This window comes from Camelus ferus, chromosome 2, assembly GCF_009834535.1.
Source record: "Camelus ferus isolate YT-003-E chromosome 2, BCGSAC_Cfer_1.0, whole genome shotgun sequence".
Lineage (NCBI taxonomy): Eukaryota > Metazoa > Chordata > Mammalia > Artiodactyla > Camelidae > Camelus > Camelus ferus.
The window spans coordinates 57,759,766-57,831,854 of NC_045697.1; the positions used below are offsets into that span (position 1 = coordinate 57,759,766).

General features: G+C 36.0%; 1 pseudogene; it reads right to left on the bottom strand.

Annotated features, from left to right (window-relative positions):
- Positions 1-22,068: 22,068 nt before the first annotated feature.
- On the bottom strand, positions 22,069-36,335 carry LOC116659220 (annotated as a pseudogene).
- Between the last annotated feature and the right edge of the window lie 35,754 nt (positions 36,336-72,089).

Genomic DNA, 72,089 nt, shown 5'->3' on the forward strand with positions numbered 1-72,089 from the left:
ACTGAATTTAGTTTTCCTCCAATCTGTGACAGTTCCTGAATGTTTGCTTGTCTTTCATGACCTCAACAATTCTGAAGAGTACTGGTGAGTTATTTTATAAAATGCTCTTGATTGTATTTCTCTAATGTCTTCCTGTGACTAGACTGAGTTACATAATAATGGGAAGGATACCAGCAAGATGATATTTTCTTCTCCATGTATCATATGAGGGGGGTACGTGATATGAATATGACTGATAATGTTAACTTTTATCATTTAGCTAATTTATGTCTGCAAATATTTTACAAGGTAAAATAACTGTTTTCCTTTGTTAATATTAAATATTTGGGGGATACTTTGATACTACACAAATATATTATTACTGCTTAATTTTTGCCAATTAATCCTAGCATCCTAAATGAATGTTGCCTGTGAAAATTACTGTGGTATTCTAGTAGTGGTATTCTATTTCCCTCACTTCTCTTTATTTATCAACTGGAATTCTTTGTAAGAAAGACTTATCACTCCTTCCTTTAATTTATTTATTCAGTTACTTATATACATATGCACAAATGGATGTTTCATTGGAAGGGTTATAATTCAATATTTACATAACATAACATGTTTTAATTTGTTCAGACGGTTCCAACTTTGAACACTGAGAGGACTCTCAGGTTGGTGTATGCACCCTTTTAATATTACTTCCATTATTTCTTTTTATTTTTCTTTATTACTTTGTGGCACCAAAGATTCTCCAAGCTCATCTTTTAATTTCCTCACCTCTGTCCCATAACCAACCAGTTATCCAAAGGACCCTGGTTCTTTTCATCAGGGAATTTTGATATTAATTTCTCCAACACCATTCTAGCACCAGTTTTTAGTCTAGCCATCTCCTTTCCTTATGTGCGGCTTCATTCTCTGACCATAAGAAATCTGGTTGTCTTTCTCTAAATACAGTAACTTCATAGGTAGATTCTGAAAGTGGAGAATAAAAACCAAGCACATCAATCTTTTTTAGGACTATTAAAGATAAATGAATAAGAATTTTTAGGACAATTAAAGACAATTGAATAGAGATTTGTGATGCTTCCAAAGATTATGAGATGTAAAAGTGATAAAATTAGTACAAAATATATAATTTAAAGTACTTCTTAATGAAGTAGATGATGTTTCTAAAAGGGCTCAAGAGATAGAACAGTTGGTTTCTGTTTATTTCCCTCTTGTTGGCATTCATCTGTTTGCTGGAAATGAAATAAAATTATCCATATTGAAGCTTCATAACTGTATTTGTTTTTTGAATTGCTTATGAGGGCTATTGAAATTTAATAACATATGAACTAGATTTATCTGTATTTTAATGAACTAGTAAAGATATGAGAATTTCTAGACTTAATCCCTTGTAGGGAAAATAAAAATGAAAATTTCTCCAATAAACAGAAATCAGAGAAGACAATTGCAATTTACTTCTATTATATTAGAAAGTGAGAGTAGTATGCACAGAAAAAGACCTTTTTTCCCATTTAAATAAATATACTTTAATATGGGAAACACAGTATATTCATCTTGACTAATATTACAGTCTATAACCTTTAGAGAAGATGAAGCAAATGGTGATGTGTCAAGTATTGGCAAAATGATTAAAGGATTTAGTAATGTTAGTTTACATTAATAAAATTATATTTCTCAGAATAAATATTATTGTTTATTGATATAAATTCCAAGGTATATATTGGAAACAAAAGGCAAAACTCAGGGCCATAAATAGAAAGAGAAAGCTAAAATAGAATCTTGGCTATGTTACAATACATACAAATAAGATTAAATAAGATGGAAGATAAAGGTCTTATTTTAAATATGCCATATTTTGTTTCTCAGAAACTTCTATTTAATGTGAAATTGTGCCAAGAGCAAATAAATAAAAATTGAATCTAATTGAAAATGACAATTTGGATGCAATATAGTATACCATTTGTGTGTAAAGATTTTAAATCAGATGGAGTTTCAAATAAATTATAACTTTCACTTGCAATACTGGAAAGAAAGATTTTTTAAATTTATGTATTATTATATAAGAATATATGAAAGTATGTGCTTATATATCCATGTGATTTGGGAACACATTGTCAGGCGGCCTGAGCTGTGCCAACCTCTAGGAATATCTCTCTTAAAATGTTTGTCCCTACTCTGTCTCGAGAATTGCACCCATGAAGCTATAAATGTCAGCTTCTCTGTAATGTCTTCTATGATTCATTCAGGAAAAAGAAAAAGATGATTCTCACTACTAAAGGCCCATAATATTTGAATATACTTTTATATTGTATCATTTAATACTGTCATGGGTTGTTCATTTCAGCTAGATTTCCAGAAGAGAAATCTGTGAGTTGACAATTAACAAGGACAATTTGTTAAAAATAGACACAATTGTGATACAGTAAAATTTACAAATCATCATGGGGCAAAAAACTCTTACATCAGGGCATATCGTTAATTTGGCTACTCCATCCAGTGAGTATTCCATTTCTTTGGACACAGTTTGTCCCCACAGGATTAATCTGACTGGGGACAATCTGTGTCCAAAGAAATGGAATACTCAGAGCTCCTGAACCCTAGAAAAAATAGTGAAAGACTGGTCATTTTCATTTATCTTGTTAAGGAACACTGGAGCAACTTACGGGGAGACTCTGTGTGGGAAAATTTGGGTCTTGAACCAACACTCAACTACAAGGAACCTGATAGCAATTGCAAACTCATTAAGCCAACAGATCGTCAAGAGTGCTTCACAGAACAGCAGAGGAGCCAGGCTCACATTTGTGTTAGTATTTTTATTTCATAAACATTTGTAAGCACATAGAAATGCACATACTATTTCAAGTAAAAGAATAGATATCATGGTAGAAATCTAAAGAAATTGCTATAAAACTTCAGAATGTGGAGAGATGTTTCTAGCATGTAGGATTAGGGTAGGGTTCACTTTATTTATTTTTTTTTAACATTTTTTATTGATTTATAATCATTTTACAATGTTGTGTCAAATTCCAGTGTTCAGCACAATTTTTCAGTTATTCATGGACATATACACACTCATTGTCACATTTTTTTGGGTTCACTTTAAAGATTGAATTTATTTTGAACTTAAATGATAAATAAAATTGAAAATCTGGTTATGGAGTGTAGAGTAGATACATTACAGACAACATTGTCTAATATACATGCTGTCTTCCCTTCTTAATAAGAGAAACAATTTGTTTTTCTTTGGATGGGACACAGCAATGGACAACATTTAAAATACTTAGCTCCCCAGATGTCCTTACAACAAGGGTTGTATATAGGAGCTAGTTTTGAATGGACTCCTAAGAATTTTACTGGATGGAATTTCTGGAAAAACTATTATTTCTTGGTGAAAGAGACAAACTCAACTAGCATGTCCATTTTGCCTATTTCTCTTTCTTCTTTACTAGAGTTAGATATGATTCACAAAGGCACCATCTTCCAAACTTAAGGATAATGGTTATCAGTTAAGATTGAGAAGGAGTGGGTGGGTTTAGGAATAATTAGAAGCTGACTCTTTTAACTTTCTCAAGCAATAGCACAAACCCTACATCACTACCCTCAGGACATCTTGTTAAGTGAGTAAAATAAAACTTATACTTTGTTAAAAAGACTGTGACTACAGTCAAGAATCTAATATGAACTGAACCCAATCTTAGCGAACACAGGGCACCAATGGGGATATTCCAAAAAAGAAAATAGCATAGAAGATCTATCATGGAAATCAGAATTACATGGCATATATGTAAACAGGGAAGGCCCTAGAGTAAATGATATGTGAGCCCAGAATATGTAAAACCACTTTATAGGAAAAGATTTTGATATTACAGCTATGTCCTGAAGTCCTATAGGTTTACATTTGATTTTGTAGGCCACTGGAACTCTGGAATACACAATCAGAGCTATGCTACCGGAAGATTACTCTTGTAGTGTTTTCAAGGATAGTTTTTGATGGGAAGGACTGGTGAAGTGAGATTAGATTGATCGAAAGCTTACACAAGGGTATTGGTCATGTGGGTGGTAACGGAAGACACCATGCATGGAATAGATGGCCCACGCAACAGGTTAAATGAAACATGAATCTGGGCTAGGGAGGAAGAAACAGTACTTGGGGTTAGAATATTCAGGTTTTTATCTTTTATACTTTTATTGTCATGTTCTTGCTATATTATCTGAGCATGTTGTTTAAGCTTCGTAAGCCCCAGGTGTATCAATAATGCCTAGCTTAATGGGTTAGGGTGAGTAGTATAACCAACAATATATATTTAAAGGCTTAGTATAGTGTTTGATTCATTGAATTTTTCATTGATTCATTAACTGTATAGATTATTATGACTCACATTGGGAAGTGTTACATATTGAAGCTCCTTCTTACATATACACGGTTTGGGATGGTAAATAACAGAATTAACTTTTTTCTCTAGCATAGTACAATTAAAAAACTATATAATCAGAAAAAAATAGGCTTTATTTTTGAAGGGTTTTCTTGTTTCTCACTTCAAATAATCTATTTTCTATCATCACATTTGATAGAAATCTAATCAGTGCATAGACTGTATTTTCTTTAGTTTTTCAGTGTTTTAAAACAACTATCTCTTTCCTGTTTAGACCAGGTGGGCTTGCCAGCCAGTCAATACACTCATAAGAAATGCCATTATAATAAAAAAAAATTCCTAGTAGCATCAGAAAAAAATACCCCTGCCTATTGGAAAAATAAATTATTCTCAAAACCCATCATGCATACAGAGTATACCATGTTATAGTTATTTTATTTTTAGAAATTGCATTTAAAAAAATAGATATAGATTTAGAAATGTAAAAAAAGACTAATATCAGGAAACAAAACTATTTAAAATGTCACATCAGGAATATAAACTACATTTAGTTTGAATGCTATGCCTGGCTGCTTAAAATAGACCATAAAAAAAAATAATGTTAAAACCATATTTTAGCATGGTCTACTTAATCCATGGGCACTGATGAAAAAAACATTTTCATGTCAGTTTTCTACTTTGTAGAACCATGCGTGGGTATTGATTTACATCAAGTTTATTTCCACTCAGTTGAGGAATTAACTTAGGCGGGCATAAAAATATTCTATTCAGTTTATCCCAAGAAGTTATGCTGAAAATGCTTATTATGGTGGTTTTAAATTTGCTTACTCTCTGTGATACTTTAAAGTGATGAATTCCTGTCTTTGATACATTGAAAAAGAATTAATTCCATGTCCTTAAAACACCATTTCTTGGTCTTATTCTTGATCTAGTCATATGCAAAGTAAAATTATTTTCTTACATCTTCATCTCAGACAAATTTAAAAATAAAAGTGATGGTTTTCATTGTTTTGGAAGGAAACAGAAATTGCACATGCATACTTTATTAAAAAAATAACGTCAGCATTTCAGAGAGGCAAAAAGCAACATTCCATTTCTATGATTCTGAACAGTAAATACACTTTCTTTGGTCTTAGATCTAAGTAGCATCTTTCTCTTACATACAAAAGTTGTAAGATATTCAGAATATAAAGTTTCTTTGGCTCTAAAGAGTTTTCTATAATCAGTTGTATACGTAGTGGTTAGTGTTCAACTTTGCAGTCAGAAACATTGGGGGACTTTGCCTTTTAATACTGGGCTGGTTGAGAATGTTCTCTCATGTTCATTTTTCTATAATATAAAAATTTTATTAGCAGGCTTCTCAAATATAACTTAAATAAAATACTGTATACAATAGCACTTAGAGCACAAAATAACTTCCCTTTAGTTCTTTTTCTATCAAAATTGGTTTTGAATAAATGTCGATTGAACCATAACATTTTAGTAGATTAAAAACAGATATGCATAAAGCGTTTTATATTTTGAAATATAACATATATTGAATGTCATATTTAATATGCATGGCTCTTAAAATATAAAGAACTCACTTTTATTTATAGACTAATTTTTGTAGAAATAAATTATGCTTTCTGAAAAAATCATGAAAAAGATGAATATCATACCTTTTAGTTATGAACCTTTGCTTTGTGGTGCACTTAAAATTTGTATACAATATATCTTCATCTACTATCTATAAATGTAACTTTATAATTCTTTTAACAACATGTCATTTATACTTTAACATTCTGAGTTGGATTTATGTTGCCCTACTCTTGGTAACACCCATTTAATTCAGTTTGTAAATGTTGGTATTTTTGCCAGTGCTGAGAACAATTAGGTTACTTAACTAAGTGATAATTTTCTAATTAATTCAATTAAATGCTCCTTTAAGTATATTTGGCTTGGGGGAGGAGAATGCTAGAAATCTATAGCTGGACTTGTAATCTGGCTGTGTGCCTAGAAACACTGAACTGTGATATTAAGTAGTCACATGAGTAACTGGGAACAAACAGTAAGAAAAATTAAGCCATTTTGTCTAAGAGCAAAAAGCTACACACTGAGTGGGAGAAGGTATAAATTTGTCTTTAGCTCACAGTTGTTGAAAAGTGTAACAGATCTGTGAATACTAAGACACAAGAATTGAGATTTGGAGCTTTTCTTGCAAGATAGAATTTTTTGTAGGTCAGGTTCACTTGGAATTGGAGAGTTGCATGTAGAGGGTTTACTGGGGCAAGTCTTTGGGTTTGACACCATGAGAGTGAAGGCAGCCCAAGAAGCTCTGGAGCTGACGTGATACCTAGAATTGCCCTGCACTGAGGCTAGAAGGCTAGGCATTTCTATCCTCATACCAACCAGTCAATGGTGCAGATTATTTAGCCCAGGGCATTTCTTGGAGAGGGACTCATTGGTGTGCTGGCAGCAGCCAACATTTCCAGTGGCTGGGGGGAGTAATTGCTGGGAATCTAGTAAGTACGTAGTCTCCAAATGCAAGTTTTTAAAAGCCTATTGGAGTATTTTTAAAATACAAGATTTAAAAGCCTGTTTGAAAATAGATAGTGATAACTATTAACAGTTACTTGTATTTTAAATCAAAAACTGCTTTTAAATTTTTTCAAATTTATAATGTAGTTTCTTTCAAGCCAAAAAATTTAATTTTTTTTACTTTTAATAACTCTAGTGAAATGAAAATAATCGTGTTCAAATTTTCATTCATTAAGCATTATACTTTGACACTTTGTGGAAAATAAATTGACCATCTAAGAGTGAGTCTGTATCTGAATTCTCTAGTGTATTTATTTGATCTATAAGTCAATCCTCTCACCAAAACAATAGTGATTTGATTAATGTAGGTTTGCTCTAAGTATCAAAATTAGGTGTATAATCCCTTCAAAATTCTTGTTTTTTCATATTGTTTTGGCTATTTGTCTTTACAGTAGTTCTTAAAATCAGTCTTGCATCTTCAGCAAAAGCCTACTAGCATTTTTAGTGGGATTAAATTTAACCTATTGGTCAATTTTGGGAGCATTGCTATCTTAACAATATTGAGTCTTCCAATGCATGAACAATCTTTTATCTCTCCACTTAATGTGATCTTCTTTAATTTTCCTCGATAATATTTTATAGCTTTTAGTTTATAAGAGCAATACTTAAATATATACAACTTTAAGTAGGCAATCTATCAATGTAGAATATTGGCACAAAAGGTAGATAAATGTATTGATTTTAATGTGTGTTTACACATTGAGCTTTAAAAGCTCAATTTTTCATTTGCTATTGCATTAAAATTATATGATGTAAATGGCTTCATTCTCATTATCTTGCTTCTCGGCTCAAATATCTGGAATGGATGAGATGGCTGATTTCTCCCCCAAGCCATCTCTTTTTTTATATGGGACCACAATCTTAAGGAAGATAGACTAAGTTTGTTCAAAAGGTATCAGTGTTCCAATAGTTAAAGCCTTATCAAGGCTGTGTGTCATACTTGCAGATTTCCCATGGTCAAAATAAGTCACATAACCAAGCCCTAAGCAATCTGGAAGAGAACTACATAAGGGCATAGATGCCAGAAAGCATGACTAATTAGCAGCCCTTAATCTAACAATCTGATACAAAAATAATGAAATATGCCCAAATCTCAGTAGCTTAGAACTTTCACATTACATTTCTATTATGGTATGGCTGTAGCTCTCCTCCATAGTAACATTACTCTCGAAATCTAGTGGACAGGGTAGCCCCAATCTCAGATTCCATTCATATTTCATAGGTCAAAGAAAGTCACTTCACCAAATCTATTTTAACAGAAAAGGGATGTTTTATTCTACCTTGCAGAGGAATACTTCACACCAAATACGTGTTTATGTGCAGTTGAACACTGTATAACACAGTTCATATTCTAACAGTTGATAAGGTCCAATTTATTAATGTATAGCTATCTAGATGCATTAAAATAGTTTCACACTGTGGTAATACTTGCATTTACATGATAACTACTAAGTTTATTAGTTGTTAGATAATGTTAGAACTATTAGCAGTTCTAATAGATTGATTTGCTCTTTATGTTTTCTTTGCTGTTAAATGCCAATTTATGTCTTTTGCCTATTTTTTATTACATTTTGTGTCTTTTGCTTATAGATTCTTTATTGTTATTTTTCATTATATACTTTTGATATTAATTCTTTTTCAGATATATGAGTTTACATATATATATTTACTATTACTATATATATATATATATCTACTATTTTTAAGGCAGATGAAGCTCTAAATATTACTTTTATTATTGATATAATCAATCCGAGAAAATGTCTTCAGATTGGCAGTCTTGCTAATATTTTGTCCCAGAGGACAATTTGTCCTCCCAGTTGTAGACATCATTGGACGATTGCAGCTCTCCTCAAGAAAAGCAAGCAGGTTTATTATCTGCAGAGAAAAGAGCAGACCAGAAGTCTTCATCTCAGCAGGAAGTCAGATCTGAATAAAGGGAAGGAAAGACTGAACTGAGCATGCCTACTTCCTTCTCTCAATTCCTCTCTCAGGCAATCCCTTCTCCAGTCAACAGGAATACAAAAGAAATGATGTTTTATCTGGGCATCTCTCATCCCAGGCGAGTTGACACATAAAATTAACCATTATGCTAATGTTGCGCAGCCCCTGGATATATAGAAGTGCTTTGGCCCTTGTCATTTGGGTCACGTGCTTTATTTCTACCTCTGCAGAATCAGAGCTTTATGAACAGAAATATACATATCTCCAACATGGTTTCTACCTTTGTGTCATGGAATATGCTTTAGTAGATTAAAGAAAACTGTCATTTGGCTAAGTAATAGCTAATACCTAGCTAAGTAATAAAGGAAGGGGAGTAAAAAATATGATTGAAACAAAATGTAGAACCTCAGTCTTAACCAATAAACATCATTTATACTTAAAAATATATATATATGAGTGAGATTCTAGGCATTAGGCTAATTAAAATCCCACAATATAAAAATTTGAAGCCAGTATCTAACAGTTTCTTCAAATATCATCACCACCAGCATTATCATATTTATTGATTCAATTTCTTAAACAGATATTAAATTTTTAGACATTTAAAATTTTCTATTTTTATAGAAAGTTGTGTTTTTCTGGGAATTTGTGTATTTAAAATAAATTTTTGACTTGGTTTGCATAAAGATGTTTATTTATCCTCTTACCTTGTTAATGTCTGTAGGATCTGTAGCAAAGCTCTCCTATTCACTTGCTAAAAATAATTAATGTCCTCTCTTAATTCTTCTTGATCAGTCTTCCTAGGGACTTTTACATTTTCATAGTCTTTTTTCCCCCAGTTTTATTGAGAAATAATTGACAGACATTCACTGTGTAAGTTTAAGGAGTACAAGCATGATGGTTTAATTTACATATATTGTGAAATAATTACCATAATAGGTGCAGCTACCATCCATCTTCTCATATAGATTTAAAAAAAAAGAAAGAAAGAAAGAAAAGAAAGAAAGGAAAAAAGGGAAAGAAATTTCTCCCTGTGATGAGAATTATTTACTGTCTGTAAACTTTACTGTATCACAAATAGCAGTATGAGCTATAGTCATCATGTTGTACTTCATATCCCTAGTGCTTATTTATCTTATAACTAGAAGTTTGTACTTTTTGACCACCTTCTTTCAATTGCATTTTTTATAAACTAGAGGTTTTTGGCAACCCTGCATCAAGCAATTCTATTTGTGTCATAATTCTAATAGCATTATTTTTAATTAGATATAAATATTATTTTTAGGACATAATGCTGTTGCACACTTTATAGACTACAATATAGTGTAAACTTGTTTTTATATGCACTAGGAAACCAAAAGATTTATGTGACTCACTTGATTGTGATATTCACTTTATGGCAGTGGTCTCTAATCAAACCTGCAATATCTTTGAGGTACGCCTGTACATTTATTTGCTAAGTGCAATAGAAATATAATAATTTTTAAAAAATTTTATCTAACAAAATTGTAAATGCACATTTTAATCTAAGAATTTATTTGTTTATTATTTAGAATTTCTTGTATATAATCATATCATTTGAAATAATGAGGTTTTTTGAATTATTATGATGCTTATAATTTATAAAATAGTCTTGTCTTTCTGAACTGACACTGATCATTCATGTGATAGTAGTAATATTCACTTTACTTACAATGTAAAAGGAAAGGTTTTCAATGTTTCACTGGCAAATATATTTACTTTAATTATTTATAGATTAAGTTACCACTGAAAGCATTTCCCTTCCATTCCTAGATGTAAGAGTTTTCATTTTTTATCATAAATGGACAGTTGTTTTAAAATATTCTATGACTTTAGCAAAACAGTCATATACACCTTCTCATAAATCTTTTAATGAGTAACGCACATTGATTCTTTAAGTAATAACCTAATTTAATATAATCTGGAATAATTTAACTGGGCTATTATGTAGTATATTTTCCATACAATGGATGTTTCACTTATGTATTTTATTTAAATTACAGTTTATATTATGAACAAAATTAGCCTATAGTTTCATTTTTCATGCTTTTCTTTTAATTTTTTTAGTACAAAATTTACCTGGAATAACTTAAAATGTAAGTTAAAAAGAAAAGAGCAGTCTTTTAAAATAGGAAAGAGATGAGGCAAATGAACTTAACCATATATTAAATTAATAAGATAACTATGCAAGTACACAGGTCACTTTCTTTTTTTTTTTTTTTTTTTCCTACAATGTGACTTTATTTGATGACAGGGCCTTTAAAAGGTAAGCACAAATCATTTTCTAAACATTTAATTTCTTGGTCTTTTCATTGAAAAGTCAAGAAAAATTAATTCTTAAGCAGCAGTTTTCATTCCTAGATCCTAGACCACATCCTGTAAACATCACTTCCAATTGGAAATAACCAAGAATCTTTTAAGAAATGGGCTGATTCAGAGCTGGAAAGGAAATGTTCCGGACAGGCATCCTCTTGGGCTAGAAAGCAAGAAAACTATCAAATTTTAAAAGTACTTTGTCCAGAGAACAGCATAGACCACTCAAGTCTCTGCCCCTGGCCCAACTTGAGACAATATGAGCCAGAAAGACTACAATTTATTTTTTAAAAAATGCATGAATTCATAACAATATTAATAGATATGATATTTGAGTTTGTTAGGACAGCATTGTGTTACTGTAAAAACTGACAATATAGGAATAAAGTCAATCATCTACCTTTTTATTTTAGCATAACCAGCTGGTTAAAAAGGGAAATTTTTCTTTATAGAAGAATTTACCTAATACATTCAGCATTAAAAATAGAATTAGAATATTCCATTTTGCAGCTTATAATGGAACAATGACTCTAAACAAAAATCAGTACGATATTAAAGGATTAGGAGAAAATGTGAGGAATTTTATAGTGGAGCGATCAGGCTGTCAGCACTCTATCTACTGATCAAAGTCTACATTAATAAATATGCAACATCTGAAATTGTGTGCTTCATAGTTTAATAAAGCAGAAAGTACTAATAATCAGTATTATTCTCATCTTCAAAAGTTGACTATAACTCTAATCAAACCTCTAGTTATGATTGCTGTTTTACAGGAAATATGGTAAATAGAGAAACTAAGTAAATAACACCACAAAAAAGCAATTTTCCTGACCAGATTTGAGTAAATCTATAAGATAAATAACTTGGTAATTCCAACAAGTTAATGCTATTTAATAAAAAAGCATCTCTAAAAGAGTTTTTATTTAACTTTGTGTGATACATATTTAGATTTCGCACAGAAGTGGTCACTGCTTATACCACCTTAACTAACAAATTCATGCATTATCAAAAAGATTTGATGTTTTCATGTTAAACCTAGATGTGTTTTTAGCAACCAGAGTCATGAATAAAAAGATAAATGGGAAAGTCATTTACTCAAAAATAAAAATAATAATAACAATAATAATAAAACCACATAGCTTATTTTTACTAATGCAATTTTTTAACTGTTATAAAATATTCTTGCTTATGGATCAAATAATATAGACTTATAAAAGCTGAATGTCCTAAGTCTTCAAAACAGTGCTGGTATATAGTTATGTTGGAGGCAGAATTTAAAAATCATCATAAATGTAAGTTTCTATTTCCTACTTGCCTGCAGATTCTGCCCATTTGGTAACTAATGTTTGACCTATTATATCATAGATTCAAAATTTGAAATCATAATGGGAAAAATTATTAGAACTGATAAAATATTTTGTTTCCACACTCAGAAACATACAAAGAATATAAAGTGTTTTCCCCTGACAACTGCTGTGAAAGTCAAAACAATGGTATCTCTTTTTTTTTTTTAATAAGAGTTGGAAAATCTAGTTCAGCTCTTGCAGCATCAACGACAGCAGCACCACAGATGCTGTTCACCAGACGGAGCAAAACAGAAAATGGAAGTCGTTCTTTCTCTCTTTGCTAAGCAGTCTTAAAATCGATATTAGCTGGTAAAAGTCAAATTCTGCTTTTTACACTAACTTTGGGGTACACAGATATGCAACATTTTTCAAAAGAAAGTTTTCTCTAAGATATCTATAGTCTAATCAGTGTGTATGTATAGTGTGTAGTACATGTAGCCCGATACAGAAACAAAGTTAGTCAGAGGTGATTGTGACTTGGCCAAGATAGCAATTGTGTTACTATATTTAAGTATATTTATATTGTGAAAGGTATTTATCACATTTAAAATGTTTTAGGAAATATTCTATGCTGATTTGTGAGAGGAATGAACTTTTCAGGCAGTCTTCTATAGTCAAAGCAGAGTAAATGTTAACCTCTGTTCTGTGCTGCAAATGAATGAATAATTCTGAACAGCCGAAACTGAACTTAGTAATGGAGATGCTGAGTCACAGAGAAAAAGTGATATATGAAACTATTAAAGGCCCTCACCAAGACTCTCCTTTTCCTTGTGCCAATAATCCAAGGGATGAAATGTAACTCACTGTGAAGGACAAAAATAAATGTGTCAGATATGATATGTTAGTCCTAAAAATGAGGGAAAGTGCAGTTTTTAAAATATAATATTAATAAAAGTGATTAATTTCCCTCATCCCTTCCCTACCATATCTAGAATGGTAATTTCAATGCATACAAATTCAGAAATATGGTAAATAGAGAATTCAGGGGTTTTGGGTGGCCTCAGTCATTTTTCTTCACATACTGAATTCTTTGAAACTGAGTAATTCAGTTTTGGAGGCACTAATGATGTAGCGAATTGTATTCTGTTTACAAAATGGTATTTTCGTCACTGAAAGGAACGGCAACAACCTAAATTCTTGTTCATCGTAGGTAATACACAAACATGACGAAGAAGTATCAATTCATTGTGTGACCTTGGATAAATAAAGCATTTCCTTATATAAAATTTCAAGAACTATGTAAATTTATATAAAATTGATTAGTAGCCTTAGGCAGCATTTCATAAATGTGTTTCTGTTATATAGTAATAGCAGTAGAATAATAGACTAGAACTATTTCATGAGAGTGTTAATTAACCATAATCAGTCCTGGAGCATTATTTTCCCTTAGCAACAAGAACAAAATAGCTTTAAACACAGAGACACAGAGTAAGGAAGGGATTCTTTGAACACTATTACGGGAAATTGTCTCCTTTCCTGTACGCTAAAAACATAATAAAATCTGTCTGTTCTGAGTCAAATGATAATCTGAGCTCATAGGCAAATGAAGTCTTGAGTTCTAAGGGAAAAAAAGCTGGTATTTTACTTTCTCCCCCAGTGTTTTGAGAAGGTGTCTGAAGAAATAGATTAGAGAGCATTGCCTCTTGTCTATCCTCAATTGAAATTCTAACACTATTTAACAATAACATTAAGTAGTTTCACTAACCCACAAAAATAGTTGAATAGGTAAGCTGAATCCTCTCTCTCTATGCAATTGTTGGTGAACACATGGAAAAAAGAGAGGATATTCCTTTGTGTACATTCACAGGGCAATACAATCTGCTTTTTTCTGAGGATCATGTAGGAGGGTTTAGATTTCCACTACTGCAAGACCATCACAACTTTAATTAAAATTAAACTACATACATCAACTACATACTAAATTTAAATAAAATTAAACTGCAATAAGTAGGCAAAGAACAATAATAACTGGAAAAGAAACCAAGTGACAAAATGAATGACTAGTTTACATAAATAGTAATAATAAATGTATGGCAATGCAAAACATATTCATAACGTAGATAATAAAGTGTCTTTATATGTTGAAAAGAAAAAGATGAAAAAGTTAACACAAAATAATGGTCAAATGATATGAATAGTAAATTCTCACCCATGTGATAAGATCACACTTACATGTACTCAGGATCTAGTTATTGTCTTACAATTGATGAAATGCAGATTATTAGTTACTCTTCTGAAGGAAGAAGATGAGGTCTTCTCTCACCATAACAACACCTTTTTTTTAAACTTAGGATATTAAATAACTTAACTCACATACTTGGTAATTCAGTCATTTGTACCCAAATGTAGCTAATTCCAGGCCCTGGCTCTCTAAATCATTACATGAGGATAATGACACATAAAATAAATATTTAAACATCTAAGAGTAGATGATATTTACCATAGAGACATTGTGGAATGAGTGAAGAGAATCTAGACTATAACTCTAAGGGATACAGAACTTTAAGAATGAGGTAGAAGCAGTAGAGTAGAAAAGGAAAAGCAGAATAGAGTAAGTGTTGTGAGATGTCAGAGAAATACTAGAAGCGAGTGGTGCTTGGGAGACTGGGAAAAGAGTTTTCTGAGAACAGTTACTAGCCATGTCAAATAACAAGAAGCCAGGCAAGGTGAAGATTTTAAATGTCCAGGGGCTTTAAAATACCAAAGTTTTTGTTTGGTTTGGTTATTTGTTTTTTGCAAACAATAAGAAAAATGGAAAAAAAAACCCATTAGTTTTAATAAGTATTGATTTTACAAAGCCTTATTAAGTTTAAATTCCTATCCCTACACTCTTCAAAATCCAAGTTAAGAGTATTGTTAGGTCTAAAACAATGTCAATATCTGATATGTTACTAGAGTTATTATAATCTCTTAATGTGTTCATATTAGTATCCTTGTTAGCACTTTAATACATTTTATAGAAAAAAAGTTTGAAAAGATATTAAGATACAAAGCAAAGCAACCAACTATTCTTGTACTATTTCACGAAGACCTGCTTTGTTGTTGTTCTCTATGAAATCCCAGCATAGAACTATTTGTTTGCTCCCTGCATTACAATCTTAACTGTGACAGCATAGCATTATCACCTCCCCCACTGATTCTCCCTTATTTATTCTGGTTAAAATTATCACCCTATTATTTTGGAGTTTATCTTAACCTTTTAATACACTTTGCTTGCTTTTATATTCTTCGCATGTGTATGCACTTTCCCAGTATATTTGCAAAATCTTTTCTCTATAACCAGAAAAACAACCAATAGAAACAAACATAGATTTATTGACTGCTAAACATAAGAAAAATTAATTTGTCCCAAAATGGAGTATCAGGAGATGGTATAAAAACTCAGTGATGACCAGTTATAGTGGGTGCTATTATAAAAATTTCCATGGACACTATTACAAAAATTTTTGTAGGAGCTGTAGGTTGAGTTATGTTCCCTTCTAATTATGGCATTCTATTCATTTCTATTTATGTCATCTATATATTAAAAAGTCTTCTTGCAAAAAATTGTTTACTGCTACTGCTTATACCCATTAACTTTAATAATAGGCTAAATATTTAAAATTCAAAAACACTTTATCTCCTACCTCTTTCAGCTAGAGAACAAAATATGATAATGTTTGAAGAAGTTAAAATTAATTAGCACTTCCATAAATTTAGTTCCTATTTCTATTTCTGTTAACATTTTCTCATTCATTTTAAATTACATCTGGGAGGTATTCCTCCGTAGTGAAGTGAATGTGCAGGTTAGAGAGATAGCTGCTTCCAATTCTACCTGTGCTGTTTTGGGCAAGTTGTGTAACATCTCTCAGCCTTAGGATTCACATATGTAAAGTGAAAGCAATGTTTCTAACGTATAGTGTATACAAAGCTTAAACTAGACCGTGTTACATGGGGCCCTCAAAATATTAATGAGTCTTAGCACAGAGTGAGCGACTGAAAAAGCAGGCAGAGAGTTTTGCCTAATAGAGAAGCCAGCAAAACATTTGGGAATCTTATAGAGTTTAACAAAAAGAAAAGAAAATCAGAAACTTGTGTGGCCAAAATCCCAGTTTGAAGGGAGACACAGGGAACTGTGTCCAATGCATTGCGGAATCTTTAAGCTTCAATCTTGTGCAAGGAAAAAAGCAGAAAAATAAGCAGAAAGTGAATGAAAATTAGAGTGAAGTTAACCCACTATGGCAACCTAACAGCAAATAAAGTGAACCTTCTGTGGAGAAAGATAAAACATATCTGTGTCATAACTTTTCATATGCAATGTTAAACATTCAAACACAGACTATCAGACATATCAATAAGGAAAATCCGGGGAGCACAGATAATGTAACTTAACTCATTGATGACCCAGTGATGTTGGTTATCAGGTACAAACTTTGTAATGAATATGTTTATAAATAAATGTTTAAGAAAAATGATGTATATTTTGGTTTCCTAGTGCTGCTGTGACAAATCACCCCAGACTTAGGAGTTTACAGCAACACAAAGCTATTATCTTATAATTCTGGAGATCAGAAGTCTGGAATGAGTCTTACGGGACTAAAATGAAAGTGTCAGCCAGGCTGGTTCCTTCTGGCAGCTTTAGGAGAGAATCATTTGCTTGCCTCTTTCAGCCTCTAAAGACTGCTAGCATTCCATGGTCTGTGTCCATAGCACTCAAATCTCTGCTTCTGTTCTCACATCATCTTCTCCTCTTTGCCTCCTGCCTCCCTCTTACACTCTTGTGATTTTATTGTGGCCACCCAGATAATCCATGATAATCCCCCTTTCTCAAGAATCTTAATGTAATCACATCTACAAAGTCACTTTTACCACGTAAAATAACATATTCACAAATTCTGAGAGTAGGACATGAACATCTTTGGGGAGCCATTATTCAGCCTATCACAAATGCTAAAATGGAAATGTCCTCTGAGAATAAGAAGTTATAAAAGAATAAAATGGAATGCTGAAACTAAAAAATGTGTTAATTGTATATTTTAAAATTACAAAAAATGAAAAGAGTTGTAATAGCAAATTGGAAATGGAAGTAGAGAGGATTAGTGAACCAGAAGATAGGTCAATGGAAAATGTCCAAGCTAATGTATATGGAGAATCATAAAATGATGGAAAATAGATATAAATACTGAGAAGGCCTTACATATCTGTAATGTGAGTTTAGAATCCATGAAAAGCAGAAGAGGAAATGGAAGAGAAATAATTTTAGGAGATAATACACCCGATTTTTTTTTAAAAGCCACAGATTCAGTGCAATCTATGAAATATAAATAGAGAGAAAAATCACTTCCAGGTGTATGACAAGAAAACTAGTAAAAATGAAACACAAAGGAAAAGCAATGCGATAAAATGGAAATATGTTATCTTCAAAGAGGCTAAATGAGATTGTTCGGAAACTGCTCAAAAGAAATGATAGACATCAGAAAAAAATGAAATTTTATTCTTTAAGTTCTTACAGACAAAGCTAGAAGTCTATATTAACTGAGACTATCCTTCCAGTGTTGAATAAATAAATTTCAGATAAAATTCAACCAAACCCACAAAACTCGTTAGTTGTAATCACATACATAACCAGCATAACTGTGATACTAACATGATAAGTACATATATATACATTCATTCTCTCTTTTCTTTTGAAAATATTAAGAAAAATTATGAATATAATTTTACCAAAGTGAATATAGTGTTATCTAAAAGACAATGTGTTACAGTACAGTTTGATATCATCCCCCAAAAACTCAGCTGAATTTTTTAGAAGCAATTGATTTTATTGAACATGATCAAAACATTAAAAAAAATTTTTTTGAAGTGTGAGACAATTTTTTTCCAAATATGCTTATATAAATACACATCCTGATCACTTATTCAGTAAATCTATTTATATTTATATTTATATTTAATAAATATAAGTTGTAAGTATAGTAAACATCAGATTCACTTCTTGCCCTCAAGTAGCTTGTGGTTTATTGAAAATAGAGTTGTGGGGTAGTGATAGTGGTAAGAAAAAACAAAACAGGGAGGAAACAATAAAAAGTGTTTTCAGAAATGGGAATAGACAATTCCTAAGCAGGTATTGGTGAGGAGTAAGATTAGGGTGATGGGCAGATTGCACAGTTTTATGTGTTATGTTGTTTTGTGCCGTCACGTCACATCATGCTATGATGTCATGTGATGTGATGTGAAATTACATTAAGGAATAGAGACCACTTGCTAATGGCAGTTCTTGGATTTAGAGGCCCAATGACATTTGTCAGTTAACAGATAAAGCTACAGGGTGGCACAGGGACTAGAAATGTCAAGAGGGGCTTCAAGCATACAAAAAATTGTTATAACACTTATAAAAATTAACCAGAATAAAACAGAATAATGACAGGAAAATTAAAAGAAGTACCTGGATTGTGAGGGAGTGGAGCAGCAGGAACTCTCATTCATTGCTGGTGGGATTGCAAAATAGCACAGCCACTTTGAAAGACAGTTTGGCAGTTTGGCAGTTTTTTTTTTTTTTTTCCACAAAACTAAACATACTCTTATATAGGATCTAACAATCATGCTCATTGTTATTTACTCAAATGTAAAAAACTTATGTCCACACAGAATCCTGCATGTGGATGTTTATGGCAGCTTTACTCATAATTGTCAAAATTTGGAAGTTTTGGAATTCCAAAATTTTGGAATTTGGAAGCAACCATGATGTTCTTCAGGGGGTGAATGGATAAATGGTGGTACATCTAGATTAAGTAAAAAGTCATGAAAAGATATAGAGGAATCTTAAATGCATATCAATAAGTGAAAAACCAATCTGAAAGGACTAAATGCTGTATGACTTACATTATTTGATATTCTAGAAAAGACAACTATGGACAGTGGTTGCCAAGGGTTAGAGGAGAGAGAGGATGAATAGGTGGTGTAGAGAGGATTTTGGGGGGCAATGAAACTGCTCTGTGTAATACTATAATGGCAGATGCATGTCATTCTACATTTGTCCAAACCCGTAGAGTGTACAACACCAAGAGTGAACCCTAATGTAAGCTATGGACACTGCATGACAATTATTTGTCAGTGTAGGTTCATTAAGTGTAATAAATGTATCACTCTGATGGGCTTATTAATAATGTGGGAGGCTATGCATGTGTGGGGAAATGAGGTATATGGGCAATATTTGTATCTTCCACTTGATTTTGCTGTGAACCTAAAACTGCTCTGAAAAAAAACAAAATATATTTTTAAAAATCAATATAATTGTCCATCTAACCTGCAGCTGACTATAGATGCATGAGTCTACCCAGTCAGAACCATCAGCTGGTCGATAAATTTGTGAGCAATAATAAATATTTGTTTAAGAAGTGTATTGACCTAGGGCATTTAGGAGACCTTAAAAGAGTAATGATCAGAGATGGAAGATTAAATGAGGCAGGAGACAAGGATAAAATTTATTTCTGGCGTGCTCGAATTTTATTTTTATCATGCTCTGAACAAGTAGCTAGAACATTTGGAAAGATATTTTATTTCCCCTTTTTTCCCTCTGTCATCACATCTAAGACATTTTCCACATCTATACATGCTCTTTTAACTGAATAAAAATTATAATTGCTTTAAAAATAATAATACTTATCTAAGTGTCCTGCACTGGACTTTATGCTTTATTTAATCTATAAATTACTCTTTTGATTAAAAAGCATTATTTTTCTTATTTTCCAGAAACCAAAACTGAAATTTTGAGATTCACGTATAAAAAGTCTCAAGCCTATAAATGGAAGGACCAGAATTCAACCAAAAAAAAAAAAGCCTACTAAACCTGGTCTTTTAAATATTTATTTGTATCAAGTACATTTCTTGAAACACATAAGATCTTACAAATGAATATTCCAGATAAAGGAAAACAGATGTGCAAAAGTGCAGCCAGAATTAAAAAACAGAGTGTGGTCCAAGAGATACAGATTGACTGGCTGGTGACAAGAGTGTAGGTTTGGGAAAGGCAACGGTGAGGTTCTGTCTGCAGAGGGACTTGAAAGTGGAGAGAAGCAGCTTAGTTTTTATATCTATAAAGCATAGAGTACCTTCAGAGGACCTGAAGCAAGACAGTGGTATGATGAACGGTGATTTAGTGGCAGAAGGGAAGACAGGAGAGAAGACAGTTTAAGAAACTATTACTAAGCAAGGTACAGAGAGGGTGTTGTAGCATATTACACTTTTTGAAAAGGGGAAGAAAACATTTATACTTGCAAATGCATAGAGTTTGACCTTGCTCTTTCTTCACTTTCCAGTGGGGGTTAATTTAATTTCCCTCTAAAGGGTACATGAGGCCCTGGCAACAATAGTTCCCTCCACCCCCACCCCGAGGAGGGGAATTGGTAGCTGCTTTTCAAGGAGAGAAGGAACCTTTTTTTTTTCTTTCCTTTTCTTCCTTTTATTCTTTTTCTGTATATCCTTTTGTATACTTTCACACTTTCTATTTTGTACTTTGGACATGTATTACCTGGCTAAAAACTAATTTGCTTTTTAAGAGGTTATTAGATAATCTAGAAAACATTGTTAGGGAGAATGTACCTGCCACTCACCCGCACCTCCCCAGGAAGAATGTCCTTAATCCTAGTAGCCTAGTGACCTCAAAAAGCTTTTGTTGAGATGACTGACTACTGGTCTGGCTAGTATTCAGACTTGGGGGAAGGAGAGGCGGCCTGTACAGATCTTACATCTTCTTGCTGGTTGCATCTGGGGCTGACTGATTCCATTACCAGCCTCCTAATCCTGGCTGGTGCCAAGTGGGTTCCCCTTCTGTGTCCAGCAAAAGTGTACCGGGTCATCGTTCAGCAAGCATCTGGGTACCATGGGAGGCAGTAAGCCACGAAAATGCCAGAGGAATGAAGACACAGGGGCAGCACAGAAAATAAGCACCCATCCTTCCTTACCTTGGAGCAGATTTGTGAGCAGAAAGGGTCCAATGTAGTTGGTGGCAAAGGTGACATCAAGGCCCTCTGGAGTACATGTTGTAGGCAATTCTGGGAGGAGATGAAAACATAGGTGGTGGGTGATGGAATGACAACCCCGAGGGAGATGATGTCTGGGGAAGATATATTGGGGTTCAGTAGAAAAGCCACAGGAACATGTATGTGTCAAGATTGGCACAGTGAAGTTTGAAGCTACAACTTAAGGTAGGCTTTTTAGGACAGTGTCCTATTTAAGAGTGTTTCCACAGAGTATACAGGTTAGGCTTGGGGGATGCCTGTTTTGGGGTCCCTGAGCTAGAAAGGAGGCTCTTGAAATGCATTTAGGGGAAGTTAAGTCAAGATACATACCACAGACTGCAGCATTGTTAACCAGTAGATGTATCTCTGGATACTACCGCAGAAGCCACTAAGCAAAGCTCTGGATGGAGGCCATCGAGCTCATGTCCACTTTAAGAAGCAGGAGGTGGTTCTTCTTTGAGGCTGCCTGTAACTCGGCCAGGGCTTGCTGTCCACACTCAATGGCTATGGCAGGCCAGGGTGAGGCACCTCGTGAAGATCCTGGCTCTCCTTATCCCCAGAGTCCAGGCCCTGTGTGAGTACGCAGCAACTCGGCCTCCGCGTCCCAGCCACTGGGCCACTTGGCACCAGGCCATAGTTTGGATCTGGGGTTGCGGGCCACACTGGGGAACCCCAGGTACGTGGCGAGAAAGCGGAGGCCGGGACTGAGGAAGGGCAGCTTCGAACCAAAGCCTGGCAACAGTAGGCCTAGGTTTAAAGTAGGGAATTGGAGGCTGGGGCTGGGACCCATCTCTCGGATGGGAACCCCAGGCTGGAGAGGGAAGAAAACTGATGGCAAGACGCGGACACCCGAGCCGGAGGCTGGCAGTTGACCGGGGGCCTCAGTCTTCCCGCCCTGCTGGCACCCGTGGTAGGCTTCTGCGGGGCGCGCCACGGAGTCTGAAACCAGAACCTCCGGCGTGGGCGCACCCAGCAGCACAGCAGGCGCGCGGGGTCCGGGCACGCCATAGCGGGCTTGCGGCCCATTCTGCATGGCGGTCGCCGGGCCGCGGGTCCGCGCGCCAGGGCTGCTGCGGCAGGAACCCGGCAGAGGGGCTGAGCACTGTGGCAACGTCTGCAGAGGGGTCCGACACCAACACGCCTGGGGCGATGCGGGGCAACTCCTCGTTCTTGGGCTACGGCCAGTCTCCAGCCACATGAGGCTGGGGCGTGTAATAGTAGAGATCCTCGAGGGAGAACTGGGAGCTGAAGTGCTGTGCCCTCTTGACTAAGGCCTGGGGGCTGGCTCCCAGGGACAGATCCGGAGAAGGGTGGGGACTGGTGGCGGGCACCACCTCCACTGAGGGTTGGCTTCTCGCGTTCAAAGATCCGATCGAGGATAGGTGGCCCTTAGCTTGGCCGTCCAGTTCCTCTGAAGGACCTCCAGGCCCTGTTTCCTGAAACTGCTCCGGGGTCTGTGGGGTCCCCCGGGTGACTCTCAGCTCGTGAGAACGCTCCCAAGATGCCATCTGCTCCTGAGAGTCTGTAGATCCATCCAAGATCTTCCTAAAGGGATTTGGTTCATGCTTCCTTGGTCCTGGGGAAATGCACAGGGGTGGAGATGGCAGGCAAGAAGTGTGATGTCGGGAAGGGGACAGAGGCACTAAGGTTGGAGCAGTCCAGAGAGGCCCTGAAGAGAACAAAGATGCGGCGGAGGCGGGGGTGGGAGGTGGAAAGTGGGAAGTAGCTGGGGGCTAGGCTTACTTTGCCTTGGATCTCCTCCAGTACCACCGAGGCGGGCGCCTGCAGCACAGGCAGGGATCTCGGAGCCAAGGCGTCAATGGGGCAAGGTGAGGGTTCCTCGTCCTCGCCCATGTGGGGTCCTCTGCCACTGCAGATTCTCCCTCATCCCGGGCCAGGAAGCGCCACTCGGTGATCTGCAGCATGGCCTCCTGTGCCTGGCTTATGGTGAATGGAATGCACTGTGGAGGCGAGAGAGCGTCTCAGCCCAGCAGACAGGGGTCAGGGAGAGAGGAGATGGGTCTAGAGGACGGGGATCCAGGCCTACCTGCCGGCTCAGGTAGACTCTGAAGGCCGAGTCCATGACTCGCTCCAGCAGATCGGCCAAGATGTCACCTGCCATGTCCACACCCTCTTCGCGAGCTGTGAGCCCCATCCACTCCGTCTCAGTGAGCCATCCAGGCACAATGTCCACCTGCGGCACCGTAACCATAGGCTTTTCCGCCTTGGATCGGGTCACTCTGCGGTCTCGGGCCTACGTCTCCTGCAAGTCAGGGCTAGAGATCGAGGAGTGGAGAAGGAGGAAGCTTCCTCAAGTTGTCTAATAGGAAGGATAAACCTTTTGAAAGGGACAATTTACTAAGAGCCTACTATGGGACAGCTGCTTTTCGGGTATGTGACCTAGCTAATTTAATTTTTGTGACAGCTCACTAAGCCCATTTTACTGACAAACTGAAACTCGACAGCAGTTAACCTACATTTGCTTGAGATTACACCCTGAATCCAAGCTATGTAGTTATAACCGCAGAGTCCTTGTTATTTGCACTAGTTTAAAGTGTTCAAAACTCTTGAGAGTTCAAAGAACTTGAGAAAGATGAGTCAACAGTGCTGGAATTGTTAATGTAGCCACTCTCTGGGCTTCTGCTCAGCTTCCAGACGTGTACAGAGGTGTCTACTCGCACCCAGTCCTGCGGCTCCCCAGCTTGCTGTGTAAATGACTCGAGGTTTCCTAGGGGAATCACACACCCCCAACACCCTCCTTCCCAGCCCCCCAGAGAGAGAGTGCTCCTTTCTGCCCACTTTCCTGCCTGATCCTCCTCTCTTCTGGCCATATCTCTCCCTCCTCCACCCAGATCTTGCTTTTTCAATAGTCCTTGGATCCCTAGGTGATTCAGGGCTCCTCTTCCTTCTCCCTGTTGCCTTCCACTCCTCAGGGCCCCTCACCTGCACCCTGAGGGGACCACTTGCAGTAGGCTGAATCATGCAGACAGGCTGAGCCACCAGGTGGCAACACACGCTACCATAAAGGGGCAGCCAGGTGGAGTTCTCCTCTAGGGGAGGAGAAGTGCAGGGTGAGGGTGGGGACAGTGAAGGAGACCATCCAACAGCCCCTCTTCTCACCACCCAGCATCCCCCACATACACACATACTCACCATGGCTGGCAAGGGTGAGGTCATGGGTGCGGAACCCATCTTGCACTGCTGCCAGAGTGAGAGTGGTATGAGCCAAGAGGTGGTAACGAGGAACTCTGCTGGACAGAGAAGTGGGCAGCAGTCAAGTGAAGGGCATGGATGGCAGAAGCTTTATGGGCCTCCATGATTCAGGCTACCCTACAGAAAACCAGATTGCTTCCCCCGCAGGGGTTGGAACAAACATTTACTGCACTCCTGCTAAGTGCTGGACCGTATGTTTTAAATATGTTATACCACTGTATTCCCACGACAGCCCTGTGGGGTAGCATTCTTTAATTAATAGATGAGGCCACTTGAGGCTTAACGAGGTTAAGAAATCTGCCCTTAAATAGAGCTTAGGTGATACAGTTGTAATATTTTGAGATAACTCACATAGAAAAAGTCTCAAGCCTGTAAGCGGCAGGACCAGAATTCAAACCAAAAAAAAAAAAAGCCTACCAAACCCAGTCTTTTAAATATTTATATGTATCAAGTACATTTCTTGAAACACATAAGATCTTCCTGTCTGGTATCTCTGATCTCTCTTCTTCATATCTTATGCTTCTATAATTAGGGCAACATTCCTTATCATACTTGCCAGGGTCCTCTGAATAATGAGTTTTCAAATCCTGCTGCCTATGTTCAAATCCTGATTCCTTCCACATAACTGAACTTCAGATGTTACAGTTAACTGAGTTTGAGACATCGCTGAAATATCCTTGTGCCTCATTAGCTCATCTTAATAACTAAGTTTGTTGTAAGGATTAAATAGTCTCATGGCCTTTAGCGCAGGATCTGGTAAACAAAACCTCAAGTAGCTTTTGTTTTGTTCTTTTTAAACAGTATTCTCACATTCATGGAACTTTTAAATGAATTACTGGAAAATTAACAGACCTTCCATTGCACATTCTTAATAAAGCAGTGGAGAGAGTTCAACTTTGCTTTCTCAAGTTATTATCACTTTAGTTCAGGCTATTTTGGAAGGATGAGCTTATTAAGAAATGAGTTGGCTATGTAAATTACATAAATCAGTAGCTTAAATGTGTAAAGTAATGTTTTGTAAACCTGACAAGTGAATATTTCAGAAAAGCTAAATTGAACAGTTTATAGTAACAACTAATACTGATTTAACACAATATGACAGAGAAAGGGACCCCTCCACGTGTTTTATAGGTATTAACTAATTTTATTCTTAGCATAAGCCTGTGAGGTTCATACTATAATTATGCTCATTTTAAGGTAAGGAAACCAAGGTACATAAATGTGAAGTTATTTGACCTTGGTCATTCATCTCATAAATGGCAGTGCTGGGAATTCTAGATCAAGTCTTCTGGCTTCACTGTTTGTGCTCCTAACCACTGTGCTAATATTAACTGTTCTCAACAACACTGTATCTTAAATACTGGGTATATGGACTAAAAATAATTAAAAGTTTTCTATATCGCTCAGGGTCTTATAAACATCAGTTACTGTCCTGAGATTTAACCCAAGACAGTATTAATCTAGAGATAACTACATCTTTAATGGAAAGGGTTATAGCTAGAATCCTACCAACCATCTTACATGACCTTTGCCTTTTCTCTAAGATAAGATAATGTGCCTTTGAAAACAAGAATCAGATATACAATATTTAAGACCAGGGGATTAAAAAAAAAATTTAGGTAGATGGCCTGGATGTTACGGTAAACCAGAGACTCCTTCCTTTCTGTCTCCACTACAAAGCTTCCTGTTTCCCTCACTCAACAGATTTCATTAATATTGGCTCTCATTTCTTGGAAAAATGTATCTCAAACAAGAACAACTCTTGGAAAGTCTTATTCAAATAAATGGCAATGAGCAAAAAGAATGAAAAGATGTAAAAATGGGGGGAAATATATGAATGATATATATTCAAAACTAAAAGACATCTTAAAATATTTGAGTAAAAAAATGATTGTACACAGATTTGAAAATTTTTGTATGTCATGCAAAGTTATTACATCTAGTATTACAGCCAGATTGGGATTTTGCCTTTAGCTTTTATCCTTCAAATGTTCCAACTCTTTGAGGAGTAAGTGCAAAATCTGAAAGAATTTCTACTCTGGAATCTCTATTTTTCCTATAATATACTCATCCAAATTGATGTGTTTGCTAATTTCCATTTCCTTTCAGAAGGAATTTTTATGGATATGTGTCTCCAAATATTTTTAATTTGTTACTTTTAATTTGCCATGCTCTGGCAAGTGGAGGATAAATAAGTTGGGGGGTGTATAATTGTGACTAGAGTAGGGATAAGTTCTTACACTTGTCTGCAAATTTTCTCATCTGTGTTCTGTATAGCTAAGGTTATCTCCTAGGTAACTACCAGGTAACTGATGTTTCACTAACATATTTTAAACATTCCTAAAACATTGAGTTTTTAACAGCATCTAAACAGAAGACAATTCTCTACCAGAAATTCTAAAGTTTATTTGCTTTGAGCTTCCAATCCCTGTGGTTTTACTAAACTTCTCATGATTTTCAAGACTCCCAGTCTTGGTTGTCATTATTTAGTCTCTTATGTTAGCATTAAAAATCATATACATATATATATATATATACACACACACACAAACACACATATGTGTATATATGTATATATGTATGCATATAGATATTTGAAATAAATATCATATATATTTAAAATATCTAATGTGATATATATTTAAAAGGAAAGTGATCTTGATTTATTTCTGTCTGCTTACTTGCAGTTAAAAAAAACACACTAGGAATTATTTAGATTCATGAAACCACTTCTCAAACTTCAGTCTACAAGATGCCAATTGATGAATACAAAGTTATTAATTTGTATTTTGTAAATAATCTGTAAATTATTAATTTTTGATACTTGAATATTAAAAATATGAAAAATTTGTATTTAAAGAAAATTACATGAGTTGTTCTTCAGGAAACAAACTAGTACAATTTGTTGTAGCTTGTATTTATGCTTATAAAATAACATTTTGAAATTTTATTTTATTACTAGCAACATTGTCCTTATTAAGCTTAGTTTTAAATTGGTAAAAAAGACAAATTATTCTTTTAAACCAAAGGATTTAATGGGAAAATACTCAAAATTCATAGTTATCTGAAATTCACAACTAACTTTCTGTCCTCCTCTTTTTCATTAATTGCACTAGCATTCAGCAAAGTATCACAGAAGTAGTGATATAGATACTAATTTTCCTCTGAATCTAGTTTCAACAAGGAGAGAGGTCTCCCACACAAGTAAGCAGTGCTCTGACACCAGCCGGATGTCCTACAGTTCAACTCCATTTTGATACTATCCAGGAGATAGCATCAGATTCCTCTGGTTAAGGAGTCATTCTTGACTGCCCTCTCCCCTCACTTCAGAAGCCAGCCACAAGCCCAGGTCACCTGTGCTTCTGACCAACTGGCTATAAGAGGTCCCCAGGACCTCCTCCCTGGGTTTGATTAGTTTTCTAGAGCAGCTCACAATTTAGAGAAGCATTTTATATGGAAGAGATGCATAGGGTAGGGAATGGAGAAGGGCAAGGAACTTCAATGCTCTCTCCCAGCACGCCACTCTTACCAAATCTCCAAGTGTTCATCAACCTAGAAGCTCTTCAGACCATGTCTTTTAGGTTTTTATGGAGGCTTCATTACATAGGCATCATTAGTTATTGGCCCTTGGCAATTGAAATCTATCTCCAGCCCCCTCTTCTCTTCCAGGAAGTGGGGAGAGAGGGTGGGACTGAAAGTTCCAACCCTTTAATCACATTGTTGGTTCTCCTGGCAACTAGGCCCCCATTTTAAGTTACCAAAGAGCTTTCCAAAAGTTATCTCATTAACATAACAAAAGATACTTATTTAGATCTATCACAGGATATTCCAAGAGCTTTCGGAGCCTTGAACCAGGGACCATGAACAAGTGCCAAATATGTCTGAGAAATATATTTTGGTCTCTGAATGACCAAATATATATTTCTTATAAATCACAATATCACTGACAGAGAGAGAAAGCCCACATCAGATATGTAAAACTGGCACAAAAGCTCAGTTTCCATGAGGAAACATTTTTCAATGAATTTAATATAAATCCATAGTCAATAACCTAACACCTATATTGTCAAAATTTTATATGATGTAAAAACTAAAACAGAAACCTCAATTAAAATAGAGTCAGGGCTCTGAGGCCCTGTGACCATAGCCGAGCCCCACAAGAAAAAGAAAGCCGCCTTCTTCTTTTCAGACAAGAGTTCAGCTAATGAGAGACTGTCACAACTCAGCCAACCAAAAGTTACTCCACTTCAAGCTCTCAGTTTCTCTAATTGACTCTGTTTACCATGGCCCTCCCAACTTCCTTTTCCCCTCTTTAAAAAAGGGGTTTACTCTCCTATTGTGCCAGGACTTGCATGTGGCTTGGCATGGTTGCAAAGCCTGAATTGCAATTCTTTGCTGATTCCAGATAAAGCCATTTTTGCTAGAAAAATAACTGGCAATTTTGTACACAGAACTGGCAATATAATTTTCAGGTCAGGCAAAATGGAAATGTGGGTCACTTTATTCAAAAATTATTAAAAATTCTAAGGCAACAACAGTAGAGCATTAGACCAAGTGCAGGGTCCTTCTAAACATAGGGTCCTTGTAACTACATGTCACATGCGCTCAAAGCCTGCTTGTACATGAGGTTTAAAGTAGGTAGACATAAAATTATCCAGTAATGTGATCCTATTTCCTGTCACACACTAGAATAAGTTTAATTATATTCAATTAATGTTAAAAACCACTTGTTAGCAGTCAGACAGTATATCATCAAATAACTTTAACCATGACCATCTCCTTTAGGTATCAGTGTAAGTCTTCAGTTACAAAGACATAGAGAGAGCCTTCTTTTACAGCTGAGAATGCAAGGATAGAACTAGAATATAAATAAAACATGGCAAAGATCAAATTGACCAGACATACATACATTGGAAATGTAATTGTATTTTCTAAGAAAAATACGTATCAAATGAATGTCTCAAAATATTGCCTTTGAACAGCTCCATCCTATTGACTTGGAACTATAGCACTGAATTTAAATTATATGTAGCCATAAACATATTTAAAGGTGTTCTGTCCTTTAAATATTATATTTCCTTATTTGTTACTCAGTATGTCATGATGTCAGAATGGCGTATTGTGGAACTAACGGTCTTAAAACTGTATTTACCCATACTAAATCCCATTCTGATTCCATATACCTGTGTTTACTGGCTGTGCTGATTTTACATTCAGCAGCAGCTTTGTCATCAATCCCCTGTATTACTCTGCCAGACTGCTCCACCTCTGACGTTAGATTCTGCATGAAGTAAGTTACAAAACAAAGAAATAGAACAAAAAAACTATTATTTTATAGTTATTTCTTCAGAATCTCTCTATCTTTTGGAATTCTGTCTGTAAAGTCCTGATAGATATTAAGTGAGCAATATTAGCTTCAAATAGATTTTTTTCTGTTAAGAGTTATGAGAAGAATTCAAACAACAACATGCTTATTCCACTAAAAGAGTATACACAACCAGCCAAGTAGTGAGAACATTCTAGCATCCTAGCACAGATGATCTCCCCTTGTTAATCTGTTTCGTGCTAATTTACTTGCAAAATAGGCAGATAAAAAGGAACCCATATGAGTGATTTTATATTTTTTGCATCCTGGTCATAGAATTGCTAGTTAACTGTCTTTTATTTTAAAACCCTTTATTTTTCTTAAAATAAATTCGCAATCAATGTACAAAACCCAGCTATATGATGGGAATATTGGGAAATAGAAATAAGTAAAATAAGAAGAGACATCCATTGTTTCATTAACCATATGTTTCAATAATTATTACCTGATATATATTCTAACAGAATGTGTGCTGTGCATATTGGAGTAAAAAAGTATACTGTTTGAAAACATGTTTTAACCTTATAATATATAGTGTTTATCCTTAAAATTAAGTGTTCATTTAGCATATAATTTAATGGCCGCATACATAAATGCATTAAGTTTACTTAACATATCTTAAATTATTTGATATTTATGTATATACATATGTGAAAGGATACAGCTAATTCTTTGTTAAGAAATGCAAGTATATCTTTAGAGTGTCTTCAAAGAGTAAAAATCTGGAGCAAAGATATACATATTTTTCACATATTTTTTAAGTTTTCAAAACATATTATCCAATTGACCTCCAACATGAGTTTCAATTTTTTCTTTTTAACAAAATTATTGAAATTAAATATTTTGCATACAATCTATCAATATTGTATATTATTATCATTTTATATAAGTGCCCCTATTAAACTTATAAAAAACCTATGTGATAGGTATTATTTTACTTCCCTTTTATAAAAGTACAGCACAGAAAGTTTGAACAATTTGCTTCTGGTTATGTTGTATTGTAGTTGGAAAGTGAGTGACCTGTGATTTGAGTCAATGCAGGCTCAATCCAGTCTATACACTTACATACTTAGGCATGTTTATAATACATTAAAATTTTATATATTAAGATCATGAAAACATTTTAATAAGACACAAACAAGTTGATGTCAAAGCTACCAGAAATCATTGCACATTATTCTTCATGACTAGTGCTTTTACTTCCAAACTAATTCAGCCTCTCTGAAAGAGAAAGCAAGTATGTTGCTACTAGCTAGTCATTATACTAAATGTCTAAGTGTTTAAATGTCTTTTAAAGGTTTTGTGATCTAAAGCTTAGGAAATGTGCTATGCTGAAAGACAAATGGTGGAACATTATTACTAATAGGAATAATGATTTTTTCTACTCTCATCAAGTTTAAGTGTGCATTTCTTTCCTCTTGCAAGGCATTTATCTCCCTCAATTTTTATTATATTGTTATCTGTGTCCAGGTGTTTCTTCTCCACTACACTGAAAACTACTTAATGGTTAGAACCATTTGTGCTGATCATTGGATCCCCCCCTAATCCTGGTACACTTCCTGTTACACATTCATGTTTGCATTTATTGATTCAGTAAAGATTTATTTAACACATATTATTTGACTACCAAATGGATGGGACTGGGGATTTAATAGAGTATAAGACAGACAGGCTTTGTGAACTTGCTGGCCTTGTACTTTAGAAGAAATGACATATCAACTAATAAATAGTTGAGATACCTAAGTATATTTTTAGAATGTACCAAAATGACTCACCAAGCATGTTGTGAATGAAATAAATTAGGAAAAATCCTAGGTGTGGTGAAAGCTTGTTGAGCAGATGTTCAGACTCAGGATTGATCTGATATGCAGTCTTGTGGCCATATATGCTGGGGAAACGATAGTGAGAAGGTGGAGAAGGGGCTGTATTAGATGGCACAGTCAAGAAAAGCTTCTCTGAAATATAGATTTAAGTGTCTTGCGGCATGATAAGTAGCTCACTTGAGAAAAAAAAAAAAGGTAAGAACAGCCTGCTGCAAGGGACTAGAAAGCACAAAAGTCCCGAGGCATGAGAGAGCTTGATGTAATTTGGAAAGAATAGGAGAAGACAAAAGAGACTGTAAAGTAGTAAACATTTAAGCTAGATGGGAGGTTCCTGACTAAAAGTTTGGAAATGAAGGCCGAAACAGGTTCTTTCAGGTATTGCAGGCTAAGGAATTTAGAGTCTAACAAAAGTTAAAAAAAAAAAAAGGAAGAAAGAAAGAAAAAAGTTTTAAGCAGTGACACAAGCCTCATGATCTAATTTACAAATTTTTAAAACTTCACTCTGACCTCTACATTTGAATGGGTTGGAGGGAATATTTGTTGAAAAGAAGGAGACCATTTGAGAGGTAGTTACTCTCAACTAGGCTGATGCGATGGCAGTTTGAACTAAGATGGAAATAGTGGAGGTGCTATTGGAGAGGAAGAAAACTTTCCTCTATGCTTCTGGGTTCTTCTGGCTAGTCTAAGAATTAGATTAACATGAGAAAGAGTAACTTTATTAATTGAATTAAATCAAATTTAATTTAGTACATATGGTATCCCCACTAAGTGAGAAGTTTAAAGACAGAAAGGTAAAAATGAGGTACATATGATATCCTGAGCTAAGGAGTAAGGCAGGGGTCTGGGTGTTCCGAGGGCATGGAGGGTCATTCATAAAACAAGAAGAGGAACATATTTGGTAATTAGATGTTTGCCCTGCCATACAGATGGAGCCACTTAGATAAAATTTATTTCTGGTAATAACTCTCTTTGGGGGAAAAATCCCCCATTTAAATTCTTTTAGGTAGTTAAGGGAGGGGCAGTAGTTTTTCTTGAGCCTGTGGGATCTCCACTGCCTTTAATACAAAATAATTCACATGCCCAAATAATACATCTTGGGTTGGCCTATTCTGAAACCCATAGTGGCATAAAGGAGTGTATTTGAGATATATTTTGGAGTTAGAAATGATAGAATTCTATGAAGATTAAGTGATTCTTTTGTTCTCTATAAATTTTGAGTTCCTGAAAGGACTATTTTTAAACTATCTTTTAATGCCTTATGTCTATAACAGAGCCTGACCAAAATGCTCAAAGACTGTTAAAAGAAAAAAAAAAGTTTCCTGTGGATAGTAAGTATCAAAACTGATTATTTAACTAAAGCTTCTCCTTGACCCATACATACCTATCTTAACTTTCATTCCTAAATCAGCACATTCCATTCTCTTACTTCCATTTCTGATACCAAACTTAATTTAATTCCAACAGAAAAATTTAAGGAATTTCTGTGTTTTGGACATTAAGTTCTATGTTGGAACTCAAAAATAAATAAATCATGTGCTCTTTTTCTCAAGGACTTCATAATCCACAGGGAAACAAAACTTACAAATTTTAATTGCGTATAATTCTGGTTTCCTTTAATATTGGCTTATTGCAAACCAAAATTTTCTGAGAAAGGTTGAACATTAAAAAAAAGAAAAAAATCTGTTTGAAGGTACCATAATAGAACTTGCTGAGATAAAATTCTGGAAAGGAGGAAATTCCAGAGAGAGAACCTAATATTTGATGTTACTTTTTCCCTTGAGGTATTGGTCTATTCAAAAGCCATGATTAATGTGCTGAGAAGCTTCACAGTAAGAAGTAGCAGCTGAGATGCTGAGAACCAGAGCAGCCTGAGCAGAGTTTCTGACAGTTTCATGCATCTGGGGCAACAGAACTTTGAATTTAGTTTCTGCCAAAGAGAAGCTCTGATAAACATCTCATTCTTTCAATTGTGATTGTGAAATGACACATACTATAAGTAAATAAGATGCAGAAATTGGACATTATAAATTAATCCTAGATATGAAACAAATCACCCCAGATATTGGTAGCTTAAAATAGCAATCACTATGTAGGTTGGCAGCTTGAGCTGGTTTTGCCTTGGTTCATTGCAGTAGTGGACATTTTGACTGGGGTGCATCACCTTCATTCATATCACTGATGTTTGGTAGGCTGACTATCAGCCAGACTGAGTGATTTTCCAGAAGTCTTCTCTAATAGGCTACTCAAGCCTTCAGCCAAATTCAGGAGCAATTATGCCCAGCAACCCAATACCCAGGTGTCATGTGGACACAGTGTAACTCCCTTTGAGGGGATCACATGTGTCATCATTGGGGATCTGAGACTGAAACTAAGGCATGTCTTCCCGCTGCCCCTGGTTGGCCTTCCCATAGAATCAGATGCCCGGGGACAGTGGGAGCCATGGCCATCTTGCCCATTGTCTCCTCAGTAGCACTGTCCTCTTGACACCCCTACAAGGCAGCAGACACTGCACCAGGGCTTTGTCCCTCCTTGCTGACTTCCAGGGTCAACAGTAATGTTCTCTAGCATCACTTTCAGTTTGGTGAAGGAAAGTGGTCAGCCCTGTGAGCCGAGAGGCAAGACCAGGAAAAAATGAAATGAGGATGCAGGATCTGAGTTCAGGAAGAGGCACTGAGGATGCTCGAGTGTGAACAGGTCCCAGAGTAGGTACATGACTGGTATCTTGACCTCTTCCAGTCAGCTAGTTTCTCTGAAGTGGGCTGGGGAGCCCTGTGAACTTTTCACAGATCAGGAACCCCATTATTGGAAGTCCTGTGAGTTGCTGGCAAGAACAGGAAACACCCAACATCTGACCTCTCCTCCCCATTCTGTTTGTGAGGTGAACCTTGGGTAATTTCTTATCAACTGAGGCTCCAAGGGCTCTCCTACCCATATCAGAACAGAACACCAGCTGCCCCAGTCATCTGGTGGTACCCTATGGGAATCCTTCATGCTTTTAGCTCTCGCCCAGCAGGAAGTCTGAAAACTCCTCCTTTTTGGCTGAAAACTCCACCTCATAGAGCCATGCCACTCCCTAAGGGACCAAGTTGGTCAGGAACTAATGTGGCTAAGCTGGTCTGGCCCAGAGGCGGCCCTGTCTAACCTCCTGTGGGACATTCTGACTGAGGAGGGACTGTTTCAAGCATGAGCCATTACATATTCAAGGGGGACCCCCAATTATATCAGAGTCCGCACCATTTGGGCACCTCCCATTCCAGCCTTTGAGGAATCCATTAACAGCTTGGTGCTGGTTCCAAATGTGCCAAATTGGAAATTTTATTTGGGTCAAATTTTGCAGCATTGCATACCAACAGATCACTCTAGTTGCCCCTCAGTAGTTGGAAACAAATCCAAAACAGAACATCCCAAGTACAGGAAACCAACCATCCCGCAGACTGAAGGATAGCCCATTAGGGTGTATCCTGCAGAAACATTTGATCTTCCATCTAACACAGCCTGGCCCCAATACCAGCTGGGAAATGGGGAAAGTTGCCCTCCATCTGTCAGTGGTTCACAAACTAGGGTGACCTACCTACGTTTCATTCTCACAGAAGGTCAGAGAATCCTACCCCAGGACAGGAAGGAAGCTATTTGCAGCCTCACCCCTCCTAAAACTAGAAGACAGCTAGTTGCCACATCTGTATCTCTAACTATGGTCTAATAGCTCGGCTTCTAAGTGAAATGTTGAAAAGAAAGGATGATGATCCTTTTGAAAGGAATTTGGAATGTGAAGGGGCCTTTCAAGAATTAGAAAAGCAATTATTTCAGGCCCCTGCCCTGGCCCTCCCAGATTTAGTGAAACCCTTCAACCTTTACATTCGTAAGAGGAGAGTCACCCTTGGGGTATTAGCTCAAAAACTGGGACCCCTTTCTCAAGTGTTTGCTTATTTCTCTAAACCATTAGGTCAACCTGCTAAGGGACGACCTCCTTGTCTACAGGCAGCAGCCACCACTACAACCCTGCTAAATAAAGTAGGCTGAAAAGTTACCGTTTAGTCAGCCAGTCACTGTATGGACTCCTTACCCGGTTCAGGCTTTAGTAAGTTCTAAGCCGACAGAATGGCCATCCCCTGCAAGGTTGGTTCAAGTTCAAGCTATGCTTTTAGACAACCCAGCAGCTGCCATAAAAACCTGTCACTTGCTAAATCCTGCCACCCTGCTACCCACAGAAATGGGCCCCCTGGAGCATGATTGTATAGAAACCGCAGAAACGATCTATGTTATATGATGTGTATACAGGATTCATTACTTTCAATATTTCTTTCCCTTGTGAGATTGTAAGCTCCATGATACCAGGGGCTATTGTGCATTTTACCTACCGTTCTATCCATATTGACGCTCACAGTGCCTCACAGACTTCTGTCTCATAGAATAGCTAGTTGAACAACTGAATTAGTGTTCTGCTTCTGTGTTTTATAATTTCTTGAAAATATCTTGCATTGTATCCTAAAATTTTTATTCAGCAGATTCTTTGGCCTTCCTGATTTCCAAAATTCCCTTGTCTTTATATTTCTATATTTACTAAAAGAGAATCTACACTTCAGGGCTCTTTGACAGTCTCTTCAACTCCATTTCAATCTCTCAGAGTTAACTCTGGCTAAATAAATATTGATGTGATCATCACATCTGTTTTTCTTTACAAAGCTTTGCAGAAACTTTATCTCTAATTTAGAATTTTATTGTGTAAAGGTCTAGATAATATTTTCTTGCATCAAAGAACTCATAAAAATATTATAGTGAGCACATACTGTCTATTTTTGTGATGCATACTGTGTGTCAAGCTGTTTTTTGTTAGTCTAATTTCTGTAATGCTTCTAGGGTTTTAATAATACCACTTTCAATAGAAAGATCAAGTAGATCAGGTGAATGCTGCTGGATTTGGTGTCCTGCCAACAGGGCAAGTGGCCAAAAGGCCACTTACGATGGCTCTTCTCTTGCTCTTCACACATTCCCTACTCAGTCAGTTCCTGCTTCTCCTACACTCTACTTACATGAACGTGCTTGCCTCCTGCCCCAGCTCATGATGTTTCTAATCCTTAAGCCAGAACAGCTTCACCTGCAGTTTGTTAAAGGAAAACATCTTCCCTTTGATGGTCATTAACCTGAGGGTCTATGAGGCATGTGCCCCAGCTGCTGGTTTCCCTGGTAACTAATGAGCCAATCTGACGTCACTTCCTCCTATAAACCTGACGTCAGTTCCGTCAGTTCCATCAGTTCCTCCTCCTCCCCCCCTGGAGTAGCAAAGATTGCTGTCATGTCCTGCCTGCTGTCTGCTATACACAGTGGAGTATCACTCCAAGACCTTTTGCTGTGGACACGTAAGATCCCCTATCCAACCACTGATGTCTGTGTCACTGTCTCTGGGCTGTTTGTGTCAAGGATGAGCAACTACAAGGCTTGCAAGACTGCAGAGTGCAGCCCAACAATTGGCAAGCCAGTCAGGGATCCAGCAAAACTCCTGCGAAGTTGCAAGAAGTCAGGAAAGAAGGATGGGGAATAGAAAATTGAGGGAGGAGGGTAGTCCCAAGATGGCACTCCACTAGCATATAGGGCCCTGTGGCAACTGGCTCCCATGAGAGATGTCTTTCTCTTCCATAATACTGATGATGTCCTCTTACTTAACCTCAGAGGCTCTTTTCAGTTTAAAAGTAGCAGCCCAATGCTTGTGGTTCATCTGACTGCATGGGGATAGCAGGTGAATACAGACAAAACACAAGGACCTGTTTTATCTACAAAATACAAGCTTACTCCTGACCCAAACTCCTAAACAGTTACAGACCCAGGCTTTAAGGATCTCAGTGCAGGGAGAGGCTTCTGAATTGGACATGGCCAGATACCTGGAAGTGTTTGGTTGATGTCTGTGGCAATGGCAAAAAAATGAGTAACCCTTGGGCTTCTGGTCTCAGCTGTGGACGGGGGCAGAGCAAAAATACAGCATGATGGAACAACAGCTATATGCAGTCCACCGTGAATTTTAATGCACGGAAGACATTACAAAGGACTACCTGAGATATCGAGCAACGCTAAAAACCACTATTCGTGGTCTAGAACAGCTGTGTGCGGCATACAGGACCTGCATGGACATTAATAGCAACCAAGGAATCCACTTTACTGGCCGTGAAGTTGAGGAATGGGCCGATAAAAATGACATACATTGGCATCTCCACCTGCCCTACAACCCTACCGCTCCCGGGTTAATTTAAAAGAAGAACGGACTACTTAGATAATAGTTGAGACTGGAAACCCATTCTCTCAGCATGTGGACCAGGGGGCTAACTGAAGCCCCATTAACTATAACTGAAAATCCCGGGAGGAATAGTCTCAGCACCTTCACCGTTTTAACCCAGAGGCAACTTCTCAACACCATCCGAGTTCAGCTGTTGACCACCAGAGGATAATTGCCAACTATTGTCAAGACAGTAATTAACTTTTACCAAAGCCACAGGATCTACCCTAAGGGGAACACATTGTAAAACAGTCCTGGAACTGGCGGGTAAGTCCCTGGTTATTTGAGTTTGCTACTCGTGGGGAATGGGATTGGAAAGGAACTTTATAGATTTCACCTGTCTTCTACCCAGCCCACCTGAGACTACTTACTAAGGATAATTAACCTGGGCTCCCTACTGGAGAAAGGCACCATCATATTACCCTTGTGGTCTGTTGTTACACGGCCCCTCCAGTATTCAGCACCCCAGCAGGCAGGGACTGAGGGCGGTATGATACTGCAGACCTGGACGAAACCACAGGCAGGTTGCTCAGAATGCTGTTGCTGCTTGTATTTTGCTTAATGGTCATGATCTTCCCTGTATTGTGCCTGTTACACATCTTACATTTTGTCCCCAGTCTGAGTGGAGGGACTGGGTAACAGTGGTGGCCTCATTGTGAAATAAGTCTGACTGCTGGGTCTACAGAGAGATTATGTTGTCGTCCTCCAGTCTTCCATGAAAAAATGACCCAATAAGCCCCTGGCTCACTCATGATACCCGTTAGCTTCTGCTGTCTGTATTTCATTTGTGGTATTTGGTTGCAGTGCACCTCTACGTACCTGACCTCAGGGATATTGTGGAAGAGGGGCAGACCAAGATTGTAAGGAGTCGGGCAGGGTGTGTAGGGGTGGCGTGCATGGTCAGGCCACTCAAGATGGTCATTCTCTTGCTCTTTGTACATTCCCTGCTCAACCAGTTCCTGCTTCACCTAACTCTACTCACATGTTCCTACTTGCCTCCTGCCCCAGCTAGTGATTTCTCTAGTCCTTAGGCCAGAACAGCTTCACCTGCTAGTTTACTGAAGGAAGACATCTTCCCTTATGATGGTCATTAACCTGAGGGTCTGTGAGACATGTGCCCCGGCTGCTGGTTTCCCTGGTAACTGATGAGCTAACCTGACGTCAGCTCCTCCTTCAAATGGTAACCTCCTTCTCCCCCAAATAGCAAAGATTGCTGTCACGTCCTGCCTGCTGTCTGCCTGGTGTCTCTCCAGGACATATTGCTGCAGACATGTAAGATCCCCTGTTGGAACACTGATGTCTCTGTTGCTGTCCCTGGGCTCTTAGTTCTCGACATTGGGCTACTACAAGGGTTGCAGGCCTGCAGGGTGCAGCCCGACCGCAAGGTACTAGCACGTTTATTTCTGTGTTCTGTTGCCAGGCTCAGTAGTGCCTCTTTCTACAAACAGAAGGCAATCCTCAAATTTATTTACTAAAAATGTGGACTTTGCTCTTACAGTAGATAATACACTCAGGGCTTTTACTGTATTGTACATTTCCCCCAAATTTTAGAAAAATTTTAAACTAAACTAACAAAAAACTAGAATATAGTTTGCTTGTACTTTATGGTACTTCAAGATCCCTTGTGCCTAGAAAACTGGTGCTTCTAGCCAAATCAGACCTGTAAAATGCATGGGCTTTTTTTGGTTTTGTTTTTTCTTTTATTGCTGGTTATGTTTTGTTGTATTGTGTTTTTTGTTTTACAGCCAACAAACTTGAGAAACTGTTACAGCTATTCATTAAAGCTACACTAGCAGAAATTTTGTAAAAGTTTATTTGTGAACCATTTTAAAATGTTTTCTTTTAGAATAGAAATCTATTTCCAAATAATCAATTTATGTGCAATATGTGCTGTTCTTAATTTAAAGCATAACAAAATAATCAAATATAAAATAGCCAATTTTACTCTTTAGAGGAAAAAAAGATACAAGTCTAAGGGAAACATAGATATAGTATTAAGATATGGATTCAGCTAAATGAAATAGACTCGGAAGTGCCTAAACAAAAATAAAATTTTTCTCTTTGCCAGTAAAAAACCAGGATAATATGGCGTTACATATTTCTTGTGGCCTAAATTCCTTCTCTCATCTTGTAAATCCATCTCTAGGGAATTCCCTGATCAGCAGAATCTAAGATGTTTCAGAATCAAGGGGAAGCTTTTTTTTTTTTTTTTAATAATCTTAGGGAAGACTTAGCTGAAAATCTGATGTAGAATCTGATTTTGAAAGTTAATATATTATAGCATATAGTAAATTCACAATTTACTTAGGTCATTGTGTGAAAAGCTGAGTATAGATTAAAATCCCAAAGAGGAGAAGAGGACTTTCTGATATATTTGGCTGACTGGTTAATCTGAATTCTGAACACCTCTGAGTCTTCCTTGGAAGCAGAACAACTTCTCTGGTAAGAATGAGGCAGTTTGGGGCCATCATCAAAAGTGTACAAATAATAAATGCCAGAGAGGGTGTGGAGAAATGGGAACCGTGCTGCACTGTTGGTGGGAATGTAAATTGGTGCAGCCACTATGGAGAACAGTATGGAGGTTTCTTAAACTAAAATTAGAGTTACCATGTGATCCAGCAATCCCACTCCAGGGCATATATCCAGAGAAAACTCTAATTGGAAAAGATACACACACCCCAATGTTCACAGCAGCATTATTTATAGTACATGGAAGCAACCTAAATGCCCACTGACAGAAGAATTAATAGAAGGTGAGATACACACACACACACACACACATATATAACATGTAATGGAATATTACTGAGCTATAAAAAAGAATGAAATGATGCCATTTGCAGCAACATGGATGGATGTAGAAGTTATTATACTCAGAGAAATAATTTACACAGAGAAAGACATATATCACTTATATGTAGAATCTAAAAAAAAATGATACAAATGAATATACTTACAAAACAGAAATAGAATCATAGATATAGAAAACAAATTTACTGTTACCAAAGGAGGAAGAGGTAGGGGTGGGATAAGTTAGGAATATGGTATTAACAGATATATACTACTATATGTAAAATAGATAAACAACAGGGAACTACTGTATAGCATGGGGAACTATACTCAATATCTTGTAATAACCTATAATGGAAAAGAATCTGAAGAAGAATATATGTATGTATGTATATTTGTATAACTGAATCACTTTGCTCTACACCTGAAAATAACCTACATTGTAAATCAACTATATTTCAATAATTTTTTTTTTAAATGAGGCTGTTTGGCACTGATTAAAGACCTTGTAAGGAACTCACTTGAGTAAGGAAATTACTTGAGGTAATTACCTTGTAAAGAAATGCCAGTCTTTTTATGCCTCATCTCTACCACATTTTAGCCTCCAAGCTTGAGTCAAAGATCAGCCTGTCTCAGATGGATAAGAATTAAATATGAACTTGGTAAGATTTATATACCAAATATTTGCAAGATTTTTATAATTTATTGTAGAAACAGAAAGTTGTGATAGAAACATAGGAAGTTTCTGTAGAAATAAGCACTGATGATACTGGAATAAGGAGAAAAAAATAATTTCTGTTGGACTTAATCTACTTATAAAGCACATTTGGTAATGAATGTGGATTTCATGCACTAGCTCATTCAGCAGAGGGTAGGTCTCACTTTTTAGTTAGCTGGTTAAATGAAATTTGCATTTATGTGCATCCAGTGCTAATTCAAAACATTCCTTAATGAAATGTACAATATTATAAAGTGTTAAGAAGATAGAAAAGTCGGAGCAGATTTTAAAAGTTCTATGGAATCAGCAGGTCTTCGGTTATGTCTAACTGAGAGGGCTTGGAGACCACTTTATTTACCATCACTGAAATATGCATAGGTGAGCAGGTTACCAGCATCTCTGAAATAGTGCTACTGGCATGATCCTCCATAGGGTGGAAATAAAGATGGGAGATACTGCCACTGAAATGGGTTTCCTAATTTCAGTGAAGATACCAGAATCCCAGGATGTCAGAAAGGGGCAGCAGTTATTTCCCAGAAGCAAGAAGTTGATAACCATTATTGACATCAAGGTAAAAGTAGCATTCAGAATAGCTAGCAAACAGGGATCTTTGGTGTGGTTAAAAGAAGCTCTAGGACTTAAATATAAAGACATCTGTCTTAATTTGGATTCATTCCCTAAAACCCAAGGCTGAGGAAAAATCGTAAGTGTTAATTCTTTAATAGAGAATGTAATGCCAGGAAAGGAAAAACCATAAAATGAAGTTGTCCATTTCACCACTTCTATTCAGTAGCAAGCATTTTCCTGGGCATTCTAAGTAACACAATAATGAACACAAAGAAATGCTGTAATGATCATAAAGGGATTAATAAATCCAGCAGCATTTACAGAAGGAAGAATGTATAATAAAACAGAAGAGATCAAAGGCCTAAGAAGCAGGGCATCCAAATATTTGGAGGTTAAAGAGTTTTGGAGAAATGAAAATAGTTGCAGAAGAAAAAATCAGTAAGATAGGAGGGAAACCAGGAGAGTGTGGTGTCTATCAATACAAGGAAGGTATGAATTTGAAAAAGAAATGAGATCAAACATATCAAATGATACTTAGAGCTAAAAAATATTGAGGATTCTGGAAAGATGGGGATCATGAAATCGATAAAAGAAATTTGTGGAGTGGAGGGGAAAAGTCAAAGGAAAGGACTCAAGAAATAGGAGACAAGCAATGAAGACAGAATTAGGGTTAGGATGCAATTTGTTACTTAATACAGGACCCTTTTCTTCTGGAAAAACTCTGTATTGGATAGTACAACATATCCAAACTGTGACCATCTCAGATAAACTAAAATGTATGATTTAGGCTATGTAGAACACACAGCTTTTTCAATGATTTTTCTTTAAGTGAGGGAAAGTAAATATGGTGGCAGCAGGAGGGGGTGGTGGGGCCTGGACGTGTGTGTTTGGGGTTTTTTGTTTGCTTGTTTTCATATGGCTGATGTAAGTACATGTTTGGATGCTGTTGGAGATGAATCTGTAAAGAGGGAAGAATTGTAGATATGTGGAAAATTGCTGGGGCATTGCCAGGAGTGGTCAAGGATGACTACTGCACAAGGTAGAAGCATGAATAATCTAGTCACAATAATAAGAAAAGGTAGAATGTTGGGCACAAGTACTAGTTGGGAAGATGTGGAGACCTGTGGAAGGTCTCAGTAAAACAGGATTTGAAATCATTACGTAAAATTAAAAGAGTGGATAAAATATTTTATCAGTGTAAAATAGATACGTTTAATGCAATCAATAAAGTTTAATATAGGATATGTAATTAATCACTGAAATCTTATTCATATTATAAAGCAAATCGTATTTTCTACAGATTGAAGAAAAATGAGAATATATAGTAACAATGGAAATAATATTATAAAATATACTTTTTTGAGAATATTTTAATACCTTTCTAAACAGAATTCCTTTAAAAACTATAAGGAAAAGGAAGATATTGCTATACATATGCAATATCACATAAATGAAGCTATTAAAATTGCAAAAGAATATTAATCATGCTAGTACATAAAAACATTTCTAAAAATAGAATAGTTGCGTATTTAATCAGCAATAATCTTTTGATTACTTTGGTTGGGGTATGCAAACATAAAACTCACAAACTGCTTGCAGGCAATTAAACTTGGTAGGAAAGTTCTGAAGTTTTAGCAATAAAATTCGTGATTTTTGATATAATAAATTCACCTCTAGGATTTTGACCTCAAGAAAGTAATGAGATGCATACAATTACTTCTTTTTAAGGAAATTACCTATAGCACTCCTTACAATTGTGAAAAATTAGAAAAATCAATGTTTAACAATAGGGAATGCATTAAATAATTGTGTATTAATATATTAGAATATTCTGCAATTTTAAAATAACTTTAATGACATGGGGAAATGCTTACAGTGTGTTTTGAACTGATTTGTTTCCCCCCAAATTTTATATGTTGAAGTCCTAACCCCCAGTGTACTTGAGAATATGACTATTTGGAGATAAAGCCTTTTAAAAGATGTAATTATGGTTAAATGAGGTTATGTGGGTAGATCCTAATATAATATGGCTAATGTCCTTATAAAAAGAGGGAGAGACACCAGGGGTGTATGAGCACAGAGGAAAGTCCACGTGAGAACAACGTGAGATGACAGCCACAAACAAACCAAGAAGACTCACAAGAAATCAATCCTGCTGACATCTCCATCTTGGACTTGTACCCGCTAGGACTGTGAGAAAATAAAAGTGTTGCTGTTGGAGCCACCCAGTCTGAAATGTTTTACTATGTCAGGCTGAGCAAACACAATACACAGTCTATTGTTAAGCCTATCAATAGTGTGATCACAACTTTCAGAACGCATAATTTTTTCCATCTGTCTGATGTCCAGATTGATGTACAGGCCAATGAATGAAAGGAATAAATGTAGAAAAGAATGGAAGGAAAGAAGGAAGAAAAAGAAGATAGGAAGGGTGAAAAGGATAGCTGTGTAGATTTACAAAGTATATATCAAGACTGTGAGAATTTGAGATGGATTATTGTCTTTATTTTCTTTTATTTTTTCTTTATGTTTTAAAGTATAGTTGATTTACAATATTGTGTTAGTCTCAGATGTACAGCAAAGTGATGCAGATATATATATACTTTTTCAGATTATTTTCCATTATAAATTATTATAAGTTATTGAATATCGTTTCCTGTGCCATACATTAAATCCCTATTACTTACCTATTTCATTTATAGTGTTTCGAATCTCTTAACACATACTTCTAATTTATCCCTCCCATACTCTTAATTTATCCCTCCTCTCCTCCTTTTCCCCTTTGGTAACCATAAGTGTGTTTTCTATGTCTGTGAATCTTTCTGTTTTGTGTATAGATTCATTTATATTATTTTTTATATTCTACATATAAGTGATATTGTATTGATACTTTTCTTTTTCTGACTTACTTCACTTAATATGATATTCTCTAGGTCCATCATGTTGCTATAAATGATAATATTTCATTCTTTTTTATGATTGAGTAGTACACCATTGTACATATATATCACATGTACATAAACCAATCATCTGTGATGAGCATGTGGGTTGTTTCCATGTCTGGCTATTGTGAATAGTCCTGCTATGAACATTAGGGTTCATGTACCTTATTGAGCTAGAGTTTTTATCTAATATGCCCAGGGATTTCTAGACAATATGGTAAATCTATTTTTACTTTTTTAAAGAAAGTCCGTACTGTTTTCCATAGTGGCTATACCAATTTACTTTCCCATCAACAGTGTAGGAAACTAATCTTTTCACCGCACCCTCTCCAGTGTTTACTATCTTTACACTTTTTGATGATAGCCTTTCTAGCTGGTGTGAACTGATACCTCATTGTGGTTTTGATTTGCATTTCTCTAATGATTAGCAACGTTGAGCGTCTTTTCATGTGCATATTGACCTTTTGTATGCCTTTTTGGACAAATGTCCAGTTAGGTCTTCTGTTCATTTTTTTACTGGATTTAAAAATTTTTTTTCTTTATTGAAGTTTAGTCAGCTTATAATGTGCCAATTACTGGGGTACAGCATAATGTTTCAGTTATATATGTGTGCCAATACCACATTGTTTTGATTACTGTAGCTTTGTAATATTATCTGAAGTCTGGATGGGTTTTGTCTCCAGCTTTGTTCTTTTTCCTCAGGATTGCTTTGGCAATTCTGTGTCTTTTATAATTCTGTATAAATTTTAGGATTATTTGTTCCAGTTCTGTGAAAAATGTCATGGATAGTTTGATGGGGATTACATTAAACCTGTAGATGGCTTTGGATGGTATGGCTATTTAAAAAATATTAATTATTCCAATCCAAGAGCATGGGCTATATTTCCATTTATTTGAATCATTTTCAATTTCCGTTATCAATGTTTTATAATTTTCAGCATATAGATCCTTTATTTCCTTGATTAACTTTATTCCTAGTTTTTTTTAATGTGATTTTAAACAGGACTGTTTTACTTTCTATTATATTTTGTTGTTAGTGTAAATAAATGCAACAGATTTTTGTATGTTAATCTAGTATAATGCTCCCTTGCTAAATTCATTTATTAGTTCTAACAGTTTTTGTGTGGCGTCTTTAGGGTTCTCCATATAGAGTATCATGTCATCTGCAAATAGTGACAATTTTACCTCTTTACTTCTAATTTGGATACCTTTTATTTATGTTTTCTGCCTAATTGCTGTGACTAGAACCTCCAATACTATGGTGAATAGAAGTAGTGAGAGTATGCATCCTTGTCTTTTTCCTTAGTTTAGCAGTAAGGCTATCAGCTTTTCATCACTGAATATTATTTTGGCTGTGGGTTATCATAAATGTTTTTAATTATGTTGAGATATGTTCCCCCTATACCCACTTTGGTGACAGTTTTTCATCATGAATGGATGTTGAATTTTATGAAATACTTTTTAGGTGTCTATTGAGATGATCATGTGGTTTTTGTTTTTTCTTTTGTTAATGAGGTACATCACATTGATTTGTGTATGTAGAACCATACATGCGACCTTGGAATGAAACCAACTTGATCGTGGTGTATGACCCTTTCTATGCATTGTTGAATTTGGTTTCCTAATATGTTGAGGATTTTTGTATCTATATTCATCAAAGATACTGTCCTATAATTTTATTTATTTTTATTGTCTTGAGTCTGGTTTTGCTATCAGGGTGATGGTGGCTTCATAGAATGATTTTGGGAGTGTTCCCTTCTTGTCAGTCTTTTGAAAGTATTTCAGAAGGATCAGTGTAAGTTTTTCTTTGCGTATTTGGTAGAATTCCAAAGTGAAGCCATCCAATACTGGATTTTTGTTTGCAGGTTGTTGTTTTTTTTTTAATGACAGTTTTTATTTTATTTTTAGTGACAGATGTAATCAAATCACATGTTTCTTCTTGACTCAGTTTTGGCAGACTGTGTTTCTAGAAACTTGTCCATTTCTTCTAGGTTGTCTAAATTGTTGGCATTTAACTGTTCATAGTATTTTCTTATGATTTTTTGTAATTTTCTAATTGGTATCAATGTGTTTTCTGATTTTCTCTCTGATTTCATTGTTGACTCATTAGTTTTTTATTAGCATGTTGTTTAGTCTCCATGTGTTTGTTTTTTCTCTCATTTTTCTTTGTGGTTGATTGCTAGTTTCATACCATCGTGGTCAGAAAAGATGCTAAATTTCTATCCTCTTAAATTTATTGAGGTGTGTTTTGTGACCTAGTATGTGGTCTATCCTGGAGAATGTTTCACATGCACTTGAAAACAGTGTATAATCTGTTTGTTTGTTTGTGTGTTTCATGGTTGTTATTTATATTTTTGGACGTAGTGTCCTTAGATACTAATTAAGTCTAACTGTTCTATTGTGTCATTTAGGATCTCTGTTTTATTGATTTTATTTCTGGGAAATCTGTCCATTGATGCTGGAGAGTTGTTAAAGTCTCCTACTATTATTGTTAGTGTAAATTTCTCCCTTTATGTCTGTTTGTATTTTATATATTTAGGTGCTCCTATATTGTGTGCATGTATATTAAAAAGTGTAAGATCCTCTTTTTGTATTGAGTCCTTTATCATTACTTAATGCTCTTCTTTGTCTTTCTTGATGGCTTTTGTTTTCTGTCTATTTTGTCTGATATGAGTATTGCTACCCCCACTTATTTGTTTCTGTTTCCATGAAATATATTTTTCTATCCCCTCACTTTGTTTGTGTGTGTTCTTCCCACTAAAATGACTCTCTTGTAGGCCAAATATTCTGGGGTCTTGTTTTTTAAAATCCAATCCACCATTCTGTCTTTTGATCAGAACATTTAGTCCATTAACATTTAAAGTAATTATTGATAGGTGTATACTTATTGCCATTTTAAACCTTGTTTTCCAGTTGATTTTGTAGTTCTTCTTTGTTCCTTTCTTTTTCCTTTTATGGTTTTCTTTTGTATTATGCTTGCGTTCCTTTCTTTTTGGTTTTTGTGAATCTATTGTATATTTTTGATTGGTAGTTACCCTGGTTTTCAAGTATGTTAACCCGTAACTTTATCTACTTGCTTTAAACTGATAATTATGTAAGTTCAAATATTTAAAAGATCTAAAGTATTTTTACTCCCATCTCCCACATTTTTTGATTTTGATGTCCTATTTTACATCTTCATGTTTATCCTTTTTCTCTTAATTGTGGTTATAATTGCTTCTACAAATTTTTTAAATTGTTTTTGAAACTATGTACTGGCTTATTTAAGTCATCTTCAATCCTTTTTTATATTTGCTTTTACTATTGTGATTTTCCCCTTTCCTATAGATTCTTGCTGCTTTTCTATTTAGAGAAGACTTTTGAATGTTTCTTTTAGTTTAGGTTTTGTATTGCTGTGTTCTTTTAGTTTTTGCTTGTCTGAGAAATACTCTCTTTCTATTCTAAATGATAATCTTGCTGGGTAGAGTATCCTAGGTTTTTCCCCTTCAGGACTTTGAATATATCATGCAAGTCCCTTCTGCATAGTTTCTGCATAGAAATCTAATAGCTGTATACAAGTTATCTTGTAACTTACTGTTTCTCTCTTGCTGTCTTTAGAATCTTGTCTTTACTTTTAACTTTTGCCATTTTAATTATAATATGTCTTGGTGTGGGTCTGTTTGGGTTCATCTTGTTTGGGACCCTCTGTGGTTAATGTTTGGAATATTTTCAGCCATAATTTCGTCAAGTACATTTTCAATCCTCTTCTCTCTCCTCCTTCTGGAACCTCTATTTATGGATAGATTGGTATACTTTATATTATCCCATAGACCTCATATGTTGCTTTCATTTTTTTATTTGTCTCTGTCTGCTGTTCTTATAGGGTGATTTTCATTATTCTATCTTCTGGATCACTTACTTATTCTTTTGCATTATTTAGTCTGCTATTCATTAATTCTAGATTCCTTTTTATCTTGACAATTTAGTTGTCTAATTTGGATTGGTTTCTCTTTATAGTTTCCAGCTCTTTGTTACAGTTGTCTGCATTTCTGTCAATAATCTTAATTATTTTGTGGTTTTTATTACCTCTTTTTTGAACTTCGGCAGACTAGTAGACTGAGGTCTGTTTCATTTTTTTCCCCCAGGAGATTTCTCTTGTTCATTAATTGGTAGTTCCTCCACTTTTTCATTTTACTTAACTTTTCTCTGTCTCTATGAATTTAGGGGGGAAAAAAGTTATCTACTGTGGTCTTAAAAGGATGTTTTTATGTGGGAGCATCCCTGTGTAAATGGTATGAGTCCAATATTTTGATGCAAAGTCTGTTTTTGGTATTGATACCAACTGCATCATTCCTCAGAGTGTGCTGGTTGTTATCCCCTTGATTGGGGTGTGATTGGTGTTTTAGTGTCCAGAGCCTGCGCTAGTGTGTGAGACCGCCTCTTTGCTTCATGTCTCCCACCACCCTGTCAGGGGTAGGGTCTGCTCCTCAGTTGTGGAAGTAAAAGCCCTGAGGGTCAGGTTCAATAGGCTGTGTTACCCTTAGGAACATGATCTGTCCCAATGGAGATGAGCACTGAAACAAGTGAGGTCTACATAGCCACAGTGAACCTATGTACTGCCCATGCAGGCATCCATTATTCTGCCCAGAAATAGCCTAATATTGTGTCCCTTTCTCTGTTATGTTTGTCCCAAACCTAGTGCTAGTCTGATGCTGAGTGCCTGGGAGCTGTGGCTGCAGAAATTAGAGGTAGTTGTTCTGCTGCCTAGGATTTGAGCTGCCTCTATGGCAGGGCTCTCCCAGGGTCTGTCTGCTCCGTATCTGGCTTTAAGCTGCAGTGTGTGGTGGGTAGAACTGAAACACTCCTGCCAGGAAATGGAGCACTGAATATTCCTCCCCAGGGGCTATTCATGTAAGATATGTGATTCTATGCTGCCACCCAGTGTTTGTGGCAACAAAGTCCACCATTGCCAGACCCACCCCACCATACAATCATTGATGTGCTTCCAGGTCGGCGCTGCCCCTGTTGTGTGGGCACCCACAAAGTCCACTGCCACCAAACCTGGGTCTTGCCATGCACATGCTGATAGTGGGCTCTGAGGTTCAGCTCAGATCACACCCCAGGTCCTCCAGATTGTCTCAACACAGCTAGGCTCAATCCTCTCCCAGGGCTTTTCTGCCCAAGATTCAGTGCCTAGCCACAGTGTGTACTAGCAGCCCTGCCCAGTGTGTGTTTTGGGAGGTGCAGTGAGGTGGCAGAAGTCAGTGCTGGTCTCTTTCAAGTCTGATGGCTTACAAGCCAGAATGTACACTCTCCTCATGATCAGAGTCCCAGCTCATCTAGTCCCTTTATATGTCCTGGTGGACCTCCCAATAGGTGAGAGCACTTCTCAGGGTGAGGGCCTAACAGTGTGGACCTTCCCTCTTTCACAGATCCTCCCAGGGGTGCTGGTCCCATCCTGAAGCTTTCTCTGTGCCCCCCAATTCTACCCAGTTATGTGGGGATATTTCTTGCAGCTTTGGTTTTATAAGAGATTGTCTGCCAGTTTACAGTTGATTTTTTGTGTGAATTATTCCACATGAGATGTGTTTTTGATGTTTTTGTAGTGGAGGTTAGCTCCTGTCCCTCCTACATCAGCATCTTGACACCCTCCCCCCCAAATTATTTTTTCTTTATCTTATTTCAAGTATAATATCAGCAATATGTATACATCATATTTAAAACTACTTTAAGGACAAAAGATGTCTTTGTGACATAATTCAATTTTAAGTTTCAGTAACACTCTCCACTATGCATCACTTTTGTTGTTGTTTTACGGTCAAGCACGTAAGGGAGGTAACCACAATGGTAAAGATACTAAAACAATGTTTCAGTTAAATTAACCTAAATGATACTCTGAAGACGCTAAAACATTTGCCAGTCTGCGATGTTAATAGCAGACAAGAATGGTATCATAATGTGAAACCTAGGTAGGCTTTCTTACATTTTGGTTAGGGTGAAATATTCTAATCAAGAACTTTCATACTCCATTTCATATGCCTCTTTCAACTCAGATTTATTATAATGTTAGTGATGTCTTAAATATTTACCTACAAAAGTGTGAGTCTCTGTGCCTGCATTACAGTATGGTTTTCATATTTTGGCCTTCAGAGCTAGTTGAACAGTCTGTATATTTGGTTACTGAATATTAGTGTGTTGCCACTTAAGCACTCAGTAAAAACGAGCGATCTACAAAGCATCTCTGAGTTTTGTGTCTAGCAACCTATATTAATGTTCAGGCTAACCAGTTTTGACATATAAAAGTAGGCAAAGAGACTGCCACAAAACATCAAAGAAAGAACACCATTTTAGAAGTTAAAATCCAAGCTTTGGAATGGTCTTAAGATTCCTTCAAGGGAAATGTCCAGGGGGAAGTCTAGAAAATGGAGTAAAGAGCATGTAATTAGCATTATGTGTGAGTCTTAATGATATTATAAATGTGTATATATCATTGCCTTCTAGAAGTACAGTCCAACAATTGAATCAGGTCTAAGACACTGGTCTGAGAGAGGTCATTATTTGAGGATTAGGAATGAAAAGAATTATTACCTGTGTAAAAATACGTGGAAAAACTCTCCATGAAAAATTCTTGTAAGTGCATAAAAATGCTTTCAAGTGTATTTGTTATTGATGACTATGTTTTTCAATGTGAGAATACAATTATGAAGACTTTTCAGTTTTTACTGAGATTTGCTTCATTTTCAAAAAAATGAAAGAAAAACCTTAATATTTTTCTATATTTTGAGGAACCAGTTATTAACTTGAAGGTGCCCATCCTACTTTGCATCTTAAATACAATTGAAAAAATGAAAAAAATACACAGGGAAAGCAAATCGTTGAATCAAAGTGTATTTTACTCAGGGATTGAACAAACATTTCTTCTAATTATAATAAAGTAAACTCCACATCCTAAACTAAAACTCTTTGCAGAAGTAGAGGATCCAGCTTCAAAAGTACAGATTGAAAATGTGGCACCTGACAGTCCCATCATTCTAAAGCGTTGTTTTATGACCTACCTGTATTTAATAATAGTTCTTTGGAGGCTCATAACCCTTTTTGTGATTTACTGTGGTTATCCCTTACACCACCTGTGCATGGTATTAATTAACAACTGGGAAGACAATGTTATAAAAATGAAAAATTTTCTTTGTCATTGGGGGAAAAAAGGCACTTGGTAAGTTCTTTGTTCATCAAAGTTTGGTGATGCTCCAACTACTCGTGCCAAGGCTAGCATTTTATATCTCCACAGCTTGAAGCAGTAGAGCAGCTGAAAGATAACGCTTACAATTTCAATAGTCAGCTTGGTTATATAATCATGTGCTTCTGTCCACTTGAATTAAGTGTGCTTAGAGACCTGAATGGCTTGTGCATCCTTTTAAGCCAAGGATTGAAATAAACAGCTAGCAAGACTTCATGCTAGCTATTAATCTACTAAATAGTCCATTAGTATCTGTCACTTCATATTAACTGAGCGTCTTTATGGTTATCATGTTTTTAAGCACACTGACTTACAGATTAACTTACAGATTCCCAGAAAACATCCATCTTGAAAATTTTATATATAAAAGGTATTTTTTTCCACATTTAAGTCCCATAAAATGAGCTTTGTTATGACAAACATAAGCTAGAATGAAGTAACAGCTTTAAAGTTTTTAACTTCCTACTATTGAGGAAATGGAAAAACTAAAATAGGAAGTCATTTAGCACATTTTATCAAGTAACTTTTATTAAAAATGCTTTCATATGCTTCTGAGCATTCAAACATTGTTAATCCTTCAAACTGGGGCACTGTTAACTGAGTTCTATATTTTAAAAAATCAGAAGTATACAAGATTTTTGTAACACTTCAAATTAAGCTGAAGTATATACAGATATAATCTTTCTCTCCTATTTCCTAACCTTCCTTAAAGTGATCAAAGTTAACAACCTGGTATATAATTTTCTACTTTTTCTATGTATGTACAAAACTAAAATATACATATAACACATGCATTTGGTTTCTTTTATCTGATTTTAATAAAAATGGGATCAAAATCCATAGTATCATGAAAAATTTTTACAGTTAATATATCTAGATTACTTATTTTAATAGCTGCATAGTACATAATTTATTATTAATATTTTCTATTAACTTACATAATTTATTAATATAATTTCTATTGATTTACAATTAGATTTGTAAAAACACCGTAAAATCAAACATATACATGTGTGCGTTTAGGTATATATATTTTCATACTTTGTTTGTATAGGTCAGATTAACCAGGTGGCAATTGTTTGGTCAGAAATATATGCATTTTTAATAAATACTGTCAAGTAATTTCCAAATTTAATGAGGAAATTCACATTTATATGGAAAACAATTTCTTCACGCGCACTGCAGCACTGGAATACAAAAAAAAATCCATTTTTAAAAAGTTGGAATTGGATGGCATCATGGAATTCTACTTATAATTTAAAGAATTTAAGAAATATAGTAGCTAAGATAAATTCTGCACTTTACGTAGAATTTTATCCAAATTTTCAGAATTTTGTGCTATATTAAAATTTTAGAAAATACTCTTTTTTTGCTCCTTTAAATCACTTTCAGGTGTTGGTTCTGGAAAAGGGGATGGAAACACTATTGAACAACAATCATATCTGAACTGATAACTTGGGAACAAAAGCATTGATCCATATATTCTCACCATCTAATGAGAGATACATCATAACAAAGATAGATGGCATTTAAGACAAGTAAGTGAAAAGTTAGTATGAAAACCTATTGGTTAATGTGATTGGAATTGGATTCCAATTACTTTATGGAATAATACTTCCATAATTCTTTAAAATGCTACTTGAGGGTTTCTCAATTACAATATAACATGTTTGATTAAAATTATAGGACTCTGGTCAGGAAAATTCAGACAGAAAACATCAAATTTATTATTGGAAGAAAACTGTATTCGACATTGTGTTGAGGTCAATAAGGATAATTATTGCCATTAAAATGACATTAAAACCAATTAAACTGTGCTATTTTAAGGCATAATTTTCTAATTTATATTAAGCATTTTCCCTAGGTTTGAAGATAACTTTTCTAATTAGCATACATAGTAGTATAGAAGCATATTTACTTATTTTAGGATACTAAAACTCTGCCACCTTTTTATAACATTTCAATAGACCCTAGTCATCATTGAGATCCATGCATTCCTTTAAAATTTAAACAAATTTGACAGAATTTAGTCTTGCTAATAATGTTGCATAATGTATTATGCCTATTCAAGATAGAAAGCTGTTAAGAATTAAACATATGTGAATATGTTTTATGTGTTTGATATTGATAGGAAATTCATTCTTAAGTGCATTTTTTAGATCTATTAAAAATTAATGGGTATGATTATACTTCTGGGTATGATGAGTTGAGCAGATATACACATCCAGATCCAAGTGGAAATAATGAACATGCCCTAAAATGTACAAGAGAGAGGAAAAATCTGTGTCACTTTTAGAATTTCTAGATTGATATCATTCAAAGACCAGTACCTTCAGAGGAATTCCTGCTAAAAATGGAGATGAAACAATAAAGGAAGCACTGAAAACTGAGTCATTATTTTTCATTCTAAGAAAGTGATTCTGTGTCCAAAATAAGTTTAGATTAATATACAGTCTTTCTTTCTTTAAAAAAATATATTTTAAGTATAGTCAGTTTACAATGTTGTGTCAATTTCTGGTGTACAGCACAATACTTCAGTCATATAGGAACATACGTATATTGGTTTTCATATTCTTTTTTGCCATAAGTTACTACAAGATATTGAATATGGTTCCCTGTGCTATACAGTATAAACTTGTTGTTTATCTATTTTATATATATTAGTATCTGCAAATCTCAAACTCCCAATTTATCCTTTCCCATCCCCTCCCTGCCCTCAGTAACCATAAGTTTGTTTTCTATGTCTGTGAGTCTGTTTCTGTTTTGTAAATAAGTTCATTTTTCTCTTTCTTTTTTTTTAGATTTCACATATAAATGATATCATATAGTATTTTTCTTTCTCTTTCTGGCTTACTTCACTTAGAATGACATTTTCCAGGGTTATCCATGTTGCTGCGAATAGCATTGTTTTATTATCTTTTATGGCTGAATAGTAATCTGTTGTATAAATATACCACAATTTCTTTATCCAATCATCTGTCGATGGACATTTAGGTTGTTTCCATGCCTTGGCTATTGTAAATACTGCTGCTACGAACATTGGGGAACATGTCTTTTTCTTTTTCTTTTTTTTTTTTTTTTCTTGTCTGTATAATTTTTTTCCCTTTTTCAGTTTTATTAGGTAGAATTATTATAGTTTGACTACACATATACATTATATTGGATGTAAATACATACAGTATACTGCACATCTTATTTTACATACATGTACTGATCATTGTTTCTAAGAACAGATTAGAGCTTTAGCTTTCTAAACTTATATAGTTATCAAAGGAATATAGGCAACTACAAAATAAGAATCAACAGAATGCAGTAATCCAATCATAAAGGATAGTCGAATGTGCTTACACATATTCAAGAAATCAGTCATTTAAGTTATAAATAATAAGTAATTCATTTGTGTCCTTATTATTGTTTTTTTTTTTTTGATACCTCATATAAATGATGTCATATGGCATTTTTCTTTTTCTTTCCAGCCCACTTCACTTAGAATGACAATCTTCAGTTCCATCCATATTGGTGCAAATGGCATTATTTTATTCTTTTTTATGGCTGAGTAGTGTTCCATTGTATATATGTACCACATCTTCTTTATCCAGTCATCTGTGGATGCACATTTGGGTTGTTTCCATGTCTTAGCTATTGTAAATAGTGCTGCTGTGAACATTGGGGTGCATGTGTCTTTTTGAAGTTTTATTTTTCTCTGGACATATGCCCAGGAGTGGGATTGCTGGATCACATGGTAAGTATATTTTCAGTTTTTAAAGGAACATCCATACTGTTCTCCATAGTGGCTGCACCAATCTACATTCCCACCAACAGTGTAGGAGGGTTCCCTTTTCTCCACACCCTTTCCAGCATCTATCATTTGTAGGCTTTTCAATGATAGCCATTCTGGCTGGTGTGAGGTGATACCTTATTGTAGTTTTGATCTGCATTTCTCTGACAATTAGTGATGCTGACCATTTTTTCATGTGCCTATTGACCATTTTTATGTCTTCATTGGAGAATTACTTGTTTAGGTCTGACTATTTCTGGATTGGGTTGCTTGTTTCTTTGATATTAATGTGTATGAGCTGTTTGTATATTTTGGAAATTAGTCCCTTATCAGTTACATTATTTGCAAATATTTTCTCCCATTCTGTTGGTTGTCTTTTCATTTTGTTGATGGCATCCTTAGCTGTACAGAAGCTTTTAAGTTTGATTAGATCCCATTTGTTTATTTTTTATTTTATTTCCATTACTCCAGGAGCTGGTTCAAAAAAATACATTGTTTAATGTATGTCTGTAAGTGTTCTACCTATGTTTTCCTGTAGGAGTTTTATAGTATGTGGTCTTACATTTAGGTCTTTAATCCATTTTGAGTTTATTTTTGTACATGGTGTTAGGGAATGTTCTAAATTCAGTCTTTTATAGGTAGCTGTCCAGTTTTTCCAGCACCACTTATTGAAGAGACTGTCTTTTCTCCATTGTATATTCTTGCCTCCTTTGTCATAGATTAACTGACCATACGTGCATGTGTTTATTTCTGGACTTTCTATCCTGTTCCATTGATCTGTGTGTCTGTTTCTGTGCCAGTACCATACTGTTTTGATTAATGTAGCTTTGTAGTAGTCTGAAGTCAGGGAGCATGATTCCCCCAGCTCCGTTCTACTTTTTCAAGATTGTTTTGGCTATTCAGAGTCTTTTGTGTTTCCATACAAATTTTACCATTTTTTTTTTTGTTCCAGGCTGTGTGAAGAATGTCATTGGTAATTTGATAGGGACTGCATTGAATATGTAAAATGCCTGGGCAGTATGGCCATTTCAACAAAATTGATTCTTCCAATCCAAGAACACTGTGTATCTTTCCATTTGTTTATGTCATCTTCATCTTCAGTTTCCTTCATCAGTGTCTTACAGTTTTTGGCATACATGTCTTTTGCCTCCTTGAGTAGGTTTTTCCCTAGGTATTTTATTATTTTTGGTATGATGGTAAGTGGTATTGTTTCCTTAATTTCCCTTTCTGCTATTTCATTGTTAGTGTATAGTAATTCAACTGATTTCTGTATGTTAATTTTGTATCCTGCAACTTTACCATATTCATTGATGAGTTCTAGTAGTTTTCTGGTCACTTCTTTAGGGTTTTCTATGTATAGTATTATGTAATCTGCAAGCAGTGACAGTTTTACTTTTTCTTTTCCAACTTGGATTCCTTTTATTTCTATTTCCTCTCTGATTGCTATGGCTAAGACTTCCAAAACTATGTTGAATTAAAGTGGTGAGAGCTGGCATCCTTGTCTTGTTCCTGATCTTAGAGGAAATGCTTTCAGCTTTTCCCTGTTAAGTATGATGTTAGCTATGGGTTTGTCATATATGGCCTTTATTATGTTGCGGTATGTTCCATCTATGCCCTCTTTCTGGAGAGTGTTGATCAGTAAATGGATGTTGAATTTTATCAAAAGCTTTTTCTGCATCTATTGAGAGTATCACGTGGTTTTTCTTCTTCAGTTTGTTAATGTGGTGTATCATGTTGATTTTGTGGATATTCAAAAATCCCTTCATCCCTGGGATAAATCCAACTTGATCATGGCATTGCTGGAGTCAATTTGCTAGTATTTTGTTGAGGATTTTTGCATCTGTTTTCATAAGTGATACTAGCCTGTAATTTTCTCTTTTTTTGTCTGATTTTGGTATCAGAGTGATGACTGATGGCCTCGTAGAATGAGTTTGGAAGCGTTCCTTCCTCCACAACTTTTGCAATAGTTTCAGAAGGTTAGGTATTAACTCTTCTCTAAATATTTTGTAGAATTCACCTGTGAAGCCATCTGGTCCTGGACTTCTGTTTGTTGGGAGGTTTTTAATTACTAATTCAATTTCAGTACTGGTAATTGGTCTATTCATATTGTCTATTTCTTCCTGGTTTAGTCTTGGCAAATTGTACCTTTCTAAGAAATTGTTCATTTCTTCTGCATTGTCATTTTTGTTGGCATATAGTTGCTCATAGTATCCTCTTATGATCCCTTGTATTTCTGTTGTGTCAGTTAACTTCTCCTTTTTCATTTCTGATTTTATTAATTTGGGTCCCCTCCCTTTTTTTCTTGATGAGTCTGACTAAAGGCTTATCAATTTTGTTTATCTTTTCAAAGAACCAGCTTTTAGTTTCATTGATCTTTTCTTTCTTTTTTTTTTTCTTTATTCTCTATTTCATTTATTTCTGCTCTAATCTTTATGATTTTTTTTTCTTCTGCTAACTTTGGGGTTTGTTTGTTCTTCTTTCTTCAGCTGCTTTAGGTTTAAGGTTAGGTTGTTTACTTGAGATTTTTCTTGTTTCCTAAGGTAGGCTTGTATTGCTATAAACTTCCCTCTGAGAACTGCTTTTGCTGTGTCCCAGAGGTTTTGGATTGTTGTGCTTTTGTTTTCATTTCTCTCAAAGTACTTTTTTGATCTCCTCTTTGATTTCTTCCATGATCCATTGGTTGTTTAGTAGCAAATTTTTAGCCTCCGCATGTTTGCCGTTTTTTCTCGTAGCTGATTTCTAACCTTATAGCATTGTGGTCTGAAAAGATGCTTGGTATGATTTCAGTTTTCCTGAATTTGCTGAGGCTAGCTTTATGGGCCAGCATGTGGTTGATTCTGGAGAATGTTCCTTGTGCACCTGAGAAGAACGTGTATTCTGTTGTTTTTGTATGGAATGCGCTACAGATATCAATTAGGTCCATCTGTTCCAATGTGTTATTAAGCACCTGTATTTCCTTATTGATTTTCTGCCTGCATGATATGTCCATTGATGTAAGTGGGGTGTTAAGGTCCCCTACTATTATTGTGTTACTGTCAATTTCTCCCTTTATGTCTTTTAACAATTGCCTTATACACTGAGGTGCTCCTATGTTGGGTGCATATGTATTTACAATTGTTATATCCTCCTCTTAGCTTGATCCCTTAAGCATTATGTAGTGCCCTTCTTTGTCTCTTGTAACAGTTTTTATTTTAAAATCTATTTTGTCTGATGTAAGTATTGCTACTCTAGCTTTCTTTTGGTTTTCATTTGCTTGGAATATCTTTTTCCATCCCCTTATTTTCAACCTGCATGTGTCTCTAGCTCTGAAGTGGGTCTCTTGTAGACAGCATATACATGGGTCTTGTTTTTGTATCCATTCATCCAGTCTGTGTCTTTTGGTTGGAGCATTTAATCCATTTACATTTAAGGCAATTATTGATAGGTATGTTCTTACTGCCATTTTGTTAATTGTTTTGAGTTTGTTTTTTGTAGTTTCTTTTTTTCTTTTTGTTCTCTATTCTTATGTTTTGATGACTAGAGTAGCTCCTTTAACATTTGTTGTAAAGCTGGTTCTGATGTGCTGAATTCTTTTAGCTTTTGTTTATCTGTGAAGCTTTTGATTTCTCCAATTCTGAATAAGAGCCTTGCAGGATAGAGTATTCTTGGCTGTAAGTTTTTCCCTTTCAGAACTTTAAATATATTATGCCACTCCCTTCTGGCCTGAAGGGTTTCTGCTGAAAAATCAGCTGATAACCTTATGGGTGTTTCCTTGTATGTTATTTGTTGCTTTTGTCTTGCTGATTTTAATATTCTCTCCTTAACCTTAATTTTACTGAATCTGATTAGTATGTGCCTTGGTGTATTCCTCTTTGGGTTGATCCTGTGTGGGACTCTCTGAGCTTCCTGGACATGGGTGTTTTCGAAGTTAGGGAAGTTTTCAGTTAGTATCTCTTCAAATATTTTCTCAGGTCCTTTCTTTCTTCACTTCCTGGGACTGCTATAATGCGAATATTAGAACATTTCATATTGTCTTAAATTATCCTCATTTCTTTTCATTCCTTTTTCTTTTTTCTGTTCTGCAGTAGTGATTTCCATTAATGTGTCTCTGGCTCACTAATCCATTCATCTGCCTCATTTAGTCTATTCTTGGTTCCCTCTAGTGTGTTATTAATTTCAGTAATTTTATTCTTCAACTCTGTTTGAGTATTCTTTATAGTTTCCAGCTCTTTGTTAAAAACTTGACTCTGTGCATCTATACTCCTCTTGAGCTCTCTGAACATCTTCACTATCATCATTCTAAACTCTTTCTCAGATAAACTGCCTATCTCCTCAGCAATTATTTCTTCTTCTGGGATATTATCTTGTGCTTTGTCCCAGAGGATATTCCTCTGCCACCTCACCTTGTCTGTCTTTCTCTTTGTATTTTTAGATATGTTAGTTATGATTCTTGACCTTGGTGAGGTGGCCCTTTGTGGGAGATGTCCCATGTGTCCCAGTGTAGAGTCTAGCCTGTGTTTGAGGATTCCTTCCACAGGCTTTGAGACTGTCTTCTTATTTCTACTATCTGCCCCCTGGTGGATGAGGCTTGGATAGAGGCTTATGTAGGTTTCCTGGTAGGAGGGGTCAGTGTCTGCCCACAGCTGGGTGAAGCTTGGCCTGGACCTCTGGTGGGTAGGGCCCTGTCTAGAGGCATTTGTTGCTCAGAAAGTCTGATGATGAGTGAGGCTGTGTTCCCACCCAGTAGGTTGTTTAGCCTGAGGCTTCCCAGCCCTTAAGCCTACCAGCTGTTGGGTGGTGCTGGGTCTTGTTGCTACTGATCCAATCAAGATGTCGGCATCCAAGAAAGCTCATGTAGATGAACACCCCTGGAATGTCCTCCACCAGCTTTTATGTCCCCTGGGTGAACTGCAGCTGCAGTCCCCTATTTCCCCAGGAGAACTTCCAAAACCAGCAGGCAGGTCTAGCCCAGGTTCCTATGCAATTATTGTCTCTGCCTCTGGACCCAGTGCATGCGAGATCCTGTGCGCATTTCCCAAGAGAATTAAGTCTCTGTCTCCCCTGTGGGGCTCCTGAAGTTAAGCCCCACTGGCCTTCAAAACCAGATGTCCTGGGGTCTCCTTCACCCACTGCCAGAACCGTGGGCTGGGGAGCTTGACATAGGGCTAAGAACTGTCATCCTGTGGGAGTGCCTCTATGATTTAATTGTTCTTTAGCTTGTGGTTTGCCTACCTATGGGTATCAGGTCCTAGTATATCATGAGCGCACACCTCTTACCTTCCTGCTGTGGTTCCCTCTCTCTGTTTCCAGTTGAAGCAGATCTTTTTTGCTAGGCTCCACTTTTTCTCTTGATGGCTGTTCAGCAGTTGGTTGTGGTTTTGTTGTAGTTGCGAGGAGAGGCGAGTTTGTGGTCCTATTACTCTGCCATCTTGACTGGAATCTCACATGTGTCGTTTTGAATTAAAGTTCCCTCTGGATATATGCCCAGGAGTGGGATTACTAGATAATATGGTAAGTCTATTTTAGTTTTTTTTTTTTGTTTTTGAGGAATCTCCATATTGTTTTCCATAATGGCTGCACCAAACTACATTCCCACCAACAGTGTAGGAGAGTTCGCTTTTCTCCACATCCTCTCCAGCATTTTATCATCTGTGGACTTTTGAATGATGGCCATTCTGACTGGTGTGAGGTGGTAGCTCATTGTAGTTTTGATTTGCATTTCTCTGATAATTAGTGATACTGAGCATTTTTTCATGTGCCTGTTGGCCATTTGTGTCTTCATTTGAGAATTGCTTGTTTAGGTCTTCTGCCCATTTTTGGATTTGGCTGTTTGGTTTTTTTCTTACTAAGTTATATGAGCTGTTTATATATTCTGGATATTAATCCCTTGTCAGTCTCATCTTTTGAAAATATTTTCTCCCATTCTGTAAGTTGTCTTTTTGTTTTGCTTATCATTTCCTTTGCTGTGCAAAAGCTTATAAGTTTAATTAGGTCCCATTTATTTATTTTTGCTTTTATTTCTGTTTATTGGGTTGATTGCCCCAGGAGAATATTGCTGAGATTTATGTTAGATGATGTTTTGCCCATATTTTCTTCTAGGAGGGTTATAAGTGTCTTGTCTTATGTTTCAGTCTTTAAGCCATTTTGAGTTTATTTTTGTGTATGGTGTGCAAGAGTATTCTAACTTCATTGACTTATATGCGGCTGCCCAGTTTTCCCAAAACCACTTGCTGAAGAGACTGTCTTTACTCCATTGTATGTTCTTGCCTCCTTTGTGAAAGATTAATTGACCAAAAGTTTGTGGGTTTATTTCTGGGCTCTCTGTTGTGTTCCATTGATCCATATGTCCGTCTTTTTTTTTTTTTTTTAACCAATGCCATGCTGTTTTGATTACCGTAGCTCTGTAGTATTGTCTGAAATCTGGGAGTGTTACTCCTCCAGCTTCATTGTTTTTCTTCAGTAATGTTTTGGCAATTCTGGGTCTTTTGTGATTCCATGTAAATTTTAGGATTATTTGTTCTAATTCTGTGAAAAATGTCCTGGGTAATTTGATATGGGATCACATTAAATCTGTAGATTGCTTTGGGTAGTATGGTCATTTTAACAGTATTAATTCTTTCAATCCAAGAACATGGGATATCTTTCCATTTCTTTAAGTCATCTTTAATTTCCTTAGCAAATGTTTGTAGTTCTCTGCATATGTCTTTCACTTCCTTGGTCAGATTTATTCCTAAGTATTGTTTTTGATACAATTTTAAAAGGGATTGTTTCTTTACATTTCTTACCTGATATTTCATTGTTAGTGTAAAGAAATGCCACTGGTTTCTGTATGTTAATCTTGTATCCTGCTACCTTGTTGAATTATTTTATTAGCGCTAATAGTTTTTGTGTGGAGCCTTTAGGGTTTTATATATATAGTATCATGTCATCTGCATATAATGACAATTTTACCTCTTCCAATTTGGGTCCCTTTTCTTTCTTTTTCTTGTCTAATTGGTATGGCTAGGACTTCCAATACTATGTTGAATAGAAGTGGTGAGAGTGGACATTCTTGTCTTGTTTGAGATTTTAGCAGAAAGGCTTTCAGTTTCTCACTGTTGAGTATTATGCTGGCTGTAGGTTTGTCATAATTAGGTTTTATTATGTTGAGATATGTTCTCTCTATACCCACTTTAGTAAGAGTTTTTATCATAAATGAGTATTGAATTTTATCCAATGCTTTTTCTGCATCTATTGAGATGATCATGTAATTTTTGGCCTTTCTCTTGTTGATGTGGTGTATCATGCTTATTGATTTGTGTATGTTGAACAATCCTTGTGTCCCTGGGATGAATCCACCTTGATCATGGTGTATGATTTTCTTTATGTGTTGTTGGATTCTGTTTGCTAATATTTTGTTGAGGATTTTTGCATGTTCATCAATGGTAACTGGCCTATAGGTTTCTTTTTTGGTAGTGTCTTTGTCTGGCTTTGGTATCAGGGTGATGGTGGCTTCATAGAATGAGTTTGGGAGTATTCCCTCCTCTTCAGTCTTTTGGCAGAGTTTGAGAAAAACTGGTATGAGCTCTTCTTTGTATGTTTGATTGAATTCCCCACTGAAGCCGTCTGGTCACTGGACTTTTGTTTCCAGGGAGGTTTTTTTATTGCTGATTCTATTTTACTTCTAGTGATTGGTCTGTTGAAGTAATCCATTTCCCCTTGATTCAGTTTTGGTGGACTGTATGTTTCTAGAAACTTGTCCGTTTCTTCTGAGTTGTCCAATTTATTGCCATACAGTGTTCATAATATTCTTATGAATTTTTGTATTTCTGTGGTGTTGGGTTGTAATCTCTCCATTTTCACTTCTTATTTTATTTGTGTGCGCCTTTCTTCTTGGTGAGCCTGGCCAGAGATTTGTCAATTTTGTTTAGTCTTTGAAAAAATCAGCTCTTGGTTTGACTGATTTTTTTTCTATTTTTTTTTAATCTCTATTATATTTATTTACTCCATGACCTTTATTATTTTTTTCCTTCTGCTGACTTTGGGTTTTGTTTGCTCTTCTTTTTTCTAATTCTTTTAGGTGGTATGTCCGGTTATTTATTTGAGATTGCTCTTTTTTGAGGAAGGCCTGTTATCACTATGAACTTCCTTCTTAGGACTGCTTTTGCTACATCCCATAGATTTTGTGTGGTTGTGTTTTCATTGTCATTTGTCTCCAGGTATTTTCTAATTTCTTCTTTGATTTCATCATTGATGATGTTTAGTCTCCATGCTGTCATCTTTTTCTCATCTGTTTTTCTGTGGTTGATTTCTAGTTTCATGCCATTGTGATCAGAGAAGATGCTTGGAATAATTTCTATCCTCTTAAATTTGTTGATGCTTCTTTTGTGCCTGAGTATGTGGTCTGTTCTATAGAATGTTCTATGAGCACCTGAAAAGAATGTATATTCTGTTTTGGGGGGATGTAATATCCTAAAAATATCAAACGAGTCCAACTGTTCTATTGTGTCATTTAGTATGTCCATTGCCTTATTGATTTTCTGTCTGGAAGACCTGTCCAGTGATGTTAGTGGGGTCTTAATGTCTCCTATTATTGTATTCCCATCAATTTCTCCCTTTATGTCTATTAGGATTTATTTTATATATTTAGGTGCTCCTATATTGGGTGTACATGTTAACAAGTGTAATATCTTCATCTTGTATTGCTCCTTTGATTATTACATAGTGTCCTTCCTTATCTCTTTTGATGGCTTTTGTTTTAAAGTATACTTTACCTGATACGAGTTTTGCTACTCCTGCTTTCTTGTCATTTCCATTTGCTTAAATATCTTTTTCCATCCTCTCACTTTCAATCTATGTGTGTCCTTCACTCTAAAGTGGGTATCTTGTAGGCAGCATATTGTAGGTTTTTGTTTCATTATCCGATCTGCCACTCTGTGTCTTTTGAATGGAGCATTTAGTCCACTGACATTTATAGTAATTATTGATAGATATGTGTTTATAGTCATTTTGAACTTTGTTTTCCAGTTGATTTTGTATTTCTTCTTTGTTCCTGTCTTTTCCTTTTTGTTTTTCTTTTTTGTGGTTTGATATTTTTCTTTTGTATTAGCTTAGTTTCTTTTTGGTTTTTGTGATTTTATTGTATGCTTTTGATTTGTGGTTATCCTGTTTTTCAAGTATGCTAACCCCTTACTATATCTGTTTCCTTTAGACTGTTAGCCATGTAGGCTCAAACACATCTTAAAAATAATGAAGGAAAAAAGGTGGGGGGAAGAGAGAAAAAAAATCTGTATTTTCTTGCTCCCCTCTCCCACACTTTATGATCTTGATATTATTTTTCTTTATTTTTTAATATTCATGTTTATTCTCTTGCAATTTACTGTAGTTATTGCATTTCCAATTATGATTTTCTCATTTCTATAGCTTCCTGTTTCTTTTCTATTTAGAGTAGACCTTCCAATATTTCTTTTAGCATAGGTTTAGTATTGCTGAATGCTTTTAGTTTTTGCTTGTCTGTCTGTGAAATTATTTATCTCTTTTTCGACTCTACAGGATAGTCTTACCAGATAGAATATTCTAGGTTGCAGGTTTTTCTCATTCAGGACTTTGAACATTATCTTGCCACTCCCTTCTAGCCAGCAGTGTTTGTGTAGAGACATCAGTTGAAAGCCTTATGGGGCTTCCCTTGTAATTAACTCTTTGTTTTTCTCTTGCTGCCTTTACAATCCTTTCTTTAACTTTAGCCATCTTAATTATAATATGTCTTCGTGTAGGTCTGTTTGGGTTCTTCTTGTTTGGGACCCTCTGTGTCTCCTGCACTTGGATATGTGTTTCCTTCTTTAGGTTTGAAAAGTTTTCTGTCATGATTTCTTCAAATACCTTTTCAATCCTCTTTTCTCTTTCTTCTCCTTCTGGGATTCCTATTATGCATAGGTTGGCATGCTTTGTATTATCCCATAGGTCCATTATATCGCTTTAATTGGTTTTTATTTGCTTTTCTGTCTGCTATTCTGAATGGGTAACTTCTGTTATCCTGTCTTCTAAGTCACTTATTTGTTCCTCTGCATTATCCAGTCTGCTTTTGACTGCCTTTATCTCGGCTCTTATCTCAGCAATTGAGTTTTCTGTTTTTAATTGGCTCTTCTGTATAGTTTCAATTTCCTTTTTAAAGTATTCTGTCTCTATTGATAGTCTCTTTTAGTTCCTTCATTACATTGATCATTCCCTTCTTGAAGTCACGATCTAGTAGACTATCAAGGTCTATTTCATTAATCATTCTTTCAGGGGATTTCTCTTGTTCTTTTAATTGGGAGTAGTTCCTCTGTTCATTTTACTTTCATCTCTCTGGATTTAGGAGTATCAGTTATCTACTTTGTTCTTGAAGTGCTGTTTTACTTTTTGTTTTTATTTAAAATGGGAGAGATCCTGTGTAGATTGTGGGCATCTAATAGTTTTGTTGCAATGACTGTTCTTAGTATGGATGGTTGCCACATCTTCTCTGAGAGTTGGCTGTTATCCCTTTGATTGGGGGTGTGGTTGGTGTAGTGTTCAGAGCCTGCCTTGATTGTTGTTGAGCCAGGCCTCTTTTTTTGTTCTGTAGTTGTCAAAGCCTTGACAAAGGCCTGGTCTGCTCCCTTGTTGCTGGAATAGAGGCTTCTAGACCCATTTCTGAGCTGTGATGTGTAGTAGGCAGTGTTGGACTGCTTCAGCTGGGAAGAAGTGTAAGCAGGAAATGTCCACTGGGAAGTGCCCTCTGTGGTGGTGTCTGTCACCTGTTATGCAGGCTTATGAAATACCCTTAGTTAACAATGCCTGTGTCCCCACCTTAGCTGTCAAAATGTTGGCCACCTGTTCTGATACCCCAAGGTTCTGAGCCCCAGGAACCACCAGTGCAGATCCACCAGTGTCAGGTGTTAGGACCTGGTGTAGCAAGCGTGCAGTCACACACTTGAATCTGTAGTGTGCCAGTTTGATGCAGACCCCAGCCCCACATCCACATATAGTATGGTACACTGGCTTGTTGTAAACGCCCGTACTTGCCCCCTTCATGAGTCAGAACTCTGCTCACTGCCTGTTAGTCCTAAAGGCACAGGTCCACAAAGGTTCCAGAGAGCGAATCCACCCTCTCTGCCTGGTCTATAAACAAATCTCAGTCCCTCCCTTGAAGTTGCATGGCCACAGGGTATAAATTCAGTCTTCAGCCCTGCTTCCTCACATCAGTGATGGCTATGACCGAGTCCCACTTCTCTTGTAGGGAGAATACACCAACAATGGAGCCAAGTGCATCTGCACTGAGCCCCTCTCCCACACACACACACCCCAACAGTGTTTTTTTTTTTATGCTGTTCTGCCCACACCCCCAGCTAGAGCTCACACTGCCCTCCAATCCCCTGAGACTGTCTCTGTGTGGTGGGCAGTGGTTATTGCTTTCTCCTCTGAGCCTTGGAAGCTCCACTGCTGTCCTCATTGACCTCCCTGGAGGGGGCTGGAGAGGGAGTGTCTCCATGTGTGTGGATTTATTTCTGGGTGCTCTATCCTGTTCCATTGATCTATGTGTCTGTTTTTGTGCCAGGACCATAGTGTCTTGATTACTGTAGCTTTGTAGTGTAGTCTGAAGTCAGGAAGCATAATTCCTCCAGATCTATTCTTCTTTCTCAAGATTGTTTTGGCTATTTAGGGTCTTTTGTGTTTTCATACAAGTTTAAAATTTTTGTTCTAGCTCTGTGAAAAATGCCCTTGGCATTTTGATAAAGATTACATTGAATTTGTACATTACTTTGGGTAGTACAGTCATTTTAACAATATTAATTCTTACAATCCAAGAATATGGTATATCTTTTCACCCGTTTGTGTCATCTTCAATTTCTTTCATCCATGTTTTATAGGTTTTTTACTTCCTTAGGTAATTTTATTCCTAGGTATTGTATTCTTTTTTATGCAATGGTAAATGGGATTGTTTTTAATTTCTGTTTCTGATAGTCCATTGTTAGTGTATAGAAATGTAACAAATTTCTGTACATTAATTTTATATCCTGTGACCTTACCAAATTTATTGATAAGCTCTAGTAGTTTTCTGGTAGTGTCTTTAGGATTTTCTATGTATACTATCATGTCATCTGCAAACAGTGACAGTTTTACTTCTTCCTTTTCAATTTGGATTTATTTACTTTTTTCCTATTGCTCTAGGACTTCCAATAGTGTATTAAAAAAAAGTGGCAAGAATTGGCATCCTTGTCTTGTTCCCAGTATTAGAGAAATGCTTTCAGCTTTTCACAGTTCAGTATGATGTTTGCTGTGGGTTTCTCATATGTGGCCTTTATTATGTTATCCCTCTATGCTCACTTTCTGGAGATTTTTATCATAAATGGATGTTGAATTTGGCAGCAGCAGCTTTTTCTTCAACTAAGGGTTTTTATTCTGCAATTTCTAATGTAGTGCATCACAGTGATATTTGAAATACTGAAAAAATTATTGCATCCCTGGGATAAATTTTACTTGATCATGGCATATGATCCTTTTAATGTGTTGTTGGAGTCTGTTCGCTAGTATTTTGTTGAGGACTTTTGCATCTGTGTTCACCAGTGATATTGGCCTATAGTGTTTATGTATGTGTGTGTGGTTGAGGGGGTGGGGGATATCTTTGTCTATGTTTGGCATCCAGATGATGCTGGATTGTGGAATGGTTTTAGAAGGATTCCTTCCTCTGCAATTTGGAATAGTTTGAGAAGAACAGGTATTAACTCTTCTTTAAATGATTGGTAAAATTCACCTGTGCAGCCATCTGGTCCTAGACTTTGCTGGCAGATTTTAAATTTCAATTTCGTTACTCGTAGTTTCTCTGTTCGTATCTTAAATTTCAATTTCATTACTTGTAGTTTGTTCTTATCTTCTATTTCTTCCTGATTCAGTCTTGGGAGATTCGTACCTTTCCAAGAATTTGCCCATTTATTCTAGGTTGTCCATTTTATTGGCATAGAGTTGTTCATAGTAGTCTCATGACCCTTTGTATTTCTGTGGTGTTGGTTGTAACTCTTCCTTTTTTGGGGCCCTGTCTTTTTTTTCCTGAGTCTGACTAAAAGTTTATCAATTTTGCTTATCTTTTTAAAGAATCAGATTTTAGTTTTATTCATTTTTTCTATTATTTTTTAGTCTCTAGTTCATTTATTTATGCTACGATCTTTATGATTTATTTTCATCTATTAATTTTGGGTTTGTTTCTTTCTCTAGTTCCTTTAGCTGTAAGTTTCTTTCTCTAATTCCTTTAGGTGTGAGGTTAGGTTGTTGGTAATATTTTTCTTCCCTGAGGTAAGCTTATATCACTATAAACTTATCTCTTAGAACTATGTGTGCTGCATTCCAGAGGTTTTAGATCATTGTCTCTTCATTTTCCTTTGTCTCCAGGTATTTTTTGATTTCCTCTATTATTCAGAGATCCATTGGTTATTTAGTCGCATGTTGTTTAGCTTCCCTTTGTTTTTTTGTTTGTTTTGTTTTGTAATTTTTTTCTTATAGTTGAGTTCTAGTCTCATACCATTGTGTTCAGAATAAATGCTTATTTGCTATGATTTCAGTGTTCTTAAATTTACCAAGGCTTGTTTTGTGGCCTAGTATATATCATCTATTCTGGAGAATATTCCATGTGCACTTGAAAAGAATGTATATATTATGCTTTCAAAGGGAATATATATGTGTCAATTAAGTCTTTCTAGTCTAATTAGTGTCATTTAAAGCCAGTGTTCCTTTACTGATTTTCTGTCTGGATGATTTGTCCTTTAATATAAGTAGGGTGTTAAAGTCCCCTACTATTATTGAGTTACTATCAATTTCTTCCTTTTTATCTGTTAATATTTGCTTTACATGTTTAGGTGCTCCTATGTTGAGTGCATATATATTTCTAATTGTTATTTCTTCTTGCTGGGTTGATCCATTGATCATTACCTAGTGTCTTTCTTTATCTTTTTATTTTCAAGTCTTTATTTCAAGTCTGTCTGATAAAATATTGCTACCCTGGCTTTCTTTAGATTTCCATCTGTGTGGAATATCATTTTTCCATCCTCTCAGTTTCAGTCTTTGTGTGTCTTTAGATCTGAAGTGAGCCTCTTGTAGGCAGCATGTATATGGGTCTTGTTTTGGTATCCATTCAGTCCTCTGTCTTTTATTGAGCATTTATTCCATTTACATTTAAAGTAATTACTGATATGTTCTTATTGCCATTTAATTGGGGTTATTTTGTAGGCCTTTTTTCCCCCTTTTGTTCTCTTGTGATTTAATGACTATCTTAGTATTATGTTTGAATTCTATTTTATTTGTGTGTGTATAGCTATTACAGATTTTTGGCTTGTGGTTACACTGAGGTTTTTATAGCATCTCTCTATATCTATGTTGTAAGTTGTTGATCTCTTAATATCAAATGAAATTTAACAACCCTGCATTTGTACTCTCCTCTCCTCATGAGTACTATTTTTGATATATTTGAATCTGTTTTGTGTATCTTTTAACTGCTTATTTTGGATGTAGATAATTTTACTACTTTTGTCTTTTAACCTTCATACCAGCTTTCTGCATGGATCATTTCCTACCTCTACTGTATGTTTGCCTTTATCAGTGAGCTTTTCCATTTTATAATTTTCATGTTTCCAGTTACGGCCTTTCTTTTTCACTTAGAGAGGTTCCCATAACATTTATTATAAAGGTGTTTTGATATTGCTGAATTCTTTTACCTTTTGCTTGCTCTATCAAATATGAGTGAAAAGCACTGCTGGGTAGAATGTCCTTGCATGTAGATTAATCACTGTATATCATGCCACTCCCTTCTGGCCTTCAGAGTTTCTGCTGAAAAGTCAGCTGATAACCTTATGGGAGCTCCCTTGTACATTGTTATTTTTCCCTTACTGCCTTTACTCTCTGTGTATCTTTCATTTATGCCATTTTAATTACAGTGTATCTTGGTGTGTTCCTCTTTGGGTTAATCCTGTATGGGACTTTCTGTGCTTCCTGCACCTGGATGACTGTTTCCTTCTCCTGGTTAGGGGAGTTTCCAGCTATTATGTCTTCAAATATATTCCCATCCCCTTTCTCGCTCATCCTTCTGGGACCCTATAATGTTGCTATCAGTGTGCTTGATGTTGTCCCAGAGGCCTCAAACTGTCCTCATTTCATTGTTTTTCTGTTCAGCATCAGTGATTTCCACTACTGTCTTCTAGCTTGCTGATCCATTCCTTTGTATCAATTAATCTACTATTGATTAAGTGTTTTTCATTTTTGTTTCATTGTTCTTTATATTTCCTAACTGTTAAAAACTTCTAACTTCTCACTCTGTGCATCCATTCTTGTCCTGAGTTCTTTTGTCGTCTTTACAATCACTGCCCTGAACTTTCTTGGGTAGACTATTTTCACTTCACTTAGTTTTTCCTCTGTGGTTTTATCTTATTCCTTCATCTGGAACATGTTCCTCTGTCACCTGATAATGTCAAAATGGTTGTTTGTATTTTTATGTATGTGGTAGGTTAGTTACACTCCCTGACCTTAGAGAAGTGGCCTTCTGTAGGAGACATCCTGTGTATCCCGGCAGTGCATGACCCTCTTATCACTCAAGCTATATGCTCTAGCAGTTCCCTCTATGAGGGCTTTGTGGGTCTTCCTGTTGTGGTGGATGGACTACTTGGCTGGTCTTGTAGGCTTGGTTGGCTTCTGGTCTGGTTTGTTTCCAGGTCCTGCCTTAGGCAGAGGCTGCTGGTTGGTGGGGCTGTGTCACAAGGTTTCTAACTGCAGAACCCCAGGGTCCTTTAACCTTCATATTAGGGGGCACTATGCTAGTGTTGGATCCCTGGTGGGTAAAGTCAGGGTCTAGAACACTTTGGGGTGGTTGCTCCCCAATTGGTGGCTGAAGC